Below are 72,089 nucleotides of genomic sequence, written 5' to 3' on the forward strand. Positions count from 1 at the left end.
ACATTTTATAAACAAAGTTATCAGAAAACCCAGAAAAAAAAAAAAAACCCACAGTGGTTCAGCATTCATGCTTGAATGAAGATAACACATGTGCCTGAAACCCAAGATGTGCCAGGGCTTGGAGGGAAATTGGGGAGGACTAATACCAAGAGCCTTTCAGGGGCTGTTAGGCACTGTCATCCTAGGTCTGACCTCAAGGCCTTCTCTTTGAGGAGAAAGCAAAATGAGACTGACTGGATTAAGGTTTAGCCCTCAGAGCTGTGACAAAGGATCCAGAAATACTTCCTCATGCAGCTGGCTTCTTTTCACTGAGATGGCACTGAGTCATAAGTGAAATGATCATTTTGTTTAATAATTGAAGACAAGAGTGGCTTTTCAACCTAAAGATGGTCTCTGGCAAAGACTCTGGACCCCTGGATGTTGAGAAGTATCTAAGAAGGCTAGGGTGCTCTTGTCTTGTGTTTAAAGTGAGACCTTTGGATTCTTCCTTTGCATCATCACTTTTCCTAAGGTCTGCCTCATGGTGACCTGGTGACTGTGAATAGTGCTTTTCAGAGTGGAAAGGTGGTTTTACTGCTTTAAGTTCAGATTTCACACACTTGAGCCCCTTGCATTAGACACAGATTCTTCTTCACAATTAAAGGAAACATGAAACTCTCCCAATCATTTCTCTCTTTGGGTAGGGATGTAGTTTATACCTTCTCCCAGGAAGGGCATCTGTCCATAAGAGCTCATCTTAAAGATTAAATCAGTCATTTAGAAAGCACTGGGCTAGGAATTTCTTGAGTCCAGGATGACAGAGTAGAACTAACCATGGAGAAGACCTTCAAGATACTCATGTTTTATTGGTGTTGTTTATAAACTCATGTTTATTGTTGTGGGCGGGGGAGGGGGAGAACATTAAAGTGGTGAGCATTGTGATGTAAGTGGTGTGGCGTATGATGAAGCACAGCCTGCTGTAGGTTGGAAAGACTTCCCAGGGGAAGTGATTTCTTTATTGGGCCTTGAAGTAGGAATAGGAATTGACCGGGCATCTACAAGTTAGCAGTTGAGGAGAAGAGACAGGCAGAGTTATAAGCCTATGAAAAGGCACAGGAGTAGAAATAGATTGATGTGGTCTGGCTTGCCTTGCGTGGTGGATATATGTTTTTCAGAAAATGGGGCTGTACAAGTCAGGAAAAGCCAGAGAAATAGAAGCCTTGCATTGAAATGAGACAGAACTTTTTTCTAGCTCTTTCTTGCTCTTCCAACATGCAAATGATGCCTGATGGAGTTTTATCTTACTGATTACTTTCTGATTTATCTTACTGATTACTACTGAATGTATGTACCTCTCTTTTGCTCTAAATGGACAAAACTGTACTCCAGTTTTGGTTCTGCCACTTACTGTGTAGTCTCAGCCAAATTACCCACATGCAGCCTTTGTTTTGTCTTTTGAAAAATAGGACCAAACTAGGAACAAAATCATGAGACTATTGTGAGTGTTATCAGTATCAAACAAGCACAATGACGGGCATTAAAAAGTTTTCATAAAATATTTGTGGAATCATACTGGTACACGAGTGAATAGGAAACTTTGCCATCTGGAAAGTAGCCTTTAGCTGCCCAGACACCAGTAGCTGCCAAAGCAGTCTAGGAGACCTGGGAAGAGACAGAAATGGGATCTGAACTCTGAAGGAGAGTGACAGGAAGCCAAGAGCCCCAGAGCCAGGAGACAGTGGGCCAGAAGAGTGGATAAAAGTGGAGGGATGCAGCTTGTGCCAGACAACAAGGGCATCACAGGTCAGGAGTGCAGACAGGAGGGACGGGTGGCAGATGCTGCTCATGGCACTTCAGGGAGTGAACGCATAGCAGCCCATGGCTTCCTCTTTCCTGTTGTAGTCCTGGTGTCCTACCAGACTCTGGAAAGAAATCACAAAAGGGAGTATAGAGAGAGGTAGAGAAAAGGGAAAACAGAACAGCTGTGTTTTTGTATAATAACAGTATCATTCTTTCATGATAAACACTCTCAGTGGGAAGGAACTTAACCTGTGAAAGACCATCCATGAACAACCAGCAGCTAATCTTATTCTTAATGATGAAGGATTTTTTCCCCTTAAGATCAGAAGCAAGAAAAGGTTGTCTGCTCTTCCCATTTCTATTAAAAATTGTGCTAGAGGATGTGACCAGGGCAATTAGTCAAGAAAAAGAAAGAAAAGACATTTAGATAGGAAAGGAAGACGTAAAACTATCTGTATCTGCATATGGCTTGTAATTAGAAAAAACCTTGAAAGAAGAAAAAGGTGAAATGTCCAGAATATGCAAATCCACAAAGTATAGGCTAGTGGTCAGCCAGAATTGGGAGTTAACAGATATGAAGTTTCTTTTGGGGTGATAAGATGCCCTAAAATTGAATGTGCTAATGATTGCACAACTCTGTGAATACACCCAAAGTCATGGAAGTATAAACTTTAAGTGCATTAATTGTACAATATATGAATGATATTTCAATAATGCTGTTATTAAAAAAAAACAATAATGCACAATTAACTGCCTGTTATGCTAATGCGAGGCACTGTGGTAAGTTCTAATTTCTAATCTTAGGGTCAGGAGGGTTTTATTGTATTTATTTAGAGCAAAAAACCATCTAAGTTCAGAGACAAAGATCTTGCCCATGGTCACAAAACCAGTAAGTACCATAGTAGTCAGGAGTTAGGATTGACCCATTTTTGTCTCCCTTTGAGTGTTAGGGTCTTATTAAAAGGTCATAGCTTGGATCTTGTGAGTCTTCTTGTGCTCCAAGTCCTGTGTTTACAATATAACTAACCACCAAACTGCAGGAGTTAGTGAAAAGTCTGCTTCCAACTTTCTCAGCAGGGTACTGTGGTGAGGTGTTGGGTCCCAGGTGCTGCTGGATAAGAGGTGGAGAGGACTCTGTCCCCTCTTTAGCTCTGTTCTCTGGCTTTCTAAGGACATTTGTTCTAGAGATGCCCTCAACTCCTCCCTCAGATGTGTCACAGCTGTAATTCTAGAAGTGAGACTGTTGACCCTCCCCCTTTGGCATCTGAGTTTACAGATTCATTCTTGTGTGTGAAATGGATTCCTGTTACTTTTACCTTTGTCCACTTCCTATTTCCAAGAAATAAAATGTGAGAAGGAAGGTGTTAGGCTCATGAAGAAAAATATGTCGCATAATTTTACCAAGGAAAACTCAGATGAGTTTTGTAGATACAACTATGAAGCACATGGATTCAATGTTCTTTTGAGGCTCAGAAATTAAGAAGAAAATCATAACCCAAACCAGTTATGCTTAGGATCGTTTCAAATCCCCATTGATGGAAATCTTGGAAAACATTCCAGGATATTTGACTGAGCTTGGAAAAATCAATACCTTGACTGTGCCTCTTCCAGACAAAGGTTATTGTGAATAGCTTAAAATGATTCAAGTACAAAAGAAGCCACAGGCATGATCACTTTTTTGTGGGAGGTGGTACAATAGCACCCCCATCAATGGAAATTTCATTGCAGATATTAACTAAAAACATGGTTACAGTAAGAATTTATTAGAGAGTGAAAATCAATGTAAGTAACAGAATGCAAATTCTAAGGGGAAGAAATGTATTCTTCCATTACACTATCTGTGACAAAGAGCAGAGGCTGGAAAGGAAATTGTCTTCCAAAGACTGTCCTCTCTGCTTTCTGTGCATTCTAAAATATTCCCAGGAATTTTTGTGGCCCCATTTCATCCTGTGGTTTTTCCACTGGGTTCTTAGCAATCAGAGCAGAACATACTGCAGTGCTCAGAATCAGAGAGCCATTCCCTAGTTGTCAGTAAATCCAAACTCTTTTTGGTAGATTAGGTAGGTAACAGGAGGGCAAGAATAATGCCATGGGAGAAGCTGAATCCTTGTTGAAACACAGAAGTTGTTTGAGGCTGTTCATAAGCAGGTATAATGATTTCAAAATGGTTTCTCTCATTATTTCACAGTATTTACTGAGTGTTAGCTACATTCTATGCAGTAGGAAAAACAACAACAAAAAAAACACAAAGAATTCAGTGGCTCAGTCATGTCTGATTCATAGCAACTCCATGAACTGCAGCACACCAGGCTTCCCTGTCCAGCACCAACTCCCAGAGCTTGCTCAAACTCATGTCAATCGAGGTGGTGATACCATCCAACCATCTCATCCTCCACTGTCCCCTTCTCTTCCTGCCTTCAATCTTTCCCAGCATTAGGGTCTTTTCCAAGGAGTCAGTTCTTCCCATCCGGTGGCCAAAGTATTGGAGTTTCAGCTTCAACATCAGTCCTTCCAATGAATATTCAGGACTGATTTCTTTTAAGATTTACTTAAATCTTGGATCTCCTTGCAGTCCAAGGGGCTCTCAAAAATCCTCTCCAACATCAAAGTTCAAAAGCATCAATTCTTCAGCACTCAACTTTCTTTAGTCCAACTCTCACATACATACATATCTTTGATCAGATGGATCTTTGTCAGCAAAGTAATGCCTCTGCTTTTTAATACGCTCTCTAGGCTGGGCATAGCTTTCCTTCCAAGGAGCAAGCATCTTTTAATTTCATGGCTGCAGTCACCATCTACAGTGATTTTGGAGCCCAAGAAAATAAAGTCTCTCACTATGTCCATTGTTTCCCCATATATTTGCCTTGAAGTGATGGGACCAGATGCCATGATCTTTGTTTTCTGAATGTTGAGTTTTAAGCCAACTTTTACACTCTCCTCTTTCACTTTCATCAGGAGGGTCTTTAGTTCTTTTCCACATTCTGCCATAATGGTGGTGTCATCTGCATTTCTGAGGTTATTGATATTTCTCCCAGCAATCTTGATTCCAGTTTGTGCTTCATCCGGTCCAGCATTTCTCATAATGTACTCTGCATATAAGTTAAATAAGCAGGGTGACGACATACAGCCTTGATGTACTCCTTTCCCAATTTGGAACCAGTCTGTTTTTCCATGTCTGGTTCTAACTTTGGCTTCTTGACCTGCATATATATTTCTCAGGAGGCAGGTAAGGTGGTCTGGTATTCCCATCTCTTGAATAATTTTCCACAGTTTATTGTGGTCCACACAGTCAAAGGCTTTGGTATAATCAATAAAGCAGAAGTTCTGGAATCTCTTGCTTTTTCTATGATCCAACAGATATTGGCAAGTTGATCTCTGGTTCCTCTGCCTTTTCTAAACCCAGGTTGAACATCTGGAAGTTCACGGTTCATGTACTGTTGAGGCCTGGCTGGGAGAACTTTGAGCATTAATTTGATAGCGTGTGAGATGGGTACAATTGTGGGGTAGTTTGAACATTCTTTGGCATGTCCTTCTTAGGCATTGAAATGAAAACTGAACTTTTCCAGTCCTGTGACCACTGCTGAGTTTTCCAAATTTTCTGGTATATTGAGTGCAGCACTTTAAGAGCATCATCTTTTAGGATTTGAAATAGCTCAACTAGAATTCCATCACATCCACTAGCTTTGTTCATAGTGATGCCTCCTACGGCCCACTTGACTTCACATTCCAGGATGTCTGGCTTTAGGTGAGTGATCACACCATCATGATTATCTGGGTGATGAAGATCTTTTTTGTATAGTTCTTATGTGTATTCTTGCCACCTCTTCTTAATATTTTCTGCTTTGGTTAGGTCCCTACCATTTCTGTCCTTTATTGAGCCCATCTTTGCATGAAATGTTCCCTTGGTATGTCTAATTTTCTTGAAGAGATCTCTAGTCTTTCCCATTCTATTATTTTCCTCTATTTCTTTGCAGTGGTCACTGAGGATGGCTTTCTTATCTCTCCTTGCTATTCTTTGAAGATTTGCATCAAATGGGTATATCTTTCATTTTCTCCTTTGACTTTAGCTTCTCTTCTTTTTTCAGCTATTTGTAGGTCTTCCTCAAGCAACCAGTTTTCCTTTTTCCATTTGTTTCTCTAGGGCATGGCCTTGATCACTGGCAAGTGATTAACTGGCAAGATGGTGGAGTAGAAGGACGTGTACTCATCTTCTCCTGTGAGAACTCCAAAATTACAACTCACTGCTGAACAACCATCAATGGGAGAGTGTTGGATCCCACCAAAAAAAGATACCCCATGTCCGAGGGCAAAGGAGAAGCCCCAGCAAGATGGTAGGAGGTGTGAAATTGTGTTTAGAATCAAATCCTATACCTACCAGAAATGCTTGGAGGGCTAAAACAAAATCTTGTTTGCACCAGGACCCAGAGACCCCACAGAGACTGAGCCAGACCTGTGTTTGAGTCTCCTGTGGAGGCATGAGTCATCAGTGGCCTGCTGCAGGGGCGGGGGCTCTGGGTGCAGCTACCTGGACCACACAGCCTGTGACATAAGCCCTCTTGGGAGGAGTTCACCATTAACCCCAGCACAGGGCCACCAAGCAGATGACCCACAAACCTCAGAACAATTATACCAAAGAAATTCTTGCACTGTTAAGAAAGTTCTAGGACCTTTAGCAGATTTCCCAACCTGGAGATCTGACAAGGGGTCTGAGAACCCCCAGAGAATTTGATTTTGGAGGCCAGTGGGATTTGATTACAGAACTTACACAGGACTGGGGAAACAGATTCTTGGAGGGCACAAACAAAACCTTGTGCACACCAGGACCCAGGAGAAAGGAGCAGTGACCCCACAGGAGACTGACCCAGACTTGCCTGTGAGTGTTCAGGAGTCTCTGGCAGAGGTGTGGGTCAGGATGACCTGCTTCAGGGTCAGGGGCACTGAATGTTGGTCTCAAGTCAAACAACAGGGAGAGAACACAGCCCCACCCATCAACAGAATATTGGATTAAAGATTTACTGAGCATGGCTTCATCCATGAGAACAAGACCCAGTTTCTCCCACAGTCAGTCTCTCCCACCAGGAAGCTTCCATGAGCCTCTTATCCTTATTAATCAGAGGGCAGACAGACTGAAAACCACAATCACAGAAACCTAATCAAACTAATTAAACTAATAATGACAAGGACCATAGCCTTGTCTAACTCAATGAAACTATGAGCCATGCTATGTAGGGCCACTCAAGACAGATAGGTAATGGTAGAGTGTTCTCACAAAAAATAGTCCACTGGAGAAGAGAATGGCAAACCACTTCAGTATTCTTGCTTGAGAACCCCACGAACAGTATGAAAAGGCAAAAATATATGCTACTGAAAGACAAACTCTCCAATTTGGTAGGTGCCCAATATACTGCTGGAGAAGAGTGGAGAAATAACTCCAGAAAGAATGAAGAGACAGAGCCAAAGTGGAAATAATGCCCAGATGTGGATGTGACTGGTGATGGAAGTAAAGTCCAATGCTGTAAGAACAATATTGCATAGGAACCTGGGATGTTAGGTCCATGAATCAATGTAAATTGGAAGTGGTCAAACAGGAGATGGCAAGAGTGAACATTGACATTTTAGGAATCAGTGAACTAAAATGGACTGGAATGAGTGAATTTAACTCAGATGACCATTATATCTACTATTGTGGTCAAGAATCCCTTAGAAGAAACGGAGTAGCCCTCTCTCCTAGTCAACAAAAGTGTCCGAAATGCAGTTCAGGTGCAGTATCAAAAATGAAAAAATGATCTCTGTTCATTTCCAAGGCAAATCATTCAATATCGCAGTAATCCAAGTCTACGCCCCAACTAGTAATGCCGAAGAAGCTGAAATTGAATGTCCTATGAAGACCTATGAGACCTTCTAGAACTAATATCCCCCAAAAAAGTCCTTTTCATCATAGGGGACTGGAATGTGAAAGTAGGAAATCAAGAGATACCTGGAATAACAGGCAAGTTTGGCCTTGAAGTACAAAATGAAGCAGGGCAAAGTTTAACAGAGTTTTGCCAATAGAATACCCGGTCATGGCAAACTCCCTTTTCCAACAAGAGAAGACTCTACACATGTCCATCACCAGATGGCCAATACTGAAATCAGATGGGTTATATTCTTTGTGGCCGAAGATGGAGAAGCTCTATAGAGTCAGCAAAAACAAGAACAGGAGCTGACTGTGGCTCCAATTATGAGCTGCTGCTGCTGCTGCTGCTGCTGCTAAGTCGCTTCAGCCGTGTCTGACTCTGTGCGACCCCATAGATAGCAGCCCACCAGGCTCCGCCGTCCCTGGGATTCTCCAGGCAAGAACACTGGAGTGGGTTGCCATTTCCTTCTCCAATGCGTGAAAGTGAAAAGTGAAAGTGAAGTCACTCAGTTGCGTCCAACTCTTAGCGACCCTATGGACTGCAGCCTATGAGGCTCCTCCGTCCATGGGATTTTCCAGGCAAGAGTACTGGAGTGGGTTGCCATCATGAGCTACTTATTGGCAAATTCAGTCTTAAACTGAAGAAAGTAGGGAAAAGCACTAGACCATTCAGATATGACCTAAATGAAATCCCTTATGATTATACAGTGGAAGTGAGAAATAGATTCAAGGGGTTAGATCTGATAGACAGAGTGCCTGAAGAAGTATGGATGGAGGTTCATGACCTTGTACAGGAGGCAGTGATCAAGACCATCCCCAAGAAAAAGAAATGTATTAGAAAGACTACAGTAAATAAAACAGACAAAATCCCTTGCCCTACTGAGGTTCACATTCCAATGGTTAAAAAAAAAATTATCATTATCATTTGGGAGATATTAAATTGTTTTTGTTTCAGTCACTAAGTCATGTCCAACACTTTTGTTACCCCATGGACTTATGCCCACCAGGCTCCTCTGTCCATGGGATTTCCCAGCAAAAGTACTGGAGTGGGCTTCCATTTTATTTTCTAGGGGGCCTTCCCAACCCAGGGATTGAACTTGCATTTCCTGCATTTGCAGGTGAATTCTTTACCACTAAACCACTTGGAAAACCCATAATATTAATAGCTAGTTTTAAAAAGAAAGTTGATGAGTTGGTCAAAGAGGGTTAGAATTTATTTTTGTCTCCTATATGCAGCTGTAAACCCCTGTTAGACTTTTTGCCCTAGTACTACAAATATTTATTCTATTTTGCTGATAAATTTTAACACTGACCTCCATTGAATGAAATACATTGTCTTTACCATTATCATAGCATCTTATGCACAAAGCTAAATTTTTGAGTGAAAAAGCACGTAGATGCATCCTTTAAAAATTTTTCCCCAAAATAACTAAAAAATGGAGATTGGGAAATGCACTGAGAAAGCAAAATTTGAACGTAAAGATATTAAAGAGAATTTTATGAAAAAAGTAACAATCAGATTTGCATTTTGCTTTAAGGTGACAGGATGGTTCCCAGTCTCCCCTTCCTTCCATTTCTGCATATCAATGTCATACAATTCTTTGTGGCAGGAAATGTTGTTTTAAGTGGATTCCAGTCTAGGCAATAATCAACAGAGCTCTTGTATGGTACTGTTTTGAACATATTAACAGCTACAACTTTTTCAGTGCTGCATTAGCCCAGCCTTGCTTTCACTGCTTCTGAGCCTCCAGCTGGTCATAGCTGCTTTTGCTGATGTTCCCTAGCTAGAGGCTGAGCTCCCTTCCCTGTTCTTGATAAAGACGAATAATGAAACAATACTCCTCCTCCAGGTTTGTATTGTTATTTGAGATCATAGATTCAAGGACCCTGGATAACTGAAGAGCTCCCATACTGCTTGCCACTAATCAGAGCTGATATGTACTGGCAGGATTGGTTACCAGGAGAGACTGGGTACATTTGGGTTGTAGTTCACTTCTTCTGCCTTCTTCACCTGCATTTACCAAGTCCACAATTTAGAGCTGCAGCCCTGATGTCCTCTCCTTTATCTAATCTGTTTACACCTCTAGTTTACTAGTTCAGATTCTAGCTCTGGTGATCTAATTAATGATCTGGATATTCTTGCTTTGAAAAAGACCTTGGAGACTGTGTCCATCTTTCTTATTAGATTGGTCAGTTTCCACCAGTCTAATTCTTGTTCCACTGACTGGGTGCAATTTACTGGAAAAGCCTCTTCAAATAGTGAAGATGAAGACAGGTACAGTCCCAGCGACACTGCGCATAATCTGACTTCTAGCACCTCTAGAACTGTCCTTTGTCTCACCTCAGTATTCATGTTCAAGCTAATTCCTGCTCCTATGCCAGCTCACCTGATAATACTGTAGGCATCAGTGAAAAGGGCCTAAAGCCCAAATCTCAGGCAAGAATAATTTATAACTGGAGCTACCTCATGATAGTGAGGGATACTTTTGGTGTTAACATATGTTAGCTGTTAGACATTCCCCCTGGTCACAGAAATAAACAGATATGGGTTTTACATTTATCCCAGTTTCCTGAAGAAGGTCAAGTCTTTTGAAAGCAGGAGTGGCCTTCTCTGTGCTAATTCAAGACTCCTTTAGTCTTCCTTTGGAAACTTCCTGGGATTCACAGCTCTAGATTTTTGGGGGCACCCAGAATGTGGGTGGATTTCATATCATCATCAGTCTCTTTTAATGTTTCCAGCTTTTTCTTTTATCTGTATTTTAAGGGTCTTTAAAAAAAAACACACAACAATAACAACTTTTGGTATACAAATGAATTTGAGCATGGGAGGAAGGAATCTTGGAGAAAAGTGAAAGTGAAATTAAAAAGAGAACCAGATGGCTCTTAACAAGAAAGTGGGCTATATTGCCACCAAGTACATTGATAAGTCCTGCCTTCTACCCTCTCTTTTTGAATTCCTGCCAATCACCTTGGGCCACACTCTTGCCCTAATCTTTAACACATACTAAGCCTGTGTGTGGTCTCCCTTGAAGGCAGAAGAGCTGTGGCTGTGGAAGAATGGCCTCTGCCAGCAGGTTCTCTGAAGAGGAGTTCCAGGAGGCCTGTGCAGAACTCCAGCATCTCCAGGTATCAGGCTGGGAGCTGCCAGTGGTCACCTCAGTCGTTAAGGTCTACCAGCGGCCACTGAAAAAGGTAAGGTAGCAGCATGCAGGGGACCCCTGGGAGGCTGCAGCCTGTCCAGACCCCAGGAGTCTTCCAGAACTAGGAGGAACAAGTGGTCCTGGGGTAGTGCCTCCAGCTAACTTTGCCACTGTGGAAGCAGGAGGTGAAGAGGTAAACTGAAATTACTCTCAGGTCTGAGATCTACCCAACAGAGAATGTGGTTTGTTAGAAGTTAGTGATAGTGTTATAATGTGGGTCTGCCTGATTATTAGCCCCATGCACTTGCCTGTAAAGGATATGGAGTCCCCCTCCTTGGTTGATGCCAGTGGTATTTGTGTGGCAGGGCATATCTTAGGTTTGAATATAGGTAAATAAGAGACTGGAGTTTCCAGAGAGTGGGTGTTCAGGGTAATGTGTGTGAAGAAATCCAATGAGCTCCTAACTAGCTTCTTGGCCTTAAGCCGCCCTCTACTCCTTCCATCTTACACACTACAGCTCAGTCAAGCACCTGAAAGAGAGGCTGTGATCCATCAATTCCCTCCAGTGGTACTGTTGATTGCCAAATTAATAATAATAGCTACAGTAATAGCGAATGCATTGCATGTTGTCTTAGGGTCTGGGCACTGTTTAAATGCTTTGAAGGCATTGCCTTATTCAGTCCTCATATCAGCCCTAACATAAGGTTCTACGATTGTGGACAATTGGTTAAGAAACTGCAGTGAGTTGTGACTATGATTTAAATGATGCTATAACAAAGCTATTATTTATTTTTTATTTTTTAAATTTTATTATTATTATTATTTTTTTAACTTTACAATATTATATTGGTTTTGCCATACATCAACATGCATCTGCCACAGGTGTACACGTGTTCCCCATCCTGACCCCCACTCCCTCTTCCCTCCTCATACCATCCCTCTGGGTCATCCCACTGCACCAGCCCCAAGCTTCCTGTATCCTGCATTGAACCTGGACTGGTGAGTCATTTCTTATATGATATTATACATGTTTTAATGCCATTCTCCCAAAGCATCCTCCCCCCCCTCCCCCCCCGCCCACAGAGTCCAAAAGACTGTTCCATACATCTGTGTCTCTTTTGCTGTCTCGCATACAGGGTTGTCGTAACCATCTTTCTAAATTCCATATATATGCATTAGTATACTGTATTGGTGTTTTTCTTTCTGGCTTACTTCACTCTGTATAATAAGCTCCAGTTTCATCCACTTCATTTTCTGTGATTAAATAGGAAAAGAGAAAATTAAAATCTTTCAAAAGTAACAATTTTTCCAAGATTCAGAATACAAAGCTGAATACGAAGAATATCCATTTGATAATACAAAGCTATTATTATATGTTTGGAAAAGATTTAAGTGTAGAAGCACTTGAGAGAGTTTACAATGTAACAAATAGATTGTATTTAAAATAAAACAGATTGTGATTTTAGTAGACACAAATAATTCTGAATCTTGGACAAATTGTTACTTTTGATAGATTTTAATTTTCTCTTTTCCTATTTAATCACAGAATTTTAAACTTAGAAATTCTCTTCAAAATCATTCTGTCCTATACCATCACATTTTCCTTTCAATTTTTTAAAAATTTTCTTTTCCTTTTCTATTTCCCTGTTCTCACCTTCTCTTTTTTTGCCCAGGTAATAATGGTAGTAATTTATCTTTACATGGTGCTTTAATATACAAAATGCTTCTACATAATAGTTTTCATTTATCCCTCTCAAGAATTAGAAGATAGATACAGGCTTATTTTCCTATTTTATGGATGGCATAAGACCCAGAGTTATTAGGTGAGCCATACAAGACCGCACAACTAGTAACCGGATATGAACCAGTCGACTTTGATGAACTCAGTACCAAAATATGCAGCTTGCTTCAATTCAGAAGTAACTTCTCTTTCCCCAAACTAAGCAAAACTAGTGCAAAACCGCTGTGTGCTATTCCATGCGCTACTTCGGGAAGAACATGGATTTTGGAGGCAGATAGTCTTGGATTAAAATCTCTGCTCCTCCCCACTCTCATTCATTGATTTAGGAGATATCCATCAAATGCCTAGCATGTGGTACTGCTCTGTAGGCACTGCAGATATGCAGGGAATGGGAATTTGGAGCTGCTGGTTCAATAAATGAGCTTCTTGAACAATAAACTATATTCACTGATGATAATAAACTCATAGTATATAATGAAATGGCAGCTGAAGATCTCTACAAAGAAAGTAAAGTGGGATGAAGGAATACAGAGATGTTATGGTGGAGGGCATCCAGGGGTGATGTGATGCACTTTAGATAAATAGAATATGGAAAGTCTCTCTTCCATAAGTAACAATCAAGTGGAAATAGAAATAAAATGAGAGATTGTGTCCTGAAAATATCTGGAGGAGAAATGCACCAGAGACTGTTTCTCAAAGCTCAAGCACATTAAAATTGTTTGGGGAGCTCTAAGGACATTAGCAAGATTTACTTAGAGCCCAAATTTAATTGAGCTGTGGTAGAACTTGAAGGGATGGTCCTTTGGAAAAACTGCCCTCTCACATAGAGGTTGATCATTCTGTCCTCCCTACTTTTGTGTGTGTTGAAATGCTAGTGTGCCAGAATCACCTGCAGGGCCTGTTAAAATTCACAGTAAGAACCCAAATCCCAATTTTGATTCAGTGCATCTGGATTTGAAGTTTGCTTTTAACTTCTTTTTTCCTTCCACTTCCCCTTTCTCTCTTTCTCCTCCTTCTTCCCTTCCTCCTTCCTGTTTTTCATTTTCTTTTTAACCAGTTCTCTGGTTACATAGAAATTCTTGGTCCAGGGACCAGACTTTAATAACCATTGATGTATGCAGAGCATCTTGCATGGTGCTCAAGGAGGTTCTGACTTTGGAGTCAGGAGAGGGCCCTAGAGATGAGAAACTGTGGGAACTGAAAGGCAAGAGTGAAAGTAAAAGAGTGTCTTAAGATGAAAGCAACATCTACGTTAAGATTCACTTTCCCTGATTTTTAAATTAGTGGCCACTTGGGAGTGAATGTGGTTCCCTGAACAGTGCTGAGAAGTTCTCCTGGCAGGATAAGGCCATAGATCACTCACAAAAGTTTTCCAAGGAACTACAGTCAGGTCTAGATGGAGTTTTAGGCTGGTTCCTATGTCAGTAGACACAGTGACATGACAGTCGGTGGTTTGCAGAGGCTCACATCATTGACTCAGACCAAGAAAATGTCGGTATAAAGAAAGATCTAGGAATTCCCTGGAGGTCCAGGGGATAGGACTCTGTGCTTTCACTGTTGAAGTCACGGATTTGATCCCTGGGCAGGGAACTAAGACCCCACAAGCCAATGTGGCAAAATACCAAGATCTGGTTGATGGTTGGACGTCTTATGTTTTTTAAGCCCACTGTCTGGCACTGTGAGAGGGGCCTGTGTTTGTTCTTTCATAGGTCTTCTAATCAGTGAGTTTGGTGAGGGGCAGACCGTATTTTCCCAGGGACTGTTCTTTCCTATGTTGACAATCTACTAAATTGTTGAGAGCCTGGCCTCTTGAGTAAAACTGTGGCTCACCAGGCAGGGCTGAGAGAAAGTTTGACTTTTCAGAGGGAAGCAGATATTTAATTGCCATGAGAACACACTTACCTCCATGAAAGAGAAGCTTCCACTCCCATTCTCGAGGTAGGATCACAATCTGATAGCAACATGGGATTTTTTTACTTCTGGATGACAGGACTATTCTACTTTCTCCCACCCTTCTATGTACCAGCATGATTGTTGGAACAGTTACTGTACCAAGAACACTTAATGGAGCCTATTTATTCATGGGTGAAACCACCACAGCTTAAAGCTGAGCACCTGGTGTGGCCTCCTTCTATTTCCTGCCACTGATCAAGACCACCTCTCACTCTCTGTCTCTCATCCCTATTCCTTCATCCTGGAGATCCCTGAGCATACAACTGGATAGGCAGACATGTCAGAGCCTCAGTTCTCTTTCAGGAGGAGGGTGCGGTATCAGGCAGTATGAAGATGCTGGTTCCAAGATGTAGCTTTGAGGGAATGAAGGGAGAGGGAATGAAGAGGATTCCCTACTTCTGTCTGCAGATAAAAGTATAACTTTCACCTCACTCAGCCTTGCCCGTCAGAGGAAAAACAAATAAACAAACAAAAACTCAGCATAAATCTCACCCTATTTGAAGCTCACACAAACTACTGGACCAACCTTAGGAGGGCAGAAATCAAAAGGAATAAAGAATTCAACCTTCTTCAAGGAAAAAATTCAACCTTCCTTGAAGCCTGGGAAAAAGAAACCTCAAACACAATAACCTAAAAAAACAAATGAAAAGGCAGAGAAATACTGCACAAATGAAGGAACAAACGAGACACACAGAAGTCCAAATAAATGAAGAGGAAATAGGAAAATTGTCTGAAAATGAATTCAGAATAATGATAGTAAAGATGATCAAAAACCTTGAAAACAAAATGGAGAAAATTAAGAATCAATTAACAAAGACCTAGAAGAATTAAAGAATAAACATACAGAGATGAACAACACAATTACTGAAATTAAGAATACTCTAGAAGGAATCAGTAGCAGAATATCTGAAGCAGAAGAAAGAATCAGTGAGCTGGAAGATAAAATGGTGGAAATAACTTCTGAAAAGGAGAATAAAGTAAAATGAATGAAAAGAGCTGAGGACAGTCTCAGAGACTTCTGAGACCATTTCAAACACACCAACATTTATAGGAGTCCCAGAAGAAGAAGAGAAAAAGAAAGGATATGATAAAAATTTTTGAAGAGATTATAGTTGAAAATATCCTCAGCGTGGAAAAGGAAATACTCAATCATGTCCAAGAGGCACAAAAAGTCCCATACAGGATAAACCCAAAGAGAAACATACTAATCAAACTAACAAATGTTAAACACAAAGAAGAAATATTAAAAGCAGCAAGGGAGAAGCCACATGTAACATGCAATGGAAACCCCATACTCTTAACAACTGATCTTTCAGCAGAAACTCTGTAGGCCAGAAAGGAATGGAAATATATATTTAAAGTACTGAAAGAGAAAAATATACAACCAAGATTACTATATTCAGCAAGGATCTTGTTCAAAACTGATGGAGAAATAAAAAGCTTTTCAGACAAGTAAAAGTTAAGAGAACAGAGTACACCAAATCAGCTTTACAACAAATGTTAAACAGACTTATATGGTCAAGAAATACAATAGAAGAAAAAAGATCTACAAAATCAACCCCAAACAATTAGAAAATGGCAATAGGAACATATATATCAATAATTACTTTAAATGTAAATGGATTAAATGCTCCAACGAAAAGACACAGACTGGCTGAATGGATACAAAAACAAGACCCATATATATGTTGTCTACAAGAAACCCACTTCAGACTTCAAGACACATATAGATTGAAAGTGAGAGGATGGAAAAATATATTCCATGCAAATGGGAAGCAAAGAAAGCTGGAGTAGCAATCCTCATATCAGACAAAATAGACCTTAAAATAAAGAAGATTACAAGAGATAAGGAAGGACACTACATAATAATTGAAGGATCAATCCAAGAGGAAGACACAACAATTGTAAATATCTATGCATCCAACATAGGGACGCCTCAGTACATAAGACAAACAGTAACAGACATATAAAGATAAATTGACGATAACACAAAAATAATAGGGGACTTTAGCACCCCACTCACACCAATGGACAGACCATCAAAACAGAAAATTAATAAGAAAATACAAGTCTTAAATGATACTTTAGATGAGATGGATCTCATTGATATCTTCAGGACATTCCATACAAATGCAGAAGAGTACACCTTCTTCCCAAGTGCACATGGAACATTCTCCAGGATAGACCACATCTTGGGTCACAAATCAAACCTCAGTAAATTTAAGAAAATTAAAATCATATCAACATTATGGTTTTGATTTGCATGTGGGAGAGGGAGAGGGTGGGCTGATTTGGGAGAATGGCATTGAAACATGTGTAATATCATATAAGAAACGAATCACCAGTCCGGGTTCAATGCAGGATTCAGGATGCTTGGGGCTGGTGTACTGGGATGACCCAGAGGGATGGTGTGGGGAGGGAGGTGGGAGAGGGGTTCAGGATGGGGAGCATGTGTACACCCATGGCGGATTCATGTTGATGTATGGCAAAACCAATACAATATTTTAAAGTAATTAACCTCCAATTAAAATAAATAAATTTAACAAAAAAGTAAAATCATATCAAGTATCTTCTCCAACCACAATGCTATGAAACTAGATATCAATTAGAAGAAAAGAACTGTAAGAAATACAAACACATGGAGATTAAACAATATGTTTCTAAATAACCAACAGGTTACTGAAGAAATGAAAAGGGAAATCAAAAAATTTCTAGTAACAAATGATAATGAAAACACAACTCAAAACCTATGGGATGCAGCAAAAGCAGTCCTAAGAGGGAAGTTTATAGCAATACAATCCTACCTCAAGAAACAAGAAAAACATAAAATAGACAACCTAACATTACACCTAAAGCAACTGGAGAAAGAAGAAGGAAAAAAAATTAGTAAAAGGAAATAAATCATAAAGATCCAAGCAGAAATAAATGAAAAGGAAATGAAAGAAACAATAGTAAAGATTAATAAAACTAAATGCTGGTTCTTTGAAAAGATAAACAAAATTGACAAACCCTTAGCCAGACTCATCAAGAAAAAAAGAGAGAAGAATCAAATCAACAAAATTAGAAACAAAAAAGGAGAGGTTACAGCAGACAGTACAGAAATACAAAGGATTATAAGAGACTATTATGAACAACTATATGGCAATAAAATAGATAACTTGGAAGAAATGGACAAATTCTTAGAAAAATTCTATCTTCCAAGACTGAACCAGGAAGAAATAGAAATTATGAACAGCCCAATTACAAACACTGAAATTGAAGCTGTGATCAAAAATCTCCCCAAAATCAAAAACCCAGGACCAGATGGCTTCAAAGAAGAATTCTATCAAACATTTAGAGAAGAGCTGGTGCCTATCCTTCTAAATTGCAGAGGAAAGAACACTTCCAAATTCATTCTACAAGGCCACCATCACCGTGATACCAAAATCAGACAAAGACAACAAAGAAAAAAGAGAACTACAAGCCAATATCACTGATGAACATAGATGCAAAACTCCTCTACAAAATTTTAACAAACAGAATTCAGCAATACATCAAAAAGTTCATACAGCATGATCAAGTTGGGTTTATTCCAGGAATGCAAGCATTCTTCAATATATGCAAATCAATCAATGTGATACACTATGTTAACAAATTGAAAGATTAAAAACCATATGATCATCTTAATAGATGCAGAAAAAGCCTTTGACAAAATTCAGCACCCGTTTATGATGAAAACTCTTCAAAAAACGGACATAAAAGGAAACTACCTCAACTTAGTAAAGGCAGTATATGATAAGCTGACAGCAAACATTATTCTCAGTGATGAAAAACTGAAAGCATCCCCCTAAGATCAGGAACAAAACAAGGGTGTCCACTTTTACCACTATTATTCAACATAGTTCTGGAAGTCCTAGCTACAGCAATCAGAGGAGAAAAAGAAGTCAAAGGAATCTAGATTGGAAAAGAAGAAGTAAAGGTCTCACTGTTTGCACAAGACATGACATAGTGCATAGAAAACCCTAAAGAGAGTATCAGAAAATTACCAGAGCTAATCAGTTAATTTCACAAAGTGGCAGGATCCAAAATCAGTACTCAGAAATCACTTGCATTTCTATATACTAACAATGAAATATCAGAAAGAGAAATTAAGGAGTCAATCCCATTCACCACTGCAACAAAAAGAATTAAATATCTAGGAATAAACTTACATAAGCAGAGAAAAGAACTATACACAGAAAACTATAAAACACTAATGAAAGAAATCAAAGACTAAATAAACAGATGGAGTGATATTCCATGTTCCTTGGTAGGAAGAATCAATATTGTGAAAATGGCAATACTGTCAAATGCAATCTACAGATTTAATGTGATCCCTACCAAATTACCAAGGGCATTTTTCACAGAAACAGAACAAAAAAGTTCACAATTCTTATGGAAACACAAAAGATCCTGAATAGCCAAAGCAGTCTTGAGAAAGAAGAATGGAGTTGGAGGAATCAACTTTCCTGACTTCAGATTATTCTGCAAAGCTACAGTCATCAAGACAGTATGGTACCGGAACAAAAACAGACATATGGACCAATGGAACTAGATAGAAAGCCCAGAAATAAACCCATGCACCTATGGGTACCTTATTTTTGGCAAAGGAGGCAAGAATATACAATGGGGCAAAGAAAACCTCTTCAATAAATGGTATTGGGAAAACTGGACAGCTACATGTAAAAGAATGAAATTAGAACACTTCCTAACACCATACACAAAGATAAACTCAAAATGGATTAAAGACCTAAATGTAAGACTAGAAACTATAAACTCTTAGAGGAAAACATAGGCAGAACACTCAATGACATAAATGAAAGCAAGATCCTCTATGACCTACTTCCTACAGTAATGGAAATAAGAACAAAAGTAAACAAGTGGGACCTGATTAAGCTTAAAAGCTTTTGCACAGCAAAGTAAACTAAAAGCAAGGTGAAAAGACAGCCCTCAGGATGGGGGAACATAACAGAAAATGAAACAATTGACAAAGGATTAATTTTCAAAATATACAAGGAGCTCATATAACTCAATGCCTGAAAAACAAACAACCCAATCAAAAAGTGAGAAAAAGACCTAAACAGACATTTCTCCAAAGAAGACATACAGATGGATAACAAACACATGAAAAGATGCTCAACATCACTCATTATTAGAGAAATGCAAATCAAAACTAGAATGAGATATCACCTCACACTGGTCAGAATGGCCATCATCAAAATGTCTAAAAACAATAAGTGCTGGAGAGGGTGTGGAGTAAAGGGAATGCTCTTTCACTGTTGGTGGGAATGTAAATTGATACAGCCACTATGGAAGACGGTATGGAGATTCCTTAAAAAACTGGGATTAAAACCACCATATGACCCAGCAGTCCCACTCCTAGGCATAAACCCTGAGGAAACCAAAATTGAAAGAGACACATGTATCCCATTGTTCATTGCAGCACTATTTACAATAGCTAGAACATGGAAGCAACCTAGATGTCTCAACAGATGAATGGGTAAAGAAGTTGTGATACATATACACAATGGAATATTACTCAGCCATAAAAAGGAACACATTTGAATCAGTTCTAATGAAGTGGATGAATCTATAACCTGTTATACAGAGTGAAGTGAGTCAGAAAACGAAAGTTAAATACTGTATTCTAACACATATATACGGAATCTAAAAAATGGTTCTGAAAAATTTATTTACAGGGCAACAATGGAGAAACAGACATAGAGAACAGACTTATGGACCTGGGGAGAGGGGAGGAGGAGTTGAGATGTATGGAAAGAGTAACATGGAAACTTACATTACCATATGTAAACTTGACAGCCAATGGAATTTGCTGTATGGCTCAGGAAACTCAAACAGGGGCTCTGTATCAACCTAGAGGGGTGGGATGGGGAGGGATATGGGAGGGAGGTTCAAAAGGGAGGTGATACATGTATAGCGATGGCTGATTCATGTTGAGATTTGACAGAAAACAGCAAAATTCTGTAAAGCAATTATCCTTCAATAAAAAATAAATAAATTAAAAAATATATACATATTTGTGCTGCCACCCTGTCTTGAACCCCATCCTTGCATGAAGATCACACCAGGTGGCTATTAATCAACCAAAGCTTTTATTATCATTGGGCCTTGGAAAACCTTGACAGGCAAGGTGACTTTTAGGAAGGTTTTGGACATTCCAGATCCTTGGACGTAACACCATACCGATACCTGTGTGAATCATGAGCTGAACCAGGGCAATGCCAAGTAGAAGTCAATTCTTGCCTGGTCTTCCAACTGGTCTTTAACATCAGAATCAACACCTGTGCGCAGAAGGAGAATTCTAACAGGCTCTCAGTGTGAGTACTTTGTTACCTGACAAGCTCACCGCTCCCTGACACTATTTTGGAAAACTATTTTACTGTTCATGGAAACCATGCAAATGGTTATTGTTTTGTAAGAAAGGGAGAATCCCTGTGAATATGAACTTTTACATTTTACCCTGGGACTTTTAATGTGTTGCTAATACACAAAAAGGCTTAGAAATATAACATAGCTACCTCATCTTATATAAATATATACATCTTATACAAATATAATAGCTACCATTTAATGTAGGAAGCAGATCCTTCTATAGCTGCCTTTGGATTTTCTGAATATACCTTCATAAGAAGAATACACAAGAATATTGCTTCATGACCCATTTGGCAATCTTTCAGAATTTATTGTTTGCCTGTGTTTTCCTAAGCCCTGATGAATAAGACAAAGCTCCTGTCTTTCACAAGCTTTAAGACAAGAGACACTTTCAATGTTATGTAGATCTGAGTTCCTGACCTATACTTTTTTCTCATTCAGAAATGTCTTTTAACATTTCTTCCAGAGTAGTCTGCTGCTGATGGACTCCCTCAGTTTTTATTTCTTCACTTTTGAAGGACAGTTTCATTGGATATAGAGTTCTAGGTCAGTGGCTTATTTCTTTCAAAATGTTCTGTATTCCACCCCACACTCTTTTAGCAGGGTGGTTTCTGATAGGATGTCTGCTATAATCCTCATCTGTATTCCTCTATTGATAAAGTGCTCCCCCATCCTCCTCCCCTATCTAGCTTCTTTAAAGATTTTCTTTTTCTTTTTGGTTTTCTGAATTTGTATATGAAATATTTAAGTTTTGTGGGGGTGTTTTTTTGGTATTTATTTTCTATGGTGTTCTAAAGATTGACAGATTTAGTTTGAAGGGTGGTCTGAACTTAAATCATAAAGTCCCATGTGATTCAGAATACAATACAATATATTTAGAACTTATGCCACAAAGATTCTTTTCTTACAGGTGGAAATGCAATGTGACTAGTAATTCACATCTTTCTCAGGTTATATGTTTTAAAAGTAATGGTGGCAATGGTCTAAAGCAGAGATTGCCAACTTTTTTTCTGTAAAAGCCACATAGAAAATATTTTGGGCTTTACAGGCTATAAGGCAAAATGGAAGTTATTTTGTATTGACTTATATAACTGCTTAGAAATATAGAAAACATTCTTAGCTTGTGGACTGTTTAAAAATAATCAGCATGGCAGATTTAGTAACCTCTGGTCTAAAGTATAATTTTGACGCTTAATTGTTCTAGGATTTTAAGATTTATGAACCTAAAACCCTAGCTGAGTCTCAGCTTCCCCATCTATACACTGGAGATAAATCTTGCTCTTCCAAATTTGTCCAGAGATCTAATGAGAAGATGTTTTGAAGCACCTAATTAATTAAATGGCCTTTGTCTGTGAGCTGTAGATAGGGTGATCTATATCCCAGTATATCCATTACAGGTTTAGTTTACCCTTGCCTTGGTGGAAAAAAAAAATTATAACACCTCTCTCACTAAAATGAGTTATGGTTGGAATGACAAAATATAAATTATCCTTGCTATAACTGTGTGCATTTCAGTGGATTATTATTAGGTTGGTGCAAAACATAATTGTGGTTTCATACCATGTATTTTAAATCTTTATAACTAGGTTCAAACACATCTTTATTAATCAAAACAGGAATCATTGCAATCAACACATTTTTGCCAACAAGAGAAAAGACAGGTATACCTGTGGCAGATTCATTTCGATATTTGGCAAAACTAATACAATATTGTAAAGTTTAAAAATAAAATAAAATTTAAAAAAATAAAATAAAAAAATAAAAATAAAAATCCAAGCTTTGGATTTTAAAGAACTCTAGAAAGCATTTTCTGCCTCTTGCTGGTTGTGAAAGCATTTTCCCTTCAAAAAGTTGTTGAGATGCTTGAAGAAGTGGTAGCTGGTTGGCAAGAGGTCAGATAAATATGGCAGATGAGGCAAAACTTCGTAGACGAATTCATTCAGCTTTTGAAGCATTGGTTGTGTGACATACAGTCAGGAGTTGTCATGGAGAAGAATTAGACCCTTTCTGTAGACAAATGCTGGCTGCAGGCATTGCAGTTTTTGGTGCATCTCATCTATTTGCTGAGCATACTGCTCAGATGCAGTGTTTTTTCCAGGATTCAGAAAGCTACAGTGGATCAGACCAGCAGCAGACCTCCAAACAGTGACCATGACCTTTTTTTGGTGCAAGTTTGGCTTTGGAAAATGCTTTGGAGCTTCTTCTCATTTCAACCACTGAGCTAGTTGTTGCCGGTTGCCCTATAAAGTCCACTTTTCATTGTACATCACAATCTGATTGAGAGATGGTTCATTGTTGTTGCATAGAATTAGAGAAAATGACTCTTCAAAATGACAATTTTTTTGTAATCAGCTCATGAGGCACCAAGGTTTTTCACCTTTCCAATTTGTTTCAAATGTTGAATAACCATAAATGGTCAATATCAAGTTCTTGGGGAACTTCTTGTGTAGTTGTAACAGGATCAGCTTTGATGATTCTCCCAATTGGTCACTGTCAACTTCTGATGGCCAGTCATTGCACTCCTCATCTTCAAGGCTCTTGTCTCCTTTTCAAAACTTCTTGAACCACCACTGCACTGTACATTCGTTAGCAGTTCCTAGTCCAAATGCTTTGTTAATGTTGTGAGTTGTCTCTGATGCTTTATGACCCATTTTGAACTTGGATAAGAAAATTACTCTAATTTGGTTTTGATCTAACATCATTTTGCTAGTCTAAAATAAATATAAAATAAACAGCAAGTAATAAGTCATTAGCAAAAAACATAAAGTGAGAAATGCACATTAAAATGATGTATAATATAACCACATTTATATAAGAATGTATTCCAATACAAAGGGAAATTTTCAACCATGCAAAACAGCAATTACTTTTGTCTCAACCTAATATTTATCTAATAATATGTTGGGAGAAGTTAGTGACTTTTGGAGGCAGGATAATAAACTTTGAACTCTACTGTCACATCACTGGCTTCAGGTTCAAGTTCTGTTGTAACTAATGAACTTCAAGCCAAGTGTGTTATGAAACTTGGGTAAGTTTCATAACATATATATATATATATATATATATATATATATAATTAAAAGCTTTGAAGATTTATTAACTACCGTAAAATACATTAATTTAAAGTGTTGCGATTCAATGGTTTTTAGTAAATTTATGGAGTTATGCAACATTCACCAGAGTCTAATTTTGGAACATTTGTGTAACCTCCAAATAAATGTCTTGCTCATTTTCAATCTCTTTTTGTTTCCATTCCTAATCTCAGACAAACACCAAGCTACTTCCTGTGTTTACAAATTAACTTTTCTAGGAATCTCTCAGAACTTCCTTAAACCTCAATTTTGTTGTCTTTAAATGGGTTTACTAATGGTCCACATCTCATGTTTTCATTGTGCAGATTAAGTAGGGTGACCCTTGTAAAGCACTCAGCCCAGGCTCTGGTATTCAGTAAGCACTCAATAAGCATTTGCTATTAGTGTTATCTTTGCCAGCTCTCTACAGTCCTTCAGTATTAAACTTGCTGTGTGTTTTGAAGAGATATCAAACACTGAATCAGATTTAGTCACCTGTCTTTCTTCTTACAGTCATGGTACACACTTCCCAGTGGCAGCTACAGCTTTGACACCTGCAATTAGGAGTGTTTCCCCTTGATGAAAAAATGTTTGATTTTCATACCTTCTGAGCCTGTTACTCTTGCCCCAGAGGGCTAGTGTTGGAAATCTCCCAAAGTAGTGGGTTGAGGAGACTTCCTGGCCCCTGAAGAATGGAAATGAACTCTTCTGTTAAAGGCAAAGAAAATTCAGTGCACACTTGATGTGTACTGATAGGATTAGAAAGATGTGATTCATCAGGGCTGTCTTATGGTTAGTGATATAAATGCGGATAAATACCAAAATTAAAGCAAATGAGAGATGACTTTCTCCAGGTCAAGTGGCAGGGTATAGGGGCAGTAGGGGTTACTCCTCTGTATGAAGTACTGTCATGTGGGAATTGCAAATGTCATATACAAATGTTATGATATTTGGATATTTGTCATATGTAAATGCATTGGCTCTTATAGACTTTATTCTGCTTTAGGACAAGTAACTGTACAATTGTCAGTAGTGTTTCACTAATGTTAATATTAGAGTTAATATTAACTCTAGTATGTTAATATTTAGGGTATTTATCTATAAAGTTTTTAACAGTACTTTTTAACAGTACTTTAGTGTAATATCAGATAAAAAACAAACCTGGACTTAATAAGGAAAGACTTTCATTCAAAGGATTATTGCCAAGGGTTGGGGGGGTTATTTTTTTTTTTTTTACACAAAATTCACATTTTATTTAGGTTGAAATAAACTATACAAAATTGATTTTCTTCACCAAAAATAACAGCAATATTTTCTGTATTATTCCTAGATAAACTACAAAACACTTATTTTTGTAGGCTTTCTAGGCTTTGCTTGTAAATCAAGATGAGGCAGTAGATACAGTCATGGAAAAAGCCAGAAGAAAACAGACAAATCAGCTGTCAGTATCCATGGCCTCTGATCCTTTCTTGACCATGAAATTGAAGTGTTCAACATATACCTGCCAAAAAGCTTGTGAAGACGTAGGCTCAATAAAGGAATGTAAACAGTAATACCAGATGTGGAACAATGGCAGGCTCTTCCATTCAAATTTTAACTTCATTTGATAAAGAGAAAATCTACACTGAAATCCTTGTTGGACAAGCTTACACATTTCTCTTAGAGTCTGATAATTTTCTTAACTGTCCTTTACAGATTTTTAATAGCATACTTATAACTCCTACTATTCAAAAGTCAGTCATGAGCTTCACTGTAACATTTTACAAAATGCATTCCTTCCTCCCATACCTCCTCTAATTTTATTTTTTCAAAGATCCGATAACTTAATACCTGACAATTTGATCCACAGTGATAAACGTAATGTCTAAAATCACTTAACTAAAACAATTCCAAATTGCCATTAGCAGAGATCACATAAAACTGTAATATGGTACTTACAATGCTATCTTCTGGAAGAACAGTTAGGTCTCCAAAGCATGGGCATTTGAACAGGCCATTTAAACAGGCAGATTATCAATGACTAATATACTCAATGGGAGGCCTACAGATCAAGATATTCAGTGATTAAGTGGCCTACCCTTACAACTTTTCTGTAAGATATTTTAAAATTTCTTACTTTTTTTTTCAAATATCAAATATAAGAGAAAGTCTCAGTTAAAAGTCTCTTAGGTATTTTCAATGGTTTCTGAATTATCTGTAGGAAGCTCTGACTTACTTGTATACAGTTTGATATATGTATCCACCATTAAATCCAAATCGTGTTTTATATCAAAATTTATGTTAAGCAAAGCCAAGTTACTTGATCTTTGATCTGTTAAAGTGTTCCTCAGGTATGCTTTGAGATGCTTTCGCCCATTTTCATAGCGTTCATTCTCAACTTTCATCACAGGAAGAATACATAGGACCTTTAGCAATGCATAAACATTAGGAAAAAACTTGATGTCTGGTAGATGAAGGGCTTCATAAATAGTGGATGGAAGTTCTATATCTTTCCCTCTGTGTTTCCATTTAATTCTCCAACAATGCAGCTCAGCAGAGAGTATGTCAGGATTAGGTAAGTCACTTCGGTACATGTCAGCATGGTGCTCCTCTGATGTATTGAATTTGAGCTGTCCCATGACAGAGGGTACCAGGGATAAGCATTTAAGCGCTTTGAGGTGCTGTTCTGAGAATATATCTTTCAGTTCCTGAATAATGTGTTCCACAGTTGGAACACTTAGAGTTTCTTTGTAGTAACTCTCAGAGGTTAGCTGAGATTCCAGGTTACTGTGCTGAGCTCTGCAAAATTTCCCTGGGAGTTTCATCTGAATATCAAGTTTGGTTGCCAAATTTGTGGCTTCCTCAAACCAAAATTCATGATAAACTTCAATATTTTCCATCACTTCATTTAGTGAATGTAACACTGCAGTCAAGCTACTGGCTGCAAAAAAGACATCAGAGGTTTGCCCCTGAAGATTTTTCCCAAAAGCTCTTGTAAAAGATAAAACATTTTTAAGAACAACAATGGTAACGATGAAATCAAAATCTGTTACCGCACTACAGAGCACAAATGCTCGGCCAGCTATACAGTTATTCCATCTAACATTTGTGTCACTATTTATACCATCTAAACATAAAACAAGTGCTTGTAGGAGGTCCACTAAGATTTCAAAAGCATCATGCCTGCCTGTCCACTGAGAATGGCAAATTTCCTTCAGTTCTTTGCCCCTTTCTTCATTGTTCTGAAACAGGAGAGAAATTACATTTTCAAGCTCTAAAAGCAGTTGTGGTGATCGATGAAAAAAAGAACAAACTTCCTCAATTGTTCCTAATGCAACAGATACTCCCATAACAGGCACTGATTTTGCCAACCACATATTTAAGGCACAGGAAGAGCAGAGTGTGTAGATAGCTTGGGGATATTTCTCTAAAAGTCTAGAAGCAACAACTTTCATTTTGGATGAAAATCCACTAGATACAATGTAAGCCTGGCCACGACAGTACTCCATGTTTAATCCCCATTTCTCAGTTATTGCAGTGTGAAATTTCACAGCCAAAATTTCTGCATCAGCTTCGTAAGGCAGGAAGCCTACAAATTCCTCTCTCAGGTTATGAGCTTCATCGACAAACCTCACCAACACCGGCAGGTGCTCTTCCCCTGCTATGTCCACCACATCATCAGTGATGATGGAAAAGAAGTGAGAATCTCTCACTTCCCTGAGGGTTTCTTCCCGAATGCAGCTCTCACAGATCTCCAGCATCTGTTTCTGCTGTGTTTTGGAACAGAACAATGTGTTAACTGCTGTTGTCTCAAAGCGCTTTCTCAGAACCTCTTCACCAGAATTGATCCGGCACTCTAGCAGTGCTTGAAAGTTATCAGGAGTAAAAAGACCTTCTGGGATTTCATCAGTTTCATGTCCATCCAGAGGTATGTTTTGTTTTCCCATAAGAATCAAAATTTCAAATAAAGATTTTAAATATTCCTTGTTTTCCTTCTCTTCAAGAGTTAAAGGTAAAATGTCTTCATCCTGCTCTTCACCCACTTCTTCTGCACTGGGATTCTGAGCATTGCTGTTGTTTATTTCCTTATGTTTTGGTTCCTGTTCAGAAGTTTCATCAATTTTTTTCTGTTTCAGTGTCCTGATTTCATCTTCACTCAATTCTTTTATTCGTTTTCTGTGTCTACTATGTGGATTATTCAAATGGCTGGTAAGATCGAATATTGTTCGTATGGCATTATCTCGGAGAACTGTCCTGTAAGGACTAGTTCTGCAGATCAAAGAAGTTTCAAAGTGTTTGGCACACAGTCGATAATGTTTATTTAGTTGATCAGGTGTTTTATCTTCTAAGTCTGCTCTCCTACAGTTCTCCACCCACTTCTGGCATCTGGTCGGATCCCGCGGGAACCTGAAGAAGGCCAGGTCCGACTGCGTGCTCTTCTGCATGCAGTTGGGGGCCGCGCAGAAGTTCGGCATCGTTGTCTGCCAGCCGGCCGACCCAGCCCTCCCCTCCCCGCCTCCTCAGGGCAGCCCGCCCGCCCGTCGGGGCCGGGGAGGGGAGCTAGGCCGGCCGGCCGGCCCGTGAGAGCCGGTTCGCTGGGGGGGGAGGGGCGGGCAAGAAGCCGGGGGCGGGGGGGGGGGGGGTTATTATAGTAGGTAGAATTGTTGTTGCTGTTCAGTCACTCAGTCATGTCCGACTCTTTGTGACCCCATGGACTGCAGCATGCCAGGCTTCCCTGTCCTTCACCATCTCCTGGAACTTGCTCAAACTCATGTCCATTGAGGCAGAATACTTTGACCATAAAATCTGTAGGTGTCTCAGGAGTGAGGCAGAAAGGTATTTTTTACAGACAGGAGTCAACAAAACTGAAGTCATGTGTGGGGAAGTGATATGAAGGTGGCCTGACTGGAGAATAGAAAAGAGATTTTTGTTGCCTGGAACCAGTTTATTTTTAGAAGTATCTAGATGCTGCTCAGGCTGAGCTTGATCAAGTTTAGGGATCTGAAGGAAGGAAATATGTTTAACCAGTTTGGTTATCAAGCATTTTGTTCTGACTGATCATTGGAGTAAACTGTTTCGGTGATCATTTATGGGACAATGAAAGGAAATTTAGAGGTGCTGTGTCTGGCCTTGTGATAGGTGAATAAGACATGTGTGTGTGTATGAGTCTCATCTAAATCATGGGGAGAAAGGTGGCTTTTTTGTGGTAAGCTGTTTTCTGGAACACAAAGATAGTGAGTGTTTCATACCTCTACTCTTTTCCAGGATCACAGAACTGAAGTAAAATTCATTGTCAGTAGGACTACTCAAAATAATTAGGATTGCTTTTTAGTTACAAGTAAAGGAAAACTGGATTAACAATGACTTTATAAAATGAGGTTTATTTTTTTCACCTAATAAGTAGTTAGAGGTCACCAGTTGCTAGCATTGGATCACCTGACCAGTATGGCTAGTAAAACTCTTTGAATCTTTTTAGTCCACATCCTCTTTGCTGTCTCTTAGCCACAGAATAGCTGTTGTAGTTGTTAATGTCCTGTATGTATTCCAAACAGGAAGGAGGTGTCATATGGGCTTCCCTGGTGGCTCAGCTGGTAAAGAATCCATCTGCAATGCAGGAGACCTGGGTTTGATCCCTGGGTTGGAAAGATCCTCTGGAAAAGGGAACAGCTACCCACTCCAGTATTTTGGCCTGGAGAATTCCATGGACTGTATAGTCCATGGGGCCGCAAAGAGTTGAACACGACTGAGTGACTTTCATTTTTGCCTTCACCGGCATAGGAGACCAGGATAGTTATTAACTATGCACATGGCCATAGGGATACTCTAGCAAGAAAGATAGTATATACTCTAACAAATATTCTGTTTCTTCTGCTAATTGTGTTATACACTTCATACTAATTCTCTACTATTGAATAATTCATTAACTATTTGAAGTATAGGGAATTAAATACCCTATAAATAGAGTATTAGAAAATCATGCAATGTGTTTTACTTTAGATAAAGAAATTGAGTCATTCTTAGAACTGGTCTTTTGGAGGAGCCTTAGGACAAGCCAAGAACCCCTTGAATAAGCTTGTTTGGAGTCATTGAAATGTTAGTATGCTTGGAAAAGTATCTTCAACAGGTGTTGCAGAGCTTACATATCAATACTTTGCAAGAGACTTACACATCAATACTAAAAACATTGACCAAATAAAACTAAGGTTTATGCTCTTTTCCTATTAAATGTTTTTGTAGAAACAGTGGTACCCAATACTGATAAGATGCTCCTGTGCTACTGGTGAGAATACAAAAATGGAAAACAGTTTCCTTAAACATTTGTAAACAGTTATAAAAACTATAAACAGACAAAGTGTTAGTATCATTTACCCTAAAAATATATCTCTACTAAAATTTCCTGCTTTCTGAAGGAAAAATTGTCATTATTGTCCATGTTTATATAGAATAGTTGTTTCAAAAATATTTCACATTTGTAGAAGTATATGGAAACAGAAATAATTCGTGGTAATTAATAAATTAGGTGTTATCTCTCCAAGCTTCAAAGTAATATTCTTTAAAATAGCATAACTTGTTTATATTACTTCCATTTTGTAACAATTACAACTATCTATTTACTTAAAAGAAATATGTCTACTTTCCCAAAAAGCAAAATACACATTATTTTCAAGTGCACTTGGGAAATTCTCTAGGATTGATGACATACTAGGTCACAAGAAAGGCCTCAACAAATTTAAGAGTATAGAAATTATTTCAAGCATCTTAAATATGTTATGATGAAGTCAGAGAATAAACTAAAAATACCTTGAGACAAATGATAATGAAAACCCAGTGATATAAAATCTATGGGATGCAGGAAAACCAGTTCTTAGAAGGAAGTTCATAGTGATACAGGTCTTCTTTAAGAAATAAGAAATCTCAGTTAAACAATCTAACATTAACCTAGAAGAGTTAGAAAAGCAAAAGAACAAACAAAACTTAAAGGCAGCAGAAGGAAGGAGATAATAATGATCAGAAAGGAAACAATAAAATAGAGATTATGAAACAGGAAAAATCAATATAACCAGGACCTGGTGCTTTGAAAGGGTAAAAAAAAAAAAAAAGACAAACCTCTGGCCATACCCACCAAGAAGATAAGATGGAAAACAAGACCAAAAACAAAATAAGAACTGAAAGAGGAGAGATAACAATCAATACCATAGATTGCTAGAAATAGCAATCAATACCATAGAAAATTGGATTTCTTGTGCTCCAAAATCACTGTGGACAGTGACTGCAGCCATGAAATTAAAAGACACTTTCTCCTTGGAAGAAAAAGCAGTGACAAACCTAGACATCATATTGAAAATCAGAGACATTACTATGTCAACAAAGGTCTGTCTAGTCAAAGCTATGGTTTTTCCAGTAGTCATGTACAGATGGGAAAGCTGGACAGTAAAAATGGCTGAGCACCAAAGAATTGATCCCTTCGAACTGTGATGCTGGAGAAGACCCTTGAGAATCCCTTGGACAACAAAAGTTCAAACCAGTCAATCCTAAAGGTAGTCAACCCTGAAAACTCACTGGAAGGACTGATGCTGAAACTGAAGCTCCAATACTTTGGCCACCTGAGGCAAAAAGCTGACTCACTAGAAAAGACCCTGATATTGGGAAAGGTTGAAGACAAGAGGAGAAGGAGATGATAAAGGATGAGATGGTTGAATGGTATCACCAAATCAATGGGCATGAGTTTAAGCAAGTTCTGGGAGATGGTGAAGGATAGCATGCAGACATGACTGAGCAACTTAACAACAACAATAACAACCATAAAATATATATATATATATATATATATACACACACACACATATTAGACTATAAGCCATTATATACCAACAAATTTGACAAGCTAGAAAAAAGAGACAACTTTCTAGAAACACACACCCCATCAAATTGAATCAAGAAGAAATAAATTGCATGATCAGATCAATCACTAAAAGTGAAATTGGATTTATAATTTTAAAAATCCCTACAAACAAAAGTCCAGAACAAGATGGCCTCACAGTTAAATTCTACCAAACACACAGAGAAGAACTTGTACCAATCTTCCTCAAACTGTTCCAAAAGTTTGAAGAGGAATGAACATGCCCGAAAACATTCTATTAAGCCATCACTCTGATACTGAAACCAGAGAAAGATATTATAGAAAAAGAAAATTACAGGCCAATATTTTTGGTAAATATAGATACAAAAATCTCAACAAAATATTAATAAATCAATTCCAAGAGCAATAAAAAAGTCATACACCACAACCAAGTTGAAATCCTCTCAGGCCACCATAACGTTTCAACACGCAAATCAATAAGTATGTACATCATATCAGCAAAAGTGACAAAGCCCGCAGGATCATCTCAATAGATGCAAGAAAATAATTTGGTAAAATTTCATATCCATTTATGATAAAACTCTTATGAAAGTCAGTATAGAGGGAAAATATCTCAGCATAATAAAAGTTATTTATGACAAAGTCACAGCCAATATAATAACCAAGGGTGAGAAGTTGGAAGTCTTTCCATTAAAATCTGGAACAACACAAAGATAACCACTCTCACGATTTCTCTGCAACATAGTATTGGAAGTCTTAGACACACAAACCAGACAATAAAAAGAAATAAAACCTATTCAAAATGATAAGGAGGAGGTAAAATTGTCATTATATATAATAGTTGACTTACAGCTCAACATTTAGAAAATGAAGATCATGGCATCTTGTCCCATCACTTCATGGGAAATATATGGGGAAACAGTAGAAACAGTGTCAGACTTTCTTTTTTTGGGCTCCAAAATCACTGCAGATGGTGACTGCAGCCATGAAATTAAAAGACGCTTGCTCCTTGGAAGAAAAGTTATGACCAACCCAGATAGCATATTGAAAAGCAGAGACATTACTTTGCCAACAAAGGTCCGTCTAGTCAAGGCTATGGTTTCTCCAGTGGTCATGTATGGATGTGAGAGTTGGACTGTGAAGAAAGCTGAGCCCTGAAGAATTGATGCTTTTGCACTGTGGTGTTGGAGAAGACTCTTGAGAGTCCCTTGGACTGCAAGGAGATCCAACCAGTCCATTCTGAAGGAGATCAGCCCTGGGATTTCTTTGGAAGGAATGATGCTAAAGCTGAAACTCCAGTACTTTGGCCACCTCATGCGAAGAGTTGACTCACTGGAAAAGACTCTGATGCTGGGAGGGATTGGGGGCAGAAGGAGAAGGGGATGACAGAGGATGGGATGGCTGGATGGCATCACTGACTCGATGGACATGAGTCTGAGTGAACTCCGGGAGTTGGTGATGGACAGGGAGGCCTGGTGTGCTGCGATTCATGGGATCGCAAAGAGTTGGACACAACTGAGAGATTGAACTGAACTGAACTGATGTTCATATATAATGATATGATATGATTTGATACTGCATGTAGAAAACCATAAAGACTCACTTCACAAACTGCTAGAACTGATAAATGAATTCAGCAAAGTAGCAGAATACAAGATTAACATACATACATCTGTTACGTTTCTTTATGCTAACTTGAACTATCAGAAAGAGAATGCAAAAATCGCAGCAAAAAAAGTAAAGTATCTAGGAGGTAAAACCTGACTAAGGAGGTGAAAGACATACACTGTGAACTGTAACACATTAATAAAGAAAATTAAAGAAATTCCAAGGAATAGAAAGATATCCCATGCTCTTGGATTGTAAGAATAAATATTGTTAAAATGGCCATACTATCCAAAGCAATATAAAGATTTAATACAATACCTATCAAAATTTTCATTGCATTTTTCACAGAACTATAGAAAATAATCCTTAAATTCATATGGAACCATAAAAGACCCAGAATTGCCAAAACAATCTTGAGGACAAAGAGCAAAGCAGGAAGCATAACCATCCCAGACTTTAGACAATACTACAAAGCCACAGTAGTCAAATCCATACGGTATTGGCACAAAAACAGACATATGAATCAATGGCACAGAATAGAGAGTCCAACAATACACCAACATATTTATGGACAATTAATCTTTGATAAGTGAAGCAAGGACATACAATTGGTAAAGAACAATTGCTTCAGCAGGTGGTGCTGGGAAAGTTGGACAGCCAAATGTAAATCAATGAAGTAGGTACATACCCTCGCACCACACAAAAATAAACTCAAAATGGCTTAAAAATTTAAATATAAGACAAGACACCAGATGACTCCTAGAAGAGGCAAAAAATTTCTGACATGTCATACCAATGTGTTCTTAGGTCAGTTTCCCAAGGCAATGGAAATATCAGTAAAAATAAACAAATGGGACCTAATTAGACATAAGTTTTGCACAGCAAAGGAAACCATAAACAAAACAAAAAGACAGCCTATGGACTGTGAGAAAATATTTGTAAATGATATGACTAACAAGGCTTAATTTAACCTCTCCTACAATTCAATAACAAAAAAATACAACCCAATAGAAAAATGAGCAGAAGACCTAAATAGACATTTCTTCAAAGAAGATACACAGATGGCCAACAGGCATTTGAAAAGATGGTCATCATCACTAATTATTCAGTTCAGTTCAGTTGCTCAGTCGTGTCCAACTCTTTGTGACCCCATGAATCGCAGCACGCCAGGCCTCCCTGTCCATCACCAACTCCTGGAGTTCACCCAAACTCATGTGCATCGAGTCGGTGATGCCATCCAGCCATCCCATCCTCTGTCATCCCCTTCTCCTCCTGCCCCCAATCCCTCCTAGAATCAGGGTCTTTTCCAATGAGTCAATTCTTCTCATGAGGTGGCCAAAGTACTGGAGTTTCAGCCTCAGCATCAGTCCTTCCAATGATATTATTAGAGAAATGCAAATCCAAACAACAAGGTCCCACCTCACACTAGTCAGAAAGGCTATCATTAAAAATCTACAAATAATGACTGATGGAGAGGGTGTGAGAAGGAACCTCTTACATTGTTGCTGGCAATGAAATAATGCCATTTTCAGCAATATTATTGGACCTAGAAATTACCCTACTAAGTGAAAAAGTCAGAAAGAGAAAGACAAATGCCATATGATATCACTTTTATGTTAAATCCATAGTATGAAACAAATGAATGTACTTATGAACAAAAACAGACTAACAGAAATGTAGAACAGGCTTGTGGTTGCCAAGAGGGAGAGGAAGGATTAGGGAGTGAAGGATTGGGGAGTTTAGGATTAGCAGATGCAGTCTATTGTATACATGATGGATAAACAACAAAGTTCTATTGTAAAGCTCAGGGAACTATATTCAATGTCCTGTGATAAATCACAATGGAAAAGAATATACGTATATATTACAACTGAGTCACTTTGCTGTACAGCAGATATTAACACAATATTGTAAATCAACTGTTTCAATAAAATATTTTGAAAAAAGGAGAAATATGTCATATATTGCAATTAGGTGTTTGTGAATTATAGAGTTGCATGGCATTTTAACTTTGTTATTTTGGGCATTTTATAATTTTTCTTAAAGATTATGAATTATTTTTATACTTATAAAAATTCACTTTATTTTTTCAATGACAAAACATTATTGTGTTGGCTGAATTTCTCTTTTAAAAGAAATGATGGTTTAAAAAAGTGCATTGATCCAAATTTGAGTGAGGCTGCTAAGTGCCTGAAAAAACATTTTACTGATAGACTAGGAAAGGAGTCATTAAGCATTTGGTTTCTTCGGTGTTCTGGCATTTTTCAGTCGTATCATGAAGGGAATGTTTAAAGGAAGTTGTCATAATAATTCATTCTTGGGTATTGACACAAATCACAGCATTATATTTCTCTCTTATTAGAGGGCTTTCTGTTTCCTTTTCTGCAATATTACAGGACTGAAGTCACTAAGAGCTAAAATTATCAATACATTTAGGAGGAAAGGGAAACACTCTTAGAGGATTCAGTTTGCCTTAATTCATCCAAATAATCAAAGCTAACTCATGTGAAGTTGGGAAGATCATAATCTCTATACATAATTATCCCCTTTGTTCACTCTGTGTAGAAAATGGGGCCACATTATTCCTGAAGAGCAGCTAATTCTCTCTCTCTCAAAGCTGATTAAAGTGTGTATGAGTGTAGATGTGTGTTGTCTATAAACCCTCACTGTCTTCCCATCCTTGAGAAGGAGGGGAGAGGGAGGAGGAGAAGAAGATATTTTCACCTTGACCTGCCCTTCTTTGGGGCATCCATGGCACAGCATGTAAAGGGGTCAGACCTACCAGCATGTCATTTGCTGGTTGGAAATACTTGGTATAAAGCCATTTACTTTTAAAGCTGACACTTCCTTCTGAATTCAGTTTCAATTTTATTTTCCATTTCCTGCCAGGTACCCTCACATACATCTGAGATTCCTCAACTGGGAATTATGGTTATGCCCCCTGAGTCAGGAGACCCTTGAAACCTCAGAATCTCTAGAAAGATTTCCATGTTTACCCCTTGACTTCACATAAGTTCCTGGGACAGTGTTTAAGAACATGGGTTCATTCATGTTTGATTAGGCAATAGCATTGCGTTAACAACTGGAAGTACGAGTCCATCTAAAAGGTTCACTTTGTTTAGTTTATTAGCTTTTGCACTGAAATTAATTAAGTCATTGCTGCTGCTGCTGCTGCTGCTAAGTCACTTCAGTCGTGTCCCACTCTGTGCAACCCCATAGACAGCAGCCCACCAGGCTCCCCTGTCCCTGGGATTCTCCAGCCAAGAACACTGGTGTGGGTTGCCATTTCCTTGTCCAATGCATGAAAGTGAAAAGTCAAAGTGAAGTCGCTTAGTCATGTCCGACTCTTCGCGACCCCATGGACTGCAGCCCACCAGGTTCCTCTGCCCATGGGATTTTCCAGGCAAGAGTACTGGAATGGGTTGCCATTGCCTTCTCCAGATTACGTCATTAGTTTAACCTTAACAATATAGTCTCTAGTCAAGGTGAAGGTCAGGAATTCTTAGCTGCCATTGTATAGAGAGTGGAGTGTATCCACTCCAGCCCACATCCTCACATAATATGGCTTAACATAGAAACAAGGAATATGTTTTCTAGTTAGGAATCTAGAAATGGCCCTTTTCTGATTAAAAGGGACTAGTATGGTTTGAAGTTGGTATTTCTTCCCCTCTTTCATTCTTTTCTATACACGAGTTGCTTACAGAAAAAAGGATGCAGTTGGTGAAAAATTCTGTTTTGAAATTGGTAAAACAATATTTTTAATTTCATTATTCTCTGTGGTTATCTAAAATAGTCTGAAGCCTGGATGCTAGCTGCCTATATGATACCTCCACATGGATATTTAATAACCATTTCTAGCTCAACATTCTCACCATAGAGCTCTTGGTTACCCTGAAGCCGTAAGATCACCACCTCCGCAAGTTGTAGCTATCTCAGAAAAGTGATCTCCTGTCTACCTGGTTGTTTAAGCAAATGTTATAAGACTTTTAAAAAATTCTTTGCTTTCTCTGTCCCCACAGCCAGTCTGTCAGCAATTCCTGTTGACATTACTTGAAAATGTGTCCCTAAATCACTAACTTCTCCCCATCATTTCTGCTACCTTTGTCCAGTCACCAACGTCTCTTCTCTGGATCATTGTCCTGGTCTTCTAACCCATCTTCTTGCCCCCTTATGATCTATTTTCAAGCAGCAAGAACCATGTTTTTAAAAATTATTTCCTTGTTTTAATTAATTCGTTTTCCATAGCAATTAGAATAAGACCTCTTACCCCTTTACCTTGGTTCACAAATCCCTTTGGACCCAGCCCCCGCTGCTTCTCTGACTGTCCCCCACCATGGTTCTCTGGACCCCTTGACTTTCTGTTCTTTGAGTAAGACAATCAATCAACCTGAAGGCCCTTTCCCAACCAGGAATGGGCTTTCCTAATCTTCCCATAGCTGGCTCCTTCTACTATTTAGAAAAAATTCTTCTGATCAGTCCAACATAGAGACATTTCCCGGACACTTGACCACCAGCCCACCAAAACTAGATACCATTTATCACATAACTCTCTTTTATCCTATTTACATTACCTGGGTAGCTGTCACCACCAGTGGCAAAGGCAATGAGAGCAGAATCCTCACCTGCTTTTTCAGCATTGCATCACCGAGTCTACAGAGGAGGTGCTCAGGAATGACGTTGCACAAACAACAACTTTTTGTGTGCTGTGTAATAGCAACTCGAGAATCAGTAGGCTATTTCTGTCTGCTCTCATTTTATAGCTGACTGGACTTCATGAGTATAAGGTCTCTGGTATTGTGAGATCTCCACCAGATCTACTTGCAGATGTCTATATGGACTTAGAATATAGAAAACAGTGGGACCAGTATGTCCAAGGTGAGTCACACTTGATCTAAAAACACTATTAGAAAGTAGAATATATTCCTATTTACTCTACCCAGTAGAATGCAATAGGTTTAGTTATATTATGTTATATATGCAATAAGTTTAGTTATATTATGTTTCATTTAAAATTTTGGCTTAAATATCTGAAGTGCTGGGCTTAAATGTGGTATTTTGCCCTTACTGCAAGTTTGTTGTCATCTCATACATATATATACCTGAATATCCAGGTATATGTACCTGGATATATATATACCTGGATGTTCATGAAAGGCTTTTTGGAAGAGATCATGTTTGAACTTTGCTTTAGAAGTGGAATCAAAGTTTTATAAATGGCAAGAATATATGTGTATGGGGAAGTAAGAGATGAGGGGGTGAGTGGAATAAGGATATTTGGCCCAAATAACAGCATTAGTAAAATGAAAAAGACCTGAAACAACATGAAATGTTAAAAAAGGAAGACAACTATGAGCAATTTTGTGTTCTTGCATAGTTGTGGTAGCAGAATTGGAATTAGCCCCAAAGGCCTAGGCTGGCCACCTGGCTACACTTCTTAGATTTTTCCTATAAGTGATGGAGAATTATAGAGGGAATAGATAAGGTATCTTTTTCCCACTTAGAGTGAGCAATGGCCTCTGCCATCTCAGTCAGTGTGAAATAGATACACAGCTAGCTGAGGGGCATAGAAATCCTGACAGACCCTTGCTGTGGTCAAGAATTTTGTTTGCAAGTAAGAAAAGCTAACAAATGGCACTGTAAGGAAAGGAAAGAGTTTATTGTTTCATGGCATTAAAAATCCAAGAGTATCTGGCCTCCAGGACAGCTGTATTCGGTACTTCAGTTCTCCAGTTTGACTGTTTTCTTTTGTGTTGACCACAATCTCAGGCAGATTCTTGTATCTTGGCAGAAATACCACCAGAAGATGTAGGCTTACATTCTAACCATGTACACAACCACAGAAGGACAGGAACATTCCTACTTATGGCATCCAGATTCCCAGGATTGGCTTCTATTGCTTCAGCATGGATCATGCGCTTATTTCCTGGGGATGTTTGTCATGGTTTGGGGTCATTTAATGTTATAAAATACTCTTACTATTTAGGGTTCATTGTGATGCCCACTAATTCAAGGGAGAAGTCACACATTCTCTGTTCATCTTCCTAGCAGTCATGGTTCAGTCATGTGCTGTAGATGCTGGCAGAGCCTCTGATGTGTGGGACTTGGCATTAAGAGTCTGCACTATGGAGTATGGTCCAGAGGCTGCAGTAGCTTAACATCTCTGGAGCAATCCTGAGGTTCCTAACCTAACTCTATTCCTCCTAGATCTTCTCTGAGCTTCCTGAGAGCCTTTACAAAACCACTTTTGGGCCTAAACTTGCTAGAGTGGCAAGCCAAGACTATCCACACATGCCTTCCCTAAACCAATTGCTGTGATCATGTTTGACTCATTTTTCCCATCCCCGAAATTAACACTGAGTCAGTGCTGCTTAAACCATACTGTGGAGAAGGAGGGGAAGGGTGATGATCTGAAGGAGAAAGAGATTCTGGTGCAAGAAGGGGAGAGTCATAGCAGAGTAGCCAAAAGCAACGGATGGTCCCTCCTTGCCTTCCTTTCAAGGGCATTTTCAGCCTCTTGTAGTAATGGACTGATAAGTTCTTTACTGCATAGTCTGCTTCTAATAGGTTTTATTTCTTTCAGAAGCTGAATTAAATAACACATTTCTGCTGTCAGCACCTCCTCAAGGGGCTCTCTTGGCTCTTTCAGCAGTCTTAGCTTGACTCCTCTACATGGTTAGTTAGAAGCTTCCCACCCAGCTTGAGGGCAGAGGCTACGCACTTCATCGTATCCCTTTGCTATCCTCCTTGAACTGATGTTATTTGCATACAAAAGGATGGTGGACATTATGCAGATTTACTTCCTGTCTCTGTAGTATAAAGCAAAATGGGAGAGAGGCAAGTAGCATAGTGTTAGCATAGTTAAGCTCCTTCCTGCTTAGGATGAAGACTAACCTCTCCAAAACCTTCATTAAACAACTGTAAACACTAAACTGCATTGCTCAGTCCCAGGATAGTTGTAATATGTCAATAAATTTAAGGTGAGGAGTAAAGTCACAACAGTAGAACTATTGGTATTGCAGTGCCGTCCAATGGTTACCATGATTTAATAACTTGAAATTTTATTTTTTGGAAGCCTAATTTTATTATCACATTCTACCTCAGAATGTGTGTAGCTTCCAATGAACAAATTTTGTTGGATTCATTTATTTTTAATGTGTTTTTAAGTCTACTAAACATTGTTCCTGGGCAACAAGCTTTCAGTGATAATGACTTTTCCTGGAAGTCAGTGCCTTCTGAGTTAGTGGTTTATCGTCTTCTACAAGACTATCATATCAACACTTTTTGTTAATTGAAGCCAAAGAGACTTCCAGATGCAATAACGTCATTTGATTTTCTTTTTTTTTTTTTTTAGAACTCCGCGAAATAAAAGTCGATGGAGAAGAAGCAGTCTATTGGCAAATGAAGTACCCTTTTCCCATGTCCAACAGAGATGTATCCTTTCCAAAAGTCAAGTGTTAGTCCCTCAAAAGTGTCCAACTCTTTGCAACCCCATGAACTGTAGCCTGCCATTCTCTTCTATCTGTGGGATTCTCCAAGTAAGAATACTGGAGTAAGTAGCAATTCTCTTTTCCAGGGGATCTTCTGGTTCTAGGGATGGGACTCCAATTGCATGCAGATTCTTTATCATCTGAGCTACCAGGGAAGCCCATCCTGGTGTAACATTGATCAGCTTTCTTAGTGTTTCTGTGCCTCGTGGCTATCACCCAATGGTGGCATGGCCAGGAGTTGTAGACAACACTGTCTTTTACTCTTGTGTAAGCATCTGCTAAAGCTGTTGCTTCTTGTGTGGCTTTCAGAGACCTCAGGGTGTGGCTTCTGAGCCTGACTACATGTAGCATCAGTAACGGTGGGAGGCAGCTAATAGTTTCTTGAGAACTTTTCTAGGAAATATTCTTGTGTCAGAATTGAGGACCTGAAAAAACTTTTCATAAAGAGTATTCAATACACTCCCTCAGTCTGCAGAGGAGGATGTGGGGACCTAGAGAGTTAAGGTGACAGAGGTGCACAGACAGGTGGTTAGCAGCTGACTTGGGGCTGCAATCAGTTCAGCTCAGTTCAGTCGCTCAGTCGAGTCCAACTCTTTGAGACCCCATAGATTGCAGCACCAGGCCTCCCTGTTCATCACCAACTCCAGGAGTCCACCCAAACCCATGTCCATTGAGTGGTGATGCCATCCAACCATCTCATCCTCTGTCATCCCCTTCTCTTCATGCCCTCAATCTTTTTCAGCATCAGGGTCTTTTCAAATGAGTCAGCTCTTCGCATCAAGTGGCCAAATTACTGGAGTTTCAGCTACAACATCAGTCCTTCCAATGAACACCCAGGACTGATCTCCTTTAGGATGGACTGGTTGGACCTCCTTGCAGCCCAAGGGACTCTAAAGAGTCTTCTCCAATACCACAGTTCAAAAGCATCAATTCTTCTGTGCTCAGCTTTCATTATAGTCCAACTCTCACATCCATACATGACCACTGGAAAAACCATAGCCTTGACTAGATGGACCTTTGTTGGCAAAGTAATGTCTCTGCTTTTTAATATACTGTCTAGGTTGGTCACAACTTTCCTTCCAAGGTGTAAGTGTCTTTTAATTTCATGGCTGAAATCACCATCTGCAGTGATTTTAGAGCCCCCCAAAATAAAATCAGCCACTGTTTCCACTGTTACCCTATCTATTTGCCATGAAGTGATGGGATCAGATGCCATGATCTTAGTTTTCTGAATGTTGAGCTTTAAGTCACCTTTTCACTCTCCTCTTTCACTTTCATCAAGAGGCTCTTTAGTTCTTCTTCACTTTCTGCCATAAGGGTGGTGTCATCTGCATGTCTGAGGTTATTGGTATTTCTCCCGGCAATCTTGATTCCAGCTTGTGCTTCATCCAGCCCAGCATTTTTCATGATGTACTCTGCATATAAGTTAAATAAGCAGGATGACAATATACAGCCTTGATGTACTCCTTTTCCTATTTGGAACCAGTCTGTTGTTCCATGTCCAGTTCTAACTGTTGCTTCCTGACCTGCATACAGGTTTCTCAAGAGGCAGGTCAGGTGCTCTGGTATTCCCATCTCTTTCAGAATTTTCCACAGTTTATTGTGATCCACACAGTCAAAGGCTTTGGCATAGTCAATTAAAGCAGAAATAGATGTTTTTCTGGAACTTTCTTGTGTTTTCGATGATCCAGCAGATGCTGGCAATTTGATCTCTGGTTCCTCTGCCTTTTCTAAAACCAGCTTGAACATCTGGAAGTTCACAGTTCACGTATTGCTGAAGCCTGGCTTGGAGAATTTTAAGCCTTACTTTATTAGCATGTGAGATGAGTGCAATTGTGCAGTAGTTTGAGCATTCTTTGTCATTGCCTTTCTTTGGGATTGGAATGAAAACTGACCTTTTCCAGTCCTGTGGCCACTGCTGAGTCTTCCAAGTTTGCTGGCATATTGAGTACAGCACTTTCACAGCATCATCTTTCAGGATTTGAAATAGCTCAACTGGAATTCCATTACCTCCACCAGCTTTGTTCGTAGTGATGCTTCCCTCAATGCATTCTCTCAAATGGGAACAGCAGGTGGGAAGAGCCATGGTGTTGCAGGGTATGTAGGACAGGAAGTGAAGTAACAATAAAGGGAGCAAACACCAAGTGGAGGAAGAGAATCATGTCCCTTTGCTTCTGACTCGTCTGAGATGCTGGACTTGATGTTGTGCCTTGACTGGTGGTGTAGTGTGTCTATGTGCGGCAGCGGCGAGAGCTGAACTTTGAAGGGCGGAAGGTCCACGTGATCCTGGCCCAGAGCATCTCTGTGCCATGGTTTTCAGAGAAGTCGGGCATGATCCGGGTGAAGCAGTACAAGCAGAGCCTGGCAATCCAGAGCTATGACTCTTGGAGGAGTGAAGGTAAATACTGGGCATATGTTGGTGCACCTGCCTGGGCCACCCATGTGAAGGCCACATGGGTTGCAGGCCTATCAAATGCAGGATGCTTTTTCCCTGAGGTCAGAGACTGAGCATGGGTGCAAATAAATCAAATGAGACTCAGTTCACCCCAGAAGCTTAGCTACAATGAGAGATGGATGTTTAAATCTGATCAGTCCATTCTTTACTGACTCCATTGTCCAGATGAAATCAAAACATCCAAGTGATCCAGAAGGTTTAGAAACTCACTTCAGGAAAGTCCTGTACATGCACAAGCTGGACAGGGGTGGGCAGGAGGGCTGGTGGGACCACCTCTGGGGAGGCAGCTCCTTCTCAGCAAAAACCCAGGGACTCAGAACCTGTCTGCCTTGAGTTTCAGCCTTAGGAAAGAGTCTGGGAGGAGTCAATGCAGCCATCTGCTGGAATGGAATGGATGTGACCTTGAGGCAGCAGCAAAATCTGAACTTAGTTCTGACATGTGTTAAATCTGCCACCTTTACATGTCACTTTACTCTTCTGAGTCTTCATTTTATCATTTATAAACTGGCATTCAATTTTATCAACTTTTTATAATTGATACAGTTAATGAGAGAAAAAAATTAAATGGGAGATATATCCCATTTAGATATAGATAATAAGTATCATGCCTTTAATAAAAAGCAGCAGAATGTGCCTGGGCTGTTTTCCTAAATGCATATATGTAAGTCTCCCACAAGACAAGGCAGAGGCAAGAGTTCACTTGAATTCAGTGTTACTTCCCTCCTTAATTTCTGGAATGAATATAAGCCTGGGCATTTCCAGGGGTTTGGCTCTATTTTTCCTTCTTGTAAATTGTGCTTTCTTTCCCTCTCTAGTTTTCATGTATTACTTCAATAACCCAGGTGGCCAAATTCCGTTCTGGATCCTTAACAATTTCACCAAGGTAAGATCCCAGAAGGCAGCAGGGGAGGTGTGTTTGGCAGATGTTAACTTAGCCTGTAGCGCTGTCAGTCTGGAGAGATGCGCTGTCTCGGGCCTCACACAGCTTGTTTGACTGAGTCTGGTTAGGACTGGAGTTGCAGCCAGGACAGCAGCCGGGACAAAAGACATAGAGTCTTTACCTGGAATGCCAGCCCTCCTTGCTTGCCCACAAAGAGCTCATCAGGATCACTCTCTGGAACCTCCAGACAATAGCCTGCTTCTCGTAGGAACAATGGTGCCTGTGGGCCCTGTATTTGCTTATGGAGGAGTTAGGCCAAGCTGACTTGGGAGGCAGTGAGTCATGTCCAAGCCTGGGAAAACTTCCAGTTTTGTTCTTATTTTCTTTTTCTGTTGAGAAGTGGGAGCCTCAGTTGACCCAGATCACTAGAGACTGCTTAGGACCTGGAATTATGCCTGCCATTCAGTCTGCTTTGTAAGGTCCTACCTACTGACTGGAGGGATCACCAGTTCTCTGGGGGAATGAAAAAGCACATAGGCTTTGAATCAAGCATAAGATATTTTGAATCCTGACCTTGTTTCTGACTGTGTAATCTAGGCAAGCCATCAGTTTCTCCCCTCCAAAAAATAGAGATGGATATCCCCACTCTATAGAGAAGGATTAAATAAAACAACATTTGGGGAAATCGAAGTGATCAATGCTAACTGAAAGATCACATATCCTGCTTCATCCCCCTGCCCACTCCCATCCTTACCATTTTCTAATTCTGTAAAGCAAATCTTTTCTCTCACTTTTTTGGAAGAGTCCCACAGCCCATCCCTATCTCCTATCTTCCTTTTTCTTTCAAAATATGATATCTCAGAAATATCTTAGCTTTTTATTAGCAAAATACACAAGGTCTTACAACAGTGGCCACCTTGCCTTACCAGTGCCTTGTGTCTTAACTTGTGTCATCATCTGTGGCCACATTCTGTGGAAATCTGCTCGGGGGCCCTATTGTCACATTTATTATTCCAAAGGCCATCTTCGTTATCTTTGCCACTTCCTGAAGAATCAAGAGAGAGCACTGTGAGGACAGAGAAGTGACAAGTTTCCTTTCCTTTGCAGAGTGAAATTCCCGGCTTCCTGAGAGACTTGGAGAATGCCTGTCTGAAGTACCACAGAGCCGAAGAGAGAGATTTGTGAGCCTTGTGTCTGTGGAGTGATGTCCATAGAATGATGTCTGCAAGTGCCACAAACACTGACACTCAGCCTGCCTCTCTCTTTTCCATCCTCAGAGGCCCACACGCTCTCCATCAGCTTGTTCTCAAGTGCGTTTGCCTGAAATCCACTTCCTTTGCCACTCTCCCCACCTGGGACCCACTGCCTTCTTCCACTTTGAATGTGGATGATGTTAAGGAAACCTTTGTTTGTTTATTTTTAAAAAGGGGAGTCCTCTAGGGAGCACAGCCATTTCATTATGCCATTCTAGGTTGTTGTGGGTGAAGGACTGACACCACCACCTCAGGGCGACTGATCCCAGTGAGACGGCTCCTTCCCACACCTGGATCATTGCAACTCAGGAGAGTGATCTCCTTTTGCAGTTGCTTTGCCTTCAGAACTGACTCTCAGTGTGCCAAGACCAGAAGACGTATGTCCATTGGCCTTATGCTTTGCTGATTTGAGGTGATAATCCCCTAAACCTCTACGCATTCCTACTTGGGGAGGATCATGAGCTGTTTTGATTTCAAACCATTTTGAAAGATGTCACAGCCCTGACTATGCATATAGTGTGAGACAGTTTTCGTCTCATCATCCATGCCTGAATTTTTCTCTTTCCCACATGCCACTGGGGAAGGCTGCCTGTACCTCTCTAGTTCCATGTTTTGCTGGACAATGAGGCATTAAGATAACTCTGGTGGTTAGAATTAGCCAACTTGCTCTGCACACAGCATTGAGATTAATTTTCTTTATGTGTAATTTCCTTCTATAACATTTGGACATGTTTCAAGAATAAGTGTTCACAGCCAGGGAAATATGAATTAGTGGTGTGGTTGACCCTACACCTTTTTTCTCAGGAATTCTAAATTATCTGCCTCTCCCACCAACAGAAGACTTCACTTTTCCTACTTTTATTTTGAATTTTGGAAGGAAAGCTATTCTGTGGACAAAGTCACAGCCTTATAATCTCAGGGAAAAATTTTAATCACTTTGTGTGATGGTACCAAATCTTGATTACTGGACATACAAACTCAGGATGTAATTCCAGAAGCATGGGATTTATTAAAATGGGATAACTCAGACTGTGTCTTTTCTCTCTGGAAAAGGAAGTGTGTTGACTATCAAATAAATACACAGTGATTTATACTCATCTTGTCTACAGTCTCTTTTCTGCCTTATTCCCTATGAATGAGACTGTTAGGTCTCTTTGGTTTGCAAGTGAAATCCAACCTAACTCATGGACTTGAACATAAAAGAGAATTTTAGGCTCACTTACATGCAAGGTCAGGTGTCGAGTGGCTTTAGGTAGTGGTTGATACAGGTGCTTGACAGAAATCTGCTCTGTCCTTCTTTGAGGTTTCTTAGATTTGGGGCCATGTTTGGTGGCAGGATCACTGCTAGTAGAAAATGGAAGACCTGCATCTTCCCGGGTTCACACCAAGTCAAAAAAAAAATAAATTTCCTTCAGTAGATCCTGAATCATCCCATGATTCCCTTTAAACCATGTACCAATTCTGTCCCAGTGATTAGTCATGTGGATAGAATTCTGCAAATAAGTGAATACTTCAGAAATGTATCATTAAAATAGCACTATCAGTAATGTAGAGCTTATCTTGTGGCTCAGGTGGTAAATAATTTGCCTACAATGCAGGAGACCCAGGTTCAATCCCTGGGTTGGGTAGATCTCCTGGAGAAGGGAATGGCTATCCACTCCAGTATTCTTCCCAGGAGAATTCCATGGACAGAGGAGCTGCAATTTAATTTTAGGTAAAGTAAATCTGAATATCTCATGTAATAGAGGTTAAGTTGACTGTTTATATACAAAGTCATTGAAATACAAGCACTAGGATTAGAGTCTTTCAGCAGAGAATCCACATGAAATGGTATCATGCAAACTAACAGTGTTTGATAATCTGCTAAGAACACAGAATACTAAGAATGCTGAGTTTCTACATGTGAAAGTGAAAGTGTATCTGAAAGCATTAGTCGACAACTCTTTGTCACCCCATGGACTGTAGCCTGCCAGTCTCCTCTGTCCATGGAATTCTCAAGGCAAAAGTACGAGAGTGGGTAGCCATTCCCTACTCCAGGGAATTTTCCCGATGCAGGAAGATTTCATGCATTGCAGGCAGATTCTTCACCAACTTTTTAGGTAAGGCAGCTTTAAAAATCACCATTTGCTATAATTAGTAGAGTTAAAACCCTTTGGCATTCAAGTTTACTAAATTGGAGAAGATAGTACCAAATAGTGGGAAGCATAGAACCCCTGACCAAACAGTAAATGCCAGAGGACCAAAAAACATGGAACTGGCACTTTGGAGTTTGAGCTAGATTTTTACAATGTGACTCGCTGCAGGGATTGAATGTATCATTTGGAATTTAATTATATAATTACACCATTATTTAATTATGTAATTAATATATAATTACATGATATATATTATTAATAAATATTAATTTATTAAATTAATATTTATTAATTTATAAATATACAATATATTTATAAATCATATATTTATATATAATATATAAATATATAATTTAATATAATTAAATATTATAATTAAATTATATAATTACATGATTATTTAATTATGTAATTATATTCTCATTCCTCTAACTCTTTGTTTCACCTATTTCATCTGTCCCTCTGAGTAGATAATAAGATCTTTGTGGGTAGAAACTCTTCTTTCTCTTAGATTACTGACTGCAGATGGTGACTGCAGCCATGAAATTAAAAGATGCTTACTCCTTGGAAGGAAAGTTATGTCCAACCTAGACAGCATACTCAAAAGCAGAGACATTACTTTGCCAACAAAGGTCCGTCTAGTCAAGGCTATGGTTTTTCCAGTGGTCATGTATGGATGTGAGAGTTGGATTGTGAAGGCTGAGTGCCGAAGAATTGATACTTTTGAACTGTGGTGTTGGAGAAGACTCTTGAGAGTCCCTTGGACTGCAAGGAGATCCAACCAGTCCATTCTGAAGGAGATCTGCCCTCGGATTTTTTTGGAAGGAATGATGTTAAAGCTGAAACTCCAGTACTTTGGCCACCTCACGTGAAGAGTTGACTCACTGGAAAAGACTGATTCTGGGAGGGATTGGGGGCAGGAGGAGAAGGAGATGACAGAGGATGAGATGGTTGGATGGCATCACTGACTCGATGGTCGTGAGTCTGAGTGAACTCCGGGAGTTGGTGATGGACAGGGAGGCCTGGTGTGCTACGATTCATGGGGTCACAAAGAGTCGGACATGACTGAGCGACTGAACTGAACTGAACTGAAGCGAGTATATTCTAGGCACTCAAATGGTATCTAATGAGGGACTTTAATGATCTGAAGAAGATTGACCATACCCACCCAGAAGGCAAAACGTAGAGGTTAGATTTGATTATATGAAATACCATTTTAATACTTAATAATCTAATCCAAGGCAATTTTTCCCACATCATCATTTTAGGGGTTCTTGATTCCTCAGGATCTGTAGGGTCTTTCCTTGAAAGTGCTCAGGTCCTTTGCTTATAACAGGATGACTTTGCTGATGTGACTATAGGTTATACTTCAATGTTACAAAAATCTTACTGTCTAGACAGTCCAGCTGAGATTAGTCAGGATTTCAGGATTTTGATGACTAAAGTAGCAACTACTCTCAGTGCTAATTTTTTTCCACAGTCTAATTATTCATACTGCATAACAGTTTAAAGTTAATGATGACCTTGGAACTGAGGAATTCCAGTAGATGATCACTTCATGAAAATGTTGCTATGTCACATTGAGGGTCCTGGCCTGGCTCCTGGCTGAGATTCCTCACCAAAGATCCCCACCTCAAGGGCCTGCCCTTCAAAACTCCTTCTTCCCAACTGGGTTTGAAAGAGAGAAAGCAAGAAAAGCCCATTCAGTCCGGCACCACCCAGTCAGTTCAGAGAATTATCTTTAAATGCTTTGAGATCTATATTCACTTCACAGGTATTTCTCAATGGTCTGGCATCCATCTGGCCAGGGGACAGCACGGTAGCTCCTTGGATGAGTAGGTGCTTGGGGTCCACTCTCAAGGAGCTTATGATCTAGTGAGGAAGACACAGTGGAGAAGCTGTTGAAGGATGACAAATTGTGAGAAAGGGCAAATAAAGTGGGTTAGAGTCTAAACTTGGGGCACTAACCAAATCTGAAGGGTTGCAGAGAACATGTTGGAGTTGGCTGGATGAAGGTTGGAAAAGAAGACTCTTCCACATTTAAAGAAACATTTCCATAAAATCCCTTAAGCAGAAGAGCCAGTCATGTTGCAGGAACTTCCAAAGGATCTGAACAATCAGAGTGGAGGAAGACATTGCTCACATGTGGCTGAAGAAGGAGGCAGTGAGGCTACAGGAGATCCTGAGAGCTATGGCAAGGATTTGGACTTTCTACCCAGAATGCGAGTGAAGTTTGAAGAATTTTCGGCTGAGCAGTGACCCAATAAAGCACAGTCATTCCTAACACCAGCTCACTTCCCCGCATGGTTCTCCACCATCTCCAGCATCCCTCCAGCACTGTCATGGAGGTGCTCTCCAAGATGCTCTAAGCCTTGCCACTCTGTATCCCTCCCACTGTGAGACCGCACTCTCAGTAGTCCACATCCAAACCTAATTTCTAAGGTAGAGCATCAGGCTCTGAAACTTAATTGGAGAGAAAGGGAACATCCATGCCCATCGCCCTGACGCTCCTGGCCCATGCTGCTGTCAACATGCCTTCCAGTGTGAGTGCACCACGCACCCCATGAGAGCAGAGTCAGTGCAGGAGCCAGAAGTGGTGGTGAAAAAAGGAAGTCATGCAACATGTAAGCAGGGCTACCTTCACCAAAGTTCAATTTTGTACACAACTCTCCGACTACAAGGAAGAATACTTTTTTTTTTCTTGAGAATATAAATACACTTTATCTGTTTAGGTTCTCAGAGTTTAGAACCGCCAAAATGGGAGGATTTCAGAAAAGCTATTTGTACCGCTAATCTATTTGTATGTGGTTTTGTGTGTCTGCTTGGATACATATAATGTATGTTCCATTTCCTCAGATAAAATAATGGAGCAACAATGAGGCAGCATGTTATGGGAGTGAGTTTGAAAGTTCTCTACCTGATGTGCCAGGTTAAGTGCTAGGCAGTGGAGTTCATAAAGTTTAATTAATTCTTCTGGTAGAGAATTAACAGACTACAGAGAATATGGAACATGCACACAGTTTACAATAATGAGAAGCTGTGATCACCACCATACAGAAGGAAAACATGATATTTTGGGATTCTGTGGTTAATTGATTAAAAAATAAAAGATAACAGGCCCCAAATGGAGCCTTATGCAAAGCCCCCATTCCAAATGGGGACTAATTTCAGATTTGGCTCTCCCAGGAATAGAATCACAATGTGGTCCATAAAGAATTCTTGATCAGCACAAGTTAATCTGCCTGATAGACCTCTTGCTGTTGTTCAGTCACTAAGTTGTTTCTGGCTCTTTGTGACCCCAAGAACTGCAGCATGCCAGGCTTCCTTATCCTTCAGTATCTCCCAGAGTTTTGTCAAACTCATGTCCATTGAGTCAGTGATGCCATCCAACCATCTCATCTTCTGTAGCCCCTCCTCTCCTCCTGCTCTCAAGCTTTCCCAGAATCAGGGTCTTTTCCACCCAGTTGGCTCTTTGCATCGGATGGCCAAAGTATCAGAGCCTCAGCATCAATTCTTCCAATAAATATTCAGGATTGATCTCCTTTAACATGGTCCACTGGAGAAGGGAATGGCAAACCACTCCAGTATTACTGCCTTGAGGATCTCATGAACAGTATGAAAAGGCAAAAAGATATGACACCAGAAGAAGAGCCCCCCAGGTTGGTAGGTGTCCAGTGTGCTATTGTGGAAGAGTGGAGAAATAGCTTCAGAAAGAGAGCTGGGCCAAAGCAGAAGTGACACTCAGGTGTGGTTGTGTCTGTTGGTGAAAGTTAAGTCCAGTGTTGTAAAGAACAATACTGCATAGGAACCTGGAATGTTAAGTCCAGGAATCAAGATAAATTGTATGTAGTCAAGCTGGAGATGGCTTGAATGAAAATTGACATTTTTGGAATCAGTGAACTAGAATGAACAGAAAAGGGTGGATTTAATTCAGATGACCATTATATCAATTAATGTGGTCAAGAACCCCTTAGAAGAAAAGGAGTAGCCCTCATAGTCAAGGAAAGAGTCTGAAATGCAGCACTTGGGTGCAGTCTCAAAAGTGACAGAACGATCTTTGTTCATTTCCAAGGCAAACCATTTAACATCACAATAATTCAAGTCTATGCCCCAACCACTAATGCCAAAGTAGCTGTACTTGAACAGTGCTACGAACACCTCCAAGACCTTCTAGAACTAACACCAAAAGAAAAAAAGAAAAAAAAAGCTGTCCTTTGCATCATAGGGGATTAGAATACAAAAGTAGGAAGTCAAGAGACACCGGAGTAACAGGCAGGTTTGGCCTTGGAGTACAGAATGAAGCAGGGCAAAGGCTAAAGAGTTTTGTCAAAAGAACACACTGGTCAGAGCAAACCCTCTCTTCCAACAACACAAGAGGTGATTTTATACATGGATAGACCCCTGCCCTCCCCTAATGAAAGTAACCTTGTAATAACCAACCTGCTCTTTTCCTAATATAACCTTTTTATTTCTGCTCTCTTCTGCTTACAAAAGTCTCTCATTTATTCATCCCTTGAAGCCCCTTACTGTCTCCTAGGAGAGATGCCGTCCAATTGAATTGCCTTTTTTTAAAACAATAATGGCTATCATTTATTGAGCAATTATTATGTGTTAGGAACTAAACTTATTGCATGCTTTATTTCATTGGTTCTTTTTTACCCCCCCTTGAATGTATTATTTTTTTATTTTAAATTTATTTTAATTGGAGGTGAATTACTTTACAATATTGTGATGCTTTTTGCTATACACTGACATGCATCAGCCATGGGTGTACATGTGTCCCCCCCATCCTGAACCCCCCTTCCACCTCCCTCCCCATTCCATCCCTCTGGGTTGTCCCAGAGCACCAGCTCTGAGTGCCCTGCTTCTTGCATCGAACTTGCACAGGTCGTCTGTTTTACATATGGTAATATACATGTTTCAGTGCTATTCTCTCAAATCATCCTACCCTTGATTTTTACTTAAAGAAGCTCTTAAAAATTTTAATATGTCTTAGTTTATCTTTGAAACATTCTGGGATAAAAAGAGGGTATCAAAGAAGACCCCCAGAAGGCCCCCAGGAGCAAAAGCAACCAGACTTGGGTACCTACTGAGCCCCTGAACTCTGCTTTCTTATCAGGAATTTCTGGAGGTGGTAAGTCCCTCTAGGATTCTAGCTCTGCAGCTTTTCCTTGAGGTATCAGACTTTACTTGAGCACATCTTCTTCATGACTGTGTCCAGAAACTGGCTAAAACCAGATTGGGTCTGTCTTAAAAATTGGACGGGCTTCCCTGATAGCTCATTTGGTAAGGAATTTGCCTGCAATGCAGGAGACCTGGTTTGATTCTTGGTTTGAGAAGATCCACTGGAGAAGGGAACAGCTACCCACTCCAGTATTCTGGCCTGGAGAATTCCATGGACTGTATAGTCCATGGGGTTTCAAAGAGTCAGACACAACTGAGTGACTTTCACTTCACTAGAAATTGGACTGAGTCTGGGATTGAACTGGATCAAGATTAGAAACTGAAATGAGTGTAGAGTCAGTCTGGATCATACTTAAGTTGGACTGAGACTGGTGTGAGACTTCAGGTGAGTAAAATTTTGTTTTAGGGCTGGACCAGCAGGATAGCCTTACCAAAGATAATCTTGAATCACAGTGGCGCCAGTGGAGAAATTGTAACCTTCATAATCTTATTATTTATGATATGATCTAGCATAAAAGAGCTTCCTGGGTAGCTCAGCTGGTAAAGAATCCACCTGTAATGCAGGAGACCCTGATTCAACTGCTGGATCAGGAAGTTCCCCTGGAGAAGGGATAGGCTACCCACTCCAGTGTTCTTGGGCTTCCCTGGTGACTCAGATGGTAAAGAATCCTCCTGCGATATGGGATTGCAGGTTCGATCCCTGGGTTGGGAAGATCCCCTGGAGGACAGAATGGCAACCAATATTCTTTCCTGGAGAATCCCCATGGACAGAGGAGCCTGTGGGCTGCAGTCCATGGGGTTGCAGAGTAGAACAGGACTGAGTAACTAAGCACAGCACAGCATTAGAATAAAATGGGAAACCGGAATTGAAAGAGACACGTGTACCCCAATGTTCATCACAGCACTGCTTATAATAGCCAGGACTTGGAAACAACCTAGATGTCCATCAGCAGATGAATGGATAAGAAAGCTGTGGTACATATACACAATGGAGTATTACTCAGCCATTAAAAATAATACATTTGAATCAGGTCTAATGAGGTGGATGAAACTGGAGCCTACTATACAGAGTGAAGTAAGCCAGAAAGAAAAACACCAATACAGTATACTAACGCATATATATGGAATTTAGAAAGATGGTAACGATAACCCTGTATGCGAGACAGCAAAAGAGACACAGATGTACAGAACAGTCTTTTGGACTCTGTGGGACAGGCCGGGGGTGGGGGTGGGGGGATGATTTGGGAGAATGGCATTGAAAAATGTGTAATATCATATAAGAAATGAATCGCCAATCCAGATTCGATGCAGGATATAGGAAGCTTGGGGCTGGTGCACTGGGATGACCCAGAGGGATGGTATAGGGAGGGAGGTAGGAAGGGGGTTCAGGATTGGGAACACATGTACACCCGTGGCGGATTCATGTTGATGTATGGCAAAACCAATACAATATTGTAAAGTAATTAGCCTCTAATTAAAATAAATAAATTTAAATTAAAAAAAATGGGGACCTCAGCCAAGAACTCATTATAAAGGTAGGGGGAATATGATTTTTTCTTCTCTAAAAGTTTAGATGACCAGAATGTGATTTGCTGGGCCCTACTCACTCCAGAGCCTGCAGAAAGGATCCTAGGAAAACTGCCAGAAGCCAGCAAAGGTAAGAATTCTTACCAAAGTCAGTTCTCTCATCGCTATCTCCATCAATAGTGCATGGCTAACAGAGGAGGCAAAATTTCATTTTCTCCCTTCCTTTCTAAATTCAGACTGGTAGGCAGTAAGCATTCTTAAGAATTAGATCTTTGAATTGTAAATTGGCTTTTGAGTACCTGAGGGTTGTGGATTCCTTCTTTCTCAAGCACAGCCACTGTGTTCCTGTTTGTCTAACTTCTGTCCTGATAACTTGGCTTGGCAGTAACCAATTTAAAGATCGAAAAATTTTAGCTGGGGGAAAATGTGGGCTGCACTCCATGTGCAGCCTATGACCTACCACTGTTGTCAGCTTTCAAGGGAGCTATCTGAGCCTTTCTTTCTTTCTTTTTGTTATCTTTGGTATAGTTCTGGAACTTGGGGAGGGGGTGGGGGTAATGTCTTTTGCGCCTTATGGGCTTGTTCAGTATTTATGACCTGGGAGTATGTACTGTTTGTCCAGCAGAACACGGTAAGATATTCATAGGAAAATATATTTTTTAAATTCTATGTTAGGAAATTGGCCAAATTGGAAGTTGATATTCAGAGCTTGTTTGGAAACCTTTTCTTAAGGCCTTTTCTTCTAAACTAAAGTGAAACTATTGAGCCAGAGGCAAAGAAAAATTCTGAAGCCTTTGTGGAAAAGCTTATTAAAACACTTCACAGACACACAGCTCTAAATCTAGAATATAGGGCTTTTTTAAAAAGCAATATTTTGATTATTCTTTATTCTTGAGTAGAAATTTTTTACTATTCCTTCAAATTATATCCTTTAAGTAGGTCTTAATAAATAGCCTTTAAAAAATTTTTTTTGCATTTATCCTTGACTATCACATTTTAAAATTTATTTTTAGTTGGAGGATAATTGCTTTACAGTAGTGTGTTGGTTTTAGCCATAAATTAATATGAATCAGCCACAGGCATACATATTCTCCCTCCCTCTTGAACACCCCTCCCACCACCCACCCCTTCCATCTCTCTAGGTTGTCACCCTGTCCAACTCTCTATGAATCAGAGTGCCAGGTTTAAGCTCCCTGTGTCATACAGCAAATTCCCACTGGCTATCTATTTTAAATATGGTAATGTTTATATTTCAATACTATGCTTTCAATTTGTCCCTCCCTCTCCTTCCCCCTCTGTGCCCACAAGTCTGTTCTCTATGTCAGCATCTCCATTCCTGCCCTTCAAATAGCTTCATTAGTACCACCTTTCTGGATTCTATATGTATCCATTAATATTCTATATTTGCTTTTCTCTTTCTGATTTACAGGCTTCCCTTGTGGCTGGTAAAGAATCCACATGAAATGAGGGAGATTTAGGTTCAGAAGATCCCCTGGAAAAGGGAAAGGCTACCCACTCCAGTATTCTGGCCTGGAGAATTCTATGGACTGTATAGTCTGTGAGATTGCAAAGAGTTGGACACGACTAAGCAGGTAAGTTATGACCAATCTAGATAGCATATTTAAAAGCAGAGACATTACTTTGCCAACAAAGGTTCGTCTAGTCAAGGCTATGGTTTCTCCTGTGGTCATGTATGGATGTGAGAATTGGACTGTGAAGAAGGCTGAGCACAGAAGAACTGATACTTTTGAACTGTGGTGTTGGAGAAGACTCTTGAGAGTCCCTTGGACTGAAAGGAGATCCAGCCAGTCCATTCTGAAGGAGATCAGCCCTGGGATTTCTTTGGAAGGAATGATGCTAAAGCTGAAACTCCAGTGCTTTGGCCACCTCATTCGAAGAGTTGACTCATTGGAAAAGACTCTGATGCTGGGAGGGATTGAGGGCAAGAGGAGAAGGGGACGACAGAGGATGACATGATTGGATGGCATCACTGACTCGATGGACGTGAGTCTGGTGAACTCCAGGAGTTGGTGATAGACAGGGAGGCCTGGCGTGCTGCGATTCATGGGGTTGCAAAGAGTTGGACACGACTGAGCGACTGAACTGAACTGAAGTGCCTTTCACTTTCATTTTCACTTTCTGACTTACTTTACTCTGTGTAATAGGCTCTAGGATCATCCACCTCATTAGAATTGGCTCATATGTGTTCCTTTTTATGGCTGAGTAATATTCCATTGTACATATGCACCACAACTTCTTTATCCATTCATTAGTTGATGGGCATCTAGGTTGTTTCCATGTCCCAGCTTTTGTAAATAGTGCTGCAATGAACATTGGGGAACATGTGTCTCTGTCAATTTTGAGTGATTTCCACTTTAGTTGAAGATCTTTTTGTTGATGTTAAAAAGGGAATTCAGGATAACATAGTTGGATGGGTAGGGAAACCTCCAAATCATTCAGATTACCTCCAAGGATTAAATGGCAACCCACTCCAGTACTCTTGCCTGGAAAATTTCATGGACAGAGAAGCCTGGTAGGCTACAGTCTGTGGGATCGCAAAGAAGCGGACCCGACAGAGCAACTTCACTACTTCACTACTTGTCTTATAAATCAAGCCTTATAAGAACAGAAATGAGGATCTAGAAATAATTCTAAGCCCTCTTATCCTTTCCACCAATCCCCAAATATACTTTTTTGATCTCAGAAGTCTTGCAGATATTGTAAAAGTTCTGGACTTAAGGAACAACTGGTTCAACTTCCCTTCTTTCTTTGTGCCTTTGAGATGTAAATATTCTATATAATCTTCTTTAGGAAACAAGGGGATTGTTGTCAGAAGGAGAGAAAAAAAAAAAAGACTACTTTTGAAATAAGGAGTTTAAAAAAATCTTAAGTCTATCACTTGAACGTCCCTCCCACCTCCCTCCCCATCCCACCCCTTTAGGTTGTTACTGAGCCCTGGTTTGAGTTCCCTGAGTCATACAGCAAAGCCCCATTGACTATCTATTTCACATGTGGTAATGTATGTTTACATGTTACTCTCTCCATACATCCCACACTCTCCTTCCTCTCCCACAGCTATGTCCATAAATCTTTTCTCTATGTGTCTCTATTGCTGCTCTGCAAATAGATGCATCAGTACCATCATTCTAGATGCCATATATATGTGTTCATTTCAGTTCCGTTCAGTCTCTTGGTTGTGTCCGACACTTTGCAACCCCATGAATTGCAGCACGCCAGGCCTCCCTGCCCATCACCAATTCCCAGAGTTTACTTAAACTCATGTCCATTGAGTCAGTGATGCCATCGAGCCATCTCATCCTCTGTCGTCCCCTTCTCCTACCTCCAGTCCTTCCTAGGATCAGGGTATTTTCCAATGAGTCAACTCTTCACATGAGATGGCCAAAGTACTGGAGTTTCAGCTTTAGCATCAGTCCTTCCAATGAACACCCAGGACCGATCTCCTTTAGAATGGACTGGTTGGATCTCTTTGCAGTCCAAGGGACTCTCAAGAGTCTTCTCCAACACCACAGTTCAAAAGCATCAATTCTTCGGCACTCAGCTTTCTTCACAGTCTAACTCTCACACCCATACATGACTACTGAAAAAACCATAGCCTTGACTAGACGGACCTTTGTTGGCCAAGTAATGTCTCTGCTTTATAATATGCTATCTAGGTTGGTCATAACTTTCCTTCCAAGGAGTAAGCGTCTTTTGATTTCATGGCTGCAGTCACCATCTGTGGTGATTTAGTATACATTATTTTTTTTTTTTCTCTCTTTCTGATTTACTTCACTCTGTGTAATAACCTCTAGGTTCATCCACCTCATTAGTACTGACTCAAACGTGTTCCTTTTTATAACTGAATAATAGTTCATTGTATGTATGTACCATAGTTTCTTTATCCATTCATCTGTCGATGGATATCTAGGTTGCTTCCACGTGAGAGTATAATAGGCAAGAAGGCTGCTGCTGCTGCTGCTAAGTCGCTTCAGTCGTGTCCGACTCTGTGCGACCCCATGGACTGCAGCCTACCAGGCTTCTCCATCCACGGGATTTTCCAGGCAAGAAGGCTAGGGGCCCCCAAGTGGGAGGAAATAGAATGCAAGTGTCAGATGTTTTCTTCTCCTTCTCTATACAAAATTTAAAGAAGGTTTCTTTGAAAATTCTGTGTTGCCATGACAACACCTAGTTCGATCTGAACTTAACTTTTCTCAAACCTTGAGCTAACCAATGTGTTTTTCTTATGGAAATGTTTTTCTTAAGTTATATTAATGAACTATGTATTTACCTTAGGCTCTGTCCTAGCTATTGTAAATAGAGCTGCAATAAACATTGGAGGGATGTTCAAGTGGGAGGGGATATGCATAAAGCTATGGCTGATTCATGTTGATGTTTGGGAGAAACCAACACAATACTGTAAAGCAATTATTCTTCAATTAAAAATAAATAAATTAAAAAATTTTTGCCTGTGGTTGCTTCATGTGAAATGTCAAACTCTTTCTCAATGTTTGATCTTAACTGTTATTGAGAAATAATAACAAAAAGTCCTTAATATAATTACATTTGTTTATAAAGAAAATAAAAATTGCTTACCATATGACAACATTTTTGCAAGTAAACTGAATATAAATAAGAGCTTCTGGGTAAACTCCTTAGGAATAATTACATTTTAGAAATACCTAGTTAGAAATAATCTCTCAAACCAACAAGAATTTACTATATGGTAGAGGGAATTATATACTCCATATCTTTCAATAAGCTACTATGGAAGAATATGAATCAATTAGCTGTATACCTGAACTAGCACAACATTGTAAATCAACTACACTTATACAGAAAAATTAATAAAAAATCTCTCCAGATTTTAGGCACTTGAAATTAGGAATTGTGATCAATTAAGTTAAATGATGAAAGTTTATTAAATGGGTCATTTCCAAATTAAAAAAATACCAAAACATTAATTACTGAACACTAGGGACGGCGGCCAGGAAGAGCAACCCACGCCCCAAGCTAGGGGCGGTGGCTGGGAGGACCAACCCCACGTCCAAGGAGCCCTGGCTGCGGGGGCACAGAAGGGCCTAGAGGAGCTCTCCCACGTTGAACGTCAGGAAGGGTGGCGGTGAGGAGATACCCCTCATCCAAGGTAAGGAGCAATGGCTGTGCTTTGCTGGAGCAGCCATGAAGATATACCCCGCGCCCAAGGTAAGAGAAACCCAAGTAAGACGGTAGGTGTTGCAAGAAGGCATCAGAGGGCAAACACACTGAAACCATACTCACAGAAAACTAGTCGATCTAATCACACTAGGACCACAGCCTTGTCTAACTCAATGAAACTAAGCCATGCCCGTGGGGCAACCCAAGACGGGTGGGTCATGGTGGAGAGATCTGACAGAATGCGGTCAACTGGAGAAGGGAATGGCAAACCACTTCAGTATTCTTGCCTTGAGAACCCCATGAACAGTATGAAAAGGCAAAATGATAGGATACTGAAAGAGAAACTCCTCAGGTCAGTAGGTGCCCAATATGATACTGGAGATCAGTGGAGAAATAACTCCAGAAAGAATGAAAGGATGGAGCCAAAGCAAAAAGAATACCCAGCTGTGGATGTGACTGGTGATAGAAGCAAGGTCTGATGCTGTAAAGAGCAATATTGCATAGGAACCTGGAATGTCAGTTCCATGAATCAAGGCAAATTGGAAGTGGTCAAACAAGAGATGGCAAGAGTGAATGTTGACATTCTAGGAATCACTGAACTAAAATGGACTGGAATGGGTGAATTTAACTCAGATGACCATTATATTTACTACTGTGGGCAGGAATCCCACAGAAGAAATGGAGTAGCCATCATGGTCAACAAAAGACTCTGAAATGCAGTACTTGGATGCAATCCCCAAAACGACAGAATGATCTCTGTTCATTTCCAAGGCAAACCATTCAATATCACAGTAATCCAAGTCTATGCCCCAACCAGTAATGCTGAAGAAGCTGAAGTTGAACGGTTCTATGAAGACCTACAAGACCTTTTAGAACTAACACCCAAAAAAGATGTCCTTTACATTATAGGGGACTGGAATGCAAAAGTAGGAAGTCAAGAAACACCTAGAGTAACAGGTAAATTTGGCCTTGGAATACGGAATGAAGCAGGGCAAAGACTAATAGAGTTTTGCCAAGAAAAAGCACTGGTCATAACAAACATCCTCTTCCAACAACACAAGAGAAGACTCTATACATAGACATCACCAGATGGTCAACACTGAAATCAGATTGATTATATTCTTTGCAGCCAAAGATGGAGAAGCTCTATATAGTCAGCAAATACAAGACCAGGAGCTGACTGTGGCTCAGACCATGAACTCCTTATTGCCAAATTCAGACTGAAATTGAAGAAAGTAGGGAAAACCACTAGACCATTCAGGTATGACCTAAATCAAATCCCTTATGATTATACAGTGGAAGTGAGAAATAGATTTACGGGCCTAGATCTGATAGATAGAGTGCCTGATGAATTTTGGAATGAGGTTCGTGACATTGTACAGGAGACAGGGATCAAGACCATCCCCATGGAAAAGAAATGGAAAATGCAAAATGGCTGTCTGTGCAGGCCTTACAAATAGCTATGAAAAGAAGAGAAGTGAAAAGCAAAGGAGAAAAGGAAAGACATAAACATCTGAATGCAGAGTTCCAAAGAATAGCAAGAAGAGATAAGAAAGCCTTCTTTAGTGATCAATGCAAAGAAATAGAGGAAAACAACAGAATGGGAAAGACTAGAGATCTCTTCAAGAAAATCAGAGATACCAAAGGAACATTTCATGCAAAGATGGGCTCGATAAAGGACAGAAATGGTATGGACCTAACAGAAGCAGAAGATATTAAGAAGAGGTGGCACGAATACACAAAAGAACTGTACAAAAAAGATCTTCACAGCCCAGATAATCACGATGGTGTGATCACTGACCTAGAGTCAGACATCCTGGAATGTGAAGTCAAGTGGGCCTTAGAAAACATCACTATGAACAAAGCTAGTGGAGGTGATGGAATTCCAGTGGAGCTATTTCAAATCCTGAAAGATGTTGCTGTGAAAGTGCTGCACTCAATATGCCAGCAAATTTGGAAAACTCAGCAGTGGCCACAGGACTGGAAAAGGTCAGTTTTCATTCCAATCCCAAAGAAAGGCAATGCCAAAGAATGCTCAAACTACCACACAAGTGCACTCATCTCACACGCTAGTAAAGTAATGCTTAAAATTCTCCAAGCCAGGCTTCAGCAATACATCAACCATGAACTTCCAGATGTTCAAGCTGGTTTTAGAAAAGGCAGAGGAACCAGAGATCAAATTGCCAACATCCGCTGGATCATGGAAAAAGCATGAGAGTTCCAGAAAAACATCTATTTCTGCTTTATTGACTATGCCAAAGCCTTTGACTGTGTGGATCACAATAAACTGTGGGAAATTCTGAAAGAGATGGGAATACCAGACCACCTGATCTGCCTCTTGAGAAACCTGTATGCAGGTCAGGAAGCAACAGTTAGAACTGGACATGGAACAACAGACTGGTTCCAAATAGGAAAAGGAGTATGTCAAGGCTGTATATTGTCACCCTGCTTACTTAACTTCTATGCAAAGTACATCATGAGAAACGCTGGACTGGAAGAAACACAAGCTGGATTCAAGATTCCTGGGAGAAATCTCAATAACCTCAGATATGCAGATGACACCACCCTTATGGCAGAATGTGAAGAGGAACTCAAAAGCCTCTTGATGAAAGTGAAAGTGGAGAGTGAAAAAGTTGGCTTAAAGCTCAACATTCAGAAAACGAAGATCATGGCATCCGGTCCCACCACTTCATGGGAAATAGATGGGGAAACAGTGGAAACAGTGTCAGACTTTATTTTTGTGGGCTCCAAAATCACTGCAGATGGTGACTGCAGCCATGAAATTAAAAGACGCTTACTCCTTGGAAGGAAAGTTATGACCAACCTAGATAGCATATTGAAAAGCAGAGACATTACTTTGCCAACAAAGGTCTGTCTAGTCAAGGTTATGGTTTTTCCTGTGGTCATGTATGGTTGTGAGAGTTGGACTGTGAAGAAGGCTGAGCACCAAAGAATTGATGCTTTTGAACTGTGGTGTTGGAGAAGACTCTTGAGAGTCCCTTGGACTGCAAGGAGATCCAACCAGTCCATTCTGAAGTAGATCAGCCCTGGGATTTCTTTGGAAGGAATGATGCTAAAGCTGAAACTTCAGTACTTTGGCCACCTCATGCGAAGAGTTGACTCATTGGAAAAGACTCTGATGCTGGGAGGGATTGGGGGCAAGAGGAGAAGGGGACGACAGAGGATGAGATGGCTGGATGCCATCACCGACTTGATGGATGTGAGTTTGAGTGAACTTCAGGAGTTGGTGATGGACAGGGAGGCCTGGGGTGCTGAGATTCATGGGGTCGCAAACAGTCGGACACGACTGAGTGACTGATCGATCTGATCTGATGTGAGCTTCCTTTTGCAAAGAAATTAAAGGTATTTAGGATGATTTAAAAAATATATTTGGTGCCACACTGAGATGTTTTCTATTAAAAAGCACATATTAAAAAAATATTACTGGTTTTATGCTTACCAGTCTACAGAATGCTAATGTAAAAAGTTCATAATTGCTTACTTCTTAGTTTTCACTTATAATTAAGGTTTACAGAATTGAGGATTTGAATTTAAATATGAAATTAAAGTTGCTAGAAGCAGTGTCACCCCACTCCAGTACTCTTTCCTGGAAAATCCCATGGATGCAGGAGCCTGGTGGGCTGCAGTCCATGGGGTCGCGAAGAGCAGACATGACTGAGCGACTTCACTTTCACTTTTCACTTTCATGCATTGGAGAAGGAAATGGAAACCCACTCCAGTGTTCTTGCCTGGAGAATCCCAGGGACAGGGGAACCTGGTGGGCTGCCATCTATGGGGTCGCACAGAGTCGGACATAACTGAAGTGACTTAGTAGTAGTAGTAGTAGTAGTAGTAGTAGAAGTAATAAGGGAAACATTTCAGTATACAGTAGCAAAGTAGGATATGTGTTTTCAGTAAAAAAAAAAAAAAAAGATAGGAGTGGAACTGCATTATGTTAAAAAAAGAAAAGAAAGTAATTTTGTCTTAGAGCTGGTTGTGCCGATTGAAAAAAAAAAAAGTCAAACTAATGTGGATACAGAAATTTATGGAAGATTTGAGAAAAACAACCCTGAGAACAGAGTTTTGTGCATGGGAATGATTGGCTTAGAATTAATTTGATTGAGTAAATTTTAAAAGTAAGTGTGTATAAAAGCAGGATTTGTTTTTTTCTCTGCTGAGGACAGTTTTCTTAAAATACTGATCTCCTACCTTTAACCAGGAATCTGTTATAACTTCCTTATTTTGCCTTTGAAATCCTTGGTTGTCATTTTGGTCAAGTGAATAACACTGATTCACAGTGAACTATGATCCTATTTGACCAAGTAGCTTGAAACGTTTTGATATTTTTGATGAAAAATTTCCCAGATCAAATTCTAATGTAGTAGCCAAATTTTGGTTACTTCAAAGGACCATTGAAACATCCCAAAGAGAGATATAAATTAATTAGGTTTATTTGGTATGTTAAATTACATGGGAAGTATTGTCAAATAAATAAAAAGTCTTCTTAGGTTACACTGTGTGAATAAATGTTATTAATCTAGAAATTATATGTAATTTCTAAGAATATGGTATGTCCTGGTAAAATGTTATCAGTCATAATTTAAGTCATTATCTTAAAATGTTGCATGTCACAGCTGTAACCAAATTTCTTTGTCAACTGTGTAGTGAGCAGGTCTTTAACCATGCCTTCTTAAAACTGGTAACAAAATGGGTTATTTATATAGCACTGTGTGAAATAGTGAATATGGTTATAAATTTATGGTTTCTATCTAAAGTATTACTAACTTTCAATCTTTCTTTTCCAGATAAAAGACTTTTATCTGGAAAAGACTCTGCCCTGCAAACTAATTATGAATTACAGCAACTTGGTGAATTATACCTTTTAAGCAGAATTGAAACGTTTATCTTTTCTCTCTCCATGATCCCTCCAGAGACTGGAAACTCTTAGGTCTCCAGAAACTTTGAAAATCAAGTAAATTATGAGTTACAGCAACTTGGTGAAGTATACCTTTTAAGCAGAATTGAAATGTTTATCTTTTCTCTCTCAATGATCCCTCCAGAGACTGGAAACTCTTAGGTTTCCAGAAACTTTGAAAATCAAGTAAATTAGGAAAGCAATCTCCTAACAGGTTCAGGAATCTCAAAGTATTTGGGGCCCTTGAAAAGGGATAGATTGACTCAAATCTATAGTTAACACAGGTGAAATCTGTGACTAGACTTTGGCCTGACTTTCCTGGCTTTAGGATGCCTTTTAAAAATTCAATCTGAATTTCCATATAAAAGGTTTTAGCAAAACCTACTTCAAAAGACCTGCGTGATTACATGTGTATAAATCATCAGGCCAAGTTTATTGAAACCAGAGTTATTTTGCAAACAAATTAGTCTTGTTTTTGGTAGAAATAAGGGTAATTTTAGGGAGAAAAAGGTTATGTTTATGTGGAGAGTAAATTCAAGTTGTGTTAATAGAAGTCTTTATTTACCAAGAGTCACTTCCCAGATAGCTCTCCTGTTACATTGGTGTAACTTTTAGTTGAATTATTAAAAGGACACTCTAGTTTGTTTCTGAAGTGCCGTTCATTAGTATGTCTTTGGATGAAGAGCAGATGCCCCGTGACCTGCAACCAGGGGATTATTCATACTGGAAAAGGCGTGATTTAAAGGACTATCCCCAACCTAGATGGAAGGATTCTTATCAGGTACTCTTCACTAGCTCATGCATATTTCATCTGAAGGAAATTGATGCTTTGATTACTGCTTTCACCTAGAGAGGGACTTTACAATGTACTGGACTATACACAGGCTACTGATCTCAACATCACCTTAAAACAACAGTCGTGCAGAGGGCAAACCACCAGACAGGGTGGTAGGAAAAAGTAGACAGGTGATCGAAGTTGCCAAACAGGCCTGCGGACTGATTACTTTGATAATTGCTCGTCCTTGCTTATGAAATGAATGCATTAGTTCCAGTATTTCTAGATTAACTTGAGTGGATTTCTCCACTCAAGGCTCTAAATGGATGACCCTTAGGAAATTATTCTAGAAGGAAGAAGCTATAGTTCTTTTGACATTGATATTACTGGATGAGATTCTCTCATTTGGCCAATCAATCACAGCTGCTCTGATCATTGTCATAAATATAAAAGATCCTCCCCCTTATGTTGGAAACAATTAAACAATAGTAAGTGTGACCAGCTTAATAGTATGAAGAAATGTGACTGGGTGCTATATGAACAATGCCAAGATATCATTTCCTTCAAAGATAAGGATTGGTACTGAATATATTAAGTCAGATGAGCTGTGAATATACTGGGTGGCACCTAATGGAAGTTCTTGAGTTCTTACTTATAACCTTACAGATACTACTAACTCTATTACTTATATTCTGCTTATTTCATACTGATAAAATAATGATTAGACGACTTGAAGTAGTTGACGAGACATATAGTTCTATATAAGATCAATAATAGTAATAGTGTAACTTTAAATATGGGAAGAAGCAACCAGAGGGAGTCGTAATGCACTAGTAAGACAGGTGGTCCTGAGACTTGGCAGTGGTTGATAGGGCCTAGTCCAGCAATAGCACACTGAGAGGCCTAAGAATGAAATCTTGGCCTGACCTAGGAACAAGCAATCCTAGCCCTCTGACACAAAATAATCATGAAATGCCTCCCAGGCTATGGTCCAATTTGTGACCATGAGAAGGCACTGCCAACTAAAACTTGGCACTTGCAACCTGTCACTGCAAGTATGATATCAGTAACCACTGCAGTTGGTGACCTTCGGTACACCCTGAAAGGAGTTCAGGGTGGAGGTCAGGAATAAGGCATGCTTTTTCACTGAGAAATTCTGGCAGAACAGGCCTTCAGATATCCAGATATTTTCAGAGGAAGATTTCATCAGACCAATTTCTTTCATTTTCTCCTATCTAGACAATCACTGAAGTCTTTAACAGACACGTCTGATCCTCATGACTAATAGCAACATTTTTGTGACTGACAGGAACCTTCTGCCAACATGTGTGCTTGATCGCATGTATCCTCTTTCACTAAAATCACATACATACTGATCTCCCCTTCCATAAGCTCATCAGAGCAGTTCCTCAGAGTGATTTGAGTAACTTTCTCCAGGGCTATAGTCCTCATTTTGCCCCAAAGAAAACTTAACTCACAGCTCTCATGCTCTGTATTTTTTTTCAGTCAACGCCTTCAGACTAAAAATGTTAAATAAAATGTTCTCATGGCAACCCACTCCATTACTCTTGCCTGGGAAATCCCATGGATGGAGGAGCCTGATGGGCTGCAGTCCGTGGGGTCGCTAAGAGTTGGACACGACTGAGCGACTTCACTTTCACTTTTCACTTTCATGCATTGGAGAAGCAAATGGCAACCCACTCCAGTGTTCTTGCTTGGCGAATCCCAGGGATGGGGAAGGCTCATTGGCTGCTGTCTATGGGGTCGCACGGAGTCAGACATGACTGAAGTGACTTAGCAGCAGCAGCAGCATTTTTGATAAGCAACTCTACCACCATCTTTGATATCCTACATAATTTAAGGCAGTCATTGCTCTAAGGTCTCTTGAACGTTGGGCCAAAAACAACTCCAAGGTTTTCTGCATCCCTAAGATTTTCCTTTCAATGGAGGATCATTTTGAAAAATACACATAAAGGAGTATGACAATGTAAGTTATGGTGTGTGGCATTGTGCTCTATCACTAAAAGAAAAGCAGGATTCACCATAAAGCTTTGTGTCCACTTGTCATATAAAGCTAGTTTTAGTTTAGTTTAATTAAAATAAGCATATTTTTAGATTTTTCAGCATTAAATACTTTTATTCTACCTGTGTCTGCTGAAAGTCACATAAGTTCATGTTATCTCTATCACAGAGTCTGTAGCAAGAAAGATAACAAGCTGGACTTCCCTGGTGGTCCAGGGTTTAAGAACCCGCCTGACAACACAGGGGCCATGGGTTTTATCCCCGTTCTAGGAAGATTCCCTGTGCTTCTGTGCAACTGGGCATGTGCACCACGACTACTGAAGCCTGTGTGCTCTAGAGTTCACACCCTGCAACAAAACCACGTGTGCTTAGTGTCTCAGTCATGTCCGACTCACTGAGACACTTTGGACTGTAGCCCACCAGGCTCCTCTATCCATGGCATTTTACCGGCAAGAATCCTGGAGTGGGTTGCCATTTCTTCCTCCAGGAGATCTTCCAGACCCAGGGACTGAACTCGTATCTTCTGTGTCTCCTGTGTTTTGCAGGTGGGTTCTTTATCCACTGAGCCATCAGGGAAACCCATAGCAAGATAAGCCACAGCAATAAGAAGTCCACATGAACTGCAATGAAGTGTAAACCCACTCACCGCAACTAGAGAAAGCCTGTGCAGCAAGGATTTCCACCATCTTTTTGGGACTTCCCAGTCTACATAATTGTGTGAGTGAAATCCCTGTGATAAAGTTGAATTTGGATGAAGATTAGTCAAAACACAGAGAGAATTTCCTTTAAAATGTGGGGAAGTAAAAGAACTAGATTCAGTGAAAGCACAGAAGTAAGTAATAATAGTGAAGGTTTACTTACCATTTTCAAAATGCCAAGCACACTCTGAACATTTCACTCATTAGAATGTTTCATCCTAACACATCTGTAAGTATAAAGACTGTAACAGAGCAGGGAACTTTATCTTGTCCCCAGCTAAATACACTCAATATATAGAACATACACAATTTTCAACCCTCTGATGAATGAATGAATGAATCGAAAGTAGAACACCACTCTAAAGCCCTAGGATCTCAATCTGACCTTATGGCAGAAAGATGGATATAAAAATTTACACTTTATCTCATGTTCCACTTATTACTTAACAAAAGAGTGAGCTCTTAGAAAAATGAACTTTTAGAATTTTTAACAAATAGATTTTTTTGTGTGTTTTATTTTTTGCTTAGTTTTATTGATTAAAAATTTAAAAATGATTCTGCATTCTTTTTGAATACCTTTGCAGGATGTATAATGACTGTCTAGAAGTTGACACATTCGAAGTTATCATTGGTGTGAATGGGGGAGGAGAGAGGCAAAACACTTCAAGAAAAGAAGAGTTTTTCATTTGCAGGCCAGGGTGCTGGAAGTTAAAAAAAATCTGATTCCCTCAGGGACAGGTATGGAGGTTGGTGGGGGTGGGGAGCAGTTATCAAACCCATTTTCTCCTATCTATTTTACTTAATTCCTCTCTAGTGGTTCATAAACTGAGAAGAAGCCAATGAAAACCAAACAGGCGAAAAATGGCATTTAGAGCTCAGTGAAGGATACACAGCAACTTTTCTTCTATGTCAAGAGCTTAGGAGGGACCTGATCTGTTTCTAAGTGGTCATGGTTTCTGCTTACCGATGAACGCGGAGTTTCATTTTCCCAGGGACAGTGAATAAACTCTTTCTTAGGAACCTAATTTCAGGCCAGTGTTGAATAATTGCTGGATTGCTAAAAGCATCCAAATAGGAGCTCCTGTTTGCTTCCAGCTACTTCAGGCTCTCATATACATTTGCTTTCCATCACAAGCTAGGAAATGTGCCTGTGCAGCCAAGGTGCTGGGTCCCTGGAGAGGGTGTGCAAGGAGGCTGTTTTCTCATGTCTCATTTGGTTTATAACATGCTGGTAGGGTTGAATAATCACTAAAGCTCCATGCCTTCCCATCCAATTATATTCCACTAATTTATGAGACATCCAGCATCTGCTAGGGGACTAGGAGGTCAACCAGATGTTTCCTGATGCAAAGTCAGAGCATTCACATCTCATGAGAGGGGAGGACTGATGGGCACACACCCCTTCTGACACCACTGGGTGAGGCCTGCAGGAGATTTTCTAAGTAGAGAAGCTTGTCCAGGGAAGAGTTCAGCTGGAAGATCTGAGCTGGGGTTAACTCATCCAGATAACTAGGAAGAAGGACTCAGCAATTTAAGCCTGTTTATTCTCCAGGAGCAGTTAGACCCTGCACTCCTTGAATATCCCAGGGCTGGAGGAGAACCTCCACCACAGTTCCCTGGGTACAGTCAGGATCACGTTCACCATATTCCACCCCCCCCACCCCTTTTGTCTGAGCTGGACCTAGCAACTTGCTTGTAAAGAGCAGACCATGCTAGAATTGGTGTAAAGAAGAGCAAGAGTAATGGGATGTCACCCAGAGATTAGACTACGAAAAACTGTGATGTCCTTCTTGCTCATTTTCTCTCTCTGGAGCTTCTCGCTTCCTCTGATGAAGCAAGTCGCCATTTGTGAGCTGCTCTCTGGAGAGGCTGATGTGACAAAGAACTGAGGGTGGTCTTTTGACCGGCAGCCAGTCAGGAGCTGAGACCCTCTGCCCAATAGGCTGGGGGGAACTGAGTCCTGCCAGCAGTCTTCTGAGTGAGACTGAAGAGAATCCATCTCTGTGCTGTCTGGCTTTGCAAGGACTGCACTCCCAGAGGACCCCTGACTGCAGCCTTGAGAGACGCTGAGCCAGACACCAGGACCAGCTCAACCACACCCAGGCTCCAGACACACTGAAACTCTTAGATAAGAAATGTTGTTTATAGTAAATAAATTCTGGCTACTCAGTGATAGGCGACTCACTTCAGTCAGGTTTCTGCTCAAGTGGCTCCCTGTTTATAGTAGTCTCTTGCCTCCTGAACCAAGGAGGCCAGCAAAATTGATCCCCCCTTATCCCCTATATCCTTGTTCATCTTCATTTTTCCTTATGGAAAATTATTGCTACTTACTTTTATATTACCTATTTATTGATTAGCTGGCTTCCCTACTAGAATGAAAATCCAATGAACACCATGTCTGTCATTTTTTTGGTAAATAAGATGAATATATATTTGCCCCAATGCTGCTTAGATATATTCATCTAATGCTTATTACAGGGCTAATATATACCAGGTCCAGTGATTATAGATTCCCTGGTATCTAGGTCAGTAAATTTCTAAATAGATGTAGGTAGACTGGTAGATATCTCTATTGGCCTTAGTTTTGCTCTCAGAAATAATAAAGAACATATCAATTCTGTTCCACAAACCCAGTTCTAATTGTTCTGTTAAATCTACTTTTTTGGGTATAAGATCTGGTTATTACATTTATTTTGTATGCTGTAGACTTTTTTTGGAGTTTAAGCATGGGAATTTCACTTTAGTGTATTTTTAATTGAAGTTCGGTTGATTTTTAATGTGTTCGTTTCAGGTGTACAAAAAAGTGAATCAGTTATACATGCACACACTAGTTTAAAGATTCTTTTCCCATATAGGCCACTACAAGAGTACTGAGTAACATTCTCTGTGCTATACAGTAGGTCTTATTAGTTATGTAATTTATGCATAGGAGTGTGTATGTGTCAGTCTCAGTCTTCTAATTTATCCCCTCCCCCCATAGATGTAGAAAATAAATTTATGTCACATTGTAGACTCTTACTGGATGTTTGATGTTTCCTCATTGGGTGTTCACATTTGCCATTAAGATTCCGTTTCAACTCTCTGCTTCCTTAGAGGAGGTGTGCGAGCTACTGCTGAGGCGCACTGTCTCCTGGCTTCCACTGGGAGGGGGCAGGCTCATGGTGCCATTAACCAGACCCCCAGGAACCATCTCCTGCATCACCAGACTGATGAACCACGCTGTGTGTCTGCCCGAAGCTCCCACAGTCACTCTTCTTATCTCAAGGCAGAGTCCTCTACGGTAGCCCTGTTGTATGTGTGTGCAATGTCAATGTTAATTGACCTGGCTACTTTCCTACTCTCATAAGATACAGCGAGATAGACAACCTCTAAACGTGGATCATCTATGTTGCTCTATTTTTACAACTGAGTTATTTCAAGAGTCCTGACCTCTAGCTTTCTTTGCAAGCTTTTATCCATTTGCTGTCTATTTCTGGACCACAAAGGATAACAATTCTTATGTTGAAATCCTTTTGTATATAGTTATGTCTGTATAAAAATATAAAATGTGATTATATTTATATTTGACATACACATATGTATATGTACAAATAGTCAACTTAGGAGAAGGCAATGGCACCCCACTCCAGTACTCTTGCCTGGGAAATGCCATGGACGGAGGAGCCTGGTAGGCTGCAGTCCATGGGGTCACAAAGAGTCAGACACGACTGAGCGACTTCAATTTCACTTTCATGCATTGGAGAAGGAAATGGCAACCCACTCCAGTGTTCTTGCCCGGAGAATCCCAGAGATGGGGGAGCCTGGTGGGCTGCAATCTATGGGGTCGCACAGAGTCGGACACGACTGAAGCGACTTAGCAGCAGCAGCAGCAGCAGTCAACTTAGCTCCCATCTTGAAACTATTATCTCTACCTTGCTTTCCATTGGCCCTTCAAGTATTTGAAGATCTTTACCACATCATCCCATATTCTCACTTCCTATGTCTAAAGTTATCGTTTCTCTAATGAATAATCTCCAATGATTTTCTTATATTTTGTTACCAAAACTTCCTGCTCTATTCCAGTAGATACGTTAGAGTTCATTCAATAGCGCTATACGACTGCCAGTGTGAGAGGAATAGAGTATGGTGGGACTATTCTTCCTCGTACTCTATTTTTCTGTTAGCG

At 39.9% G+C, this 72,089-nt stretch overlaps 1 protein-coding gene across 1 annotated transcript; it reads left to right on the forward strand.

Moving 5' to 3' along the window:
- Window positions 1–28,639: 28,639 nt before the first annotated feature.
- On the forward strand, window positions 28,640–46,593 carry LOC133231647 (phosphatidylcholine transfer protein-like). Its single transcript, XM_061390025.1, has 5 exons — window positions 28,640–38,314; window positions 40,791–40,870; window positions 43,153–43,324; window positions 44,197–44,264; window positions 45,369–46,593. The coding sequence occupies exons 1-5, from the start codon at window positions 38,272–38,274 to the stop codon at window positions 45,444–45,446; spliced, it is 441 nt and encodes a 146-aa protein (XP_061246009.1). The 5' UTR covers window positions 28,640–38,271; the 3' UTR covers window positions 45,447–46,593.
- Window positions 46,594–72,089: the final 25,496 nt, after the last annotated feature.

This window comes from Bos javanicus, chromosome 19 (assembly GCF_032452875.1).
Source record: "Bos javanicus breed banteng chromosome 19, ARS-OSU_banteng_1.0, whole genome shotgun sequence".
NCBI classification, from domain to species: Eukaryota; Metazoa; Chordata; class Mammalia; order Artiodactyla; family Bovidae; genus Bos; species Bos javanicus.

Coding starts and splice junctions, on each gene's coding strand:
- LOC133231647 (XM_061390025.1), top strand. CDS start 38,272: ATGGACTTAGAATATAGAAAACAGTGGGACCAGTATGTCCAAG. Junction 38,315..40,790: donor GTGGGACCAGTATGTCCAAG/GTGAGTCACACT, acceptor TTTTTTTTTTAG/AACTCCGCGAAATAAAAGTC. Junction 43,325..44,196: donor TGACTCTTGGAGGAGTGAAG/GTAAATACTGGG, acceptor TTCCCTCTCTAG/TTTTCATGTATTACTTCAAT.